Source organism: Takifugu flavidus, chromosome 20, assembly GCF_003711565.1.
Source record: "Takifugu flavidus isolate HTHZ2018 chromosome 20, ASM371156v2, whole genome shotgun sequence".
Lineage (NCBI taxonomy): Eukaryota > Metazoa > Chordata > Actinopteri > Tetraodontiformes > Tetraodontidae > Takifugu > Takifugu flavidus.
In genome coordinates, this window is record NC_079539.1 from 10,814,311 (window position 1) to 10,882,572 (window position 68,262).

General features: G+C 47.6%; 6 protein-coding genes across 8 annotated transcripts in view; 1 reads left to right on the forward strand and 5 right to left on the reverse strand.

Annotated features, from left to right (window-relative positions):
- The window catches only part of il6st (interleukin 6 cytokine family signal transduce), a 10,453-nt gene extending 7,171 nt beyond the window's left edge, over positions 1 to 3,282 (reverse strand). The window contains exons 1-5 of one of the 2 annotated variants that reach the window (XM_057018683.1): positions 3,084 to 3,282; positions 2,347 to 2,422; positions 1,116 to 1,400; positions 846 to 990; positions 304 to 461 (exon numbers count right to left, since the gene is read on the reverse strand). In XM_057018683.1, coding sequence (XP_056874663.1) covers positions 304 to 461; positions 846 to 990; positions 1,116 to 1,400; positions 2,347 to 2,410 — 652 coding nt within the window. In that variant the 5' untranslated portion in view covers positions 2,411 to 2,422; positions 3,084 to 3,282. Of the gene's footprint in view, positions 1 to 303; positions 462 to 845; positions 991 to 1,115; positions 1,401 to 2,346; positions 2,459 to 3,083 lie in introns of both variants that reach the window. The other variant, XM_057018682.1, reaches the window with a different exon arrangement.
- A 2,214-nt stretch (positions 3,283 to 5,496) lies between these two features.
- Positions 5,497 to 12,474, reverse strand: tpm2 (tropomyosin 2 (beta)). Of its 2 annotated transcripts, none has more exons than XM_057017911.1 (9): positions 12,227 to 12,474; positions 10,854 to 10,979; positions 10,022 to 10,155; positions 9,775 to 9,892; positions 9,597 to 9,667; positions 8,218 to 8,293; positions 7,781 to 7,843; positions 7,623 to 7,692; positions 5,497 to 6,155 (listed from the first exon to the last, which is right to left on the reverse strand). In XM_057017911.1, the coding sequence occupies exons 1-9, from the start codon at positions 12,338 to 12,340 to the stop codon at positions 6,073 to 6,075; spliced, it is 855 nt and encodes a 284-aa protein (XP_056873891.1). In that variant the 5' UTR covers positions 12,341 to 12,474; the 3' UTR covers positions 5,497 to 6,072. The 2 variants fall into 2 exon arrangements, with proteins under 2 accessions (XP_056873891.1, XP_056873890.1); XM_057017910.1 differs by lacking the exon at positions 5,497 to 6,155 and adding an exon at positions 6,938 to 7,214.
- Positions 12,475 to 13,267: 793 nt separating this feature from the next.
- tln1 (talin 1) lies at positions 13,268 to 43,369 on the reverse strand. Its single transcript, XM_057017908.1, is given in 58 exon segments — positions 13,268 to 14,178; positions 15,105 to 15,230; positions 17,828 to 18,010; positions 18,090 to 18,148; positions 18,646 to 18,775; positions 18,928 to 19,052; positions 19,416 to 19,521; positions 19,683 to 19,790; positions 20,463 to 20,648; positions 20,751 to 20,806; positions 20,809 to 20,866; positions 21,128 to 21,253; positions 21,375 to 21,558; positions 21,800 to 21,966; positions 22,975 to 23,121; positions 23,202 to 23,321; positions 23,795 to 24,043; positions 24,137 to 24,307; positions 24,377 to 24,478; positions 24,763 to 24,895; positions 25,200 to 25,381; positions 25,493 to 25,633; positions 25,905 to 26,066; positions 26,141 to 26,284; positions 26,472 to 26,594; positions 26,691 to 26,780; positions 26,864 to 26,957; positions 27,044 to 27,183; positions 27,347 to 27,544; positions 27,631 to 27,750; positions 28,301 to 28,509; positions 28,602 to 28,704; positions 28,779 to 28,907; positions 29,078 to 29,212; positions 29,617 to 29,730; positions 29,804 to 29,917; positions 30,245 to 30,373; positions 30,445 to 30,611; positions 31,060 to 31,354; positions 31,442 to 31,609; positions 32,025 to 32,123; positions 32,195 to 32,403; positions 32,836 to 32,944; positions 33,023 to 33,136; positions 33,673 to 33,853; positions 34,097 to 34,173; positions 34,824 to 34,925; positions 36,002 to 36,157; positions 36,514 to 36,618; positions 36,724 to 36,784; positions 36,870 to 36,997; positions 37,092 to 37,234; positions 37,439 to 37,591; positions 37,669 to 37,798; positions 38,045 to 38,142; positions 39,318 to 39,480; positions 39,639 to 39,693; positions 43,146 to 43,369. Coding segments are annotated over 56 exon segments (7,623 nt in total). The 5' UTR covers positions 39,448 to 39,480; positions 39,639 to 39,693; positions 43,146 to 43,369; the 3' UTR covers positions 13,268 to 14,043.
- Positions 43,370 to 44,322: 953 nt separating this feature from the next.
- On the reverse strand, positions 44,323 to 50,112 carry hmgcs1 (3-hydroxy-3-methylglutaryl-CoA synthase 1 (soluble)). Its single transcript, XM_057017909.1, has 10 exons — positions 49,951 to 50,112; positions 48,431 to 48,879; positions 48,221 to 48,346; positions 47,649 to 47,813; positions 47,270 to 47,438; positions 46,899 to 47,069; positions 46,523 to 46,629; positions 46,318 to 46,443; positions 45,854 to 46,005; positions 44,323 to 45,626 (listed from the first exon to the last, which is right to left on the reverse strand). Exons 2-10 carry the CDS (start codon positions 48,876 to 48,878, stop codon positions 45,543 to 45,545), a joined length of 1,548 nt encoding a protein of 515 aa, XP_056873889.1. The 5' UTR covers position 48,879; positions 49,951 to 50,112; the 3' UTR covers positions 44,323 to 45,542.
- A 5,781-nt stretch (positions 50,113 to 55,893) lies between these two features.
- Positions 55,894 to 57,995, forward strand: reep5 (receptor accessory protein 5). The gene is made up of 5 exons (XM_057018176.1): positions 55,894 to 56,131; positions 56,269 to 56,362; positions 57,244 to 57,382; positions 57,551 to 57,719; positions 57,804 to 57,995. The coding sequence occupies exons 1-5, from the start codon at positions 56,014 to 56,016 to the stop codon at positions 57,851 to 57,853; spliced, it is 570 nt and encodes a 189-aa protein (XP_056874156.1). The 5' UTR covers positions 55,894 to 56,013; the 3' UTR covers positions 57,854 to 57,995.
- A 949-nt stretch (positions 57,996 to 58,944) lies between these two features.
- Positions 58,945 to 68,262, reverse strand: part of chd1 (chromodomain helicase DNA binding protein 1) — a 16,383-nt gene continuing 7,065 nt past the window's right edge. The window contains exons 13-36 of the mRNA XM_057018146.1: positions 68,261 to 68,262; positions 67,236 to 67,424; positions 66,961 to 67,117; positions 66,589 to 66,741; positions 66,436 to 66,507; positions 66,215 to 66,364; positions 65,499 to 65,647; positions 65,251 to 65,347; positions 65,083 to 65,178; positions 64,678 to 64,848; positions 64,450 to 64,610; positions 64,324 to 64,365; positions 64,121 to 64,254; positions 63,770 to 63,908; positions 63,530 to 63,680; positions 62,611 to 62,733; positions 62,163 to 62,324; positions 61,837 to 62,091; positions 61,641 to 61,772; positions 61,377 to 61,555; positions 61,167 to 61,266; positions 61,048 to 61,099; positions 60,719 to 60,962; positions 58,945 to 60,146 (exon numbers count right to left, since the gene is read on the reverse strand). The exon at positions 68,261 to 68,262 is cut by the window's right edge and continues 189 nt beyond it. Coding sequence (XP_056874126.1) covers positions 59,870 to 60,146; positions 60,719 to 60,962; positions 61,048 to 61,099; positions 61,167 to 61,266; positions 61,377 to 61,555; positions 61,641 to 61,772; positions 61,837 to 62,091; positions 62,163 to 62,324; positions 62,611 to 62,733; positions 63,530 to 63,680; positions 63,770 to 63,908; positions 64,121 to 64,254; positions 64,324 to 64,365; positions 64,450 to 64,610; positions 64,678 to 64,848; positions 65,083 to 65,178; positions 65,251 to 65,347; positions 65,499 to 65,647; positions 66,215 to 66,364; positions 66,436 to 66,507; positions 66,589 to 66,741; positions 66,961 to 67,117; positions 67,236 to 67,424; positions 68,261 to 68,262 — 3,387 coding nt within the window. The 3' untranslated portion in view covers positions 58,945 to 59,869. The remainder of the gene's footprint in view (positions 60,147 to 60,718; positions 60,963 to 61,047; positions 61,100 to 61,166; positions 61,267 to 61,376; positions 61,556 to 61,640; positions 61,773 to 61,836; positions 62,092 to 62,162; positions 62,325 to 62,610; positions 62,734 to 63,529; positions 63,681 to 63,769; positions 63,909 to 64,120; positions 64,255 to 64,323; positions 64,366 to 64,449; positions 64,611 to 64,677; positions 64,849 to 65,082; positions 65,179 to 65,250; positions 65,348 to 65,498; positions 65,648 to 66,214; positions 66,365 to 66,435; positions 66,508 to 66,588; positions 66,742 to 66,960; positions 67,118 to 67,235; positions 67,425 to 68,260) is intronic.

Genomic DNA, 68,262 nt, shown 5'->3' on the forward strand with positions numbered 1-68,262 from the left:
TTATAGGTTCATTACTTTAAAAAGATTCTCTTATTTAATGAATTTCTACTCCTGTTAACTTTTTTTCCAGTCCAGTTATGTTTTTGTGTGTTTGTTTATTTTCTTTTTCTATATTGGAAGATGCTGCATGGGCATAAATATTAGCATTATGCTTCTGCTGGTGCCTTTTCAGGCAGCTGGTTTTTGACAATGATTGTAATTTGATATTTGTGTTATTGTGACTGACTGAACAGCAAATTTCATCATCCTCACCATCGCCACCACCACATAGATCAACATTGTACACTGAGAGCATTAGCTTACCAAACCAGTCCGCTTCCTGCTGCAGATGCTCAGACTCAGCTCTTCCCAGTATATTGTGGGCTTCCACCCATATGTCCAGATTCATATGGAATGGGTAAACTTCCATCTTTTCGATGGAGACCGTATTTTTGTTTGTCTCCTGAGTGTAGTTCCTTTCCCTGTCAAAAGAACGTTCCAACAATGGTAAAAGGATTAAAGAGAACATGATCCACAAGGACCGAGACAACAGTCGGTGGAGGCATCATCTAAGACCTGGCGGGTTTCTGCTCCTCATGTCAATACTGCTTACAGGAAAAGTCCAACCAAACACACAAGGCGAGGACAGCTGACCAGCTGGAGCTCACACTCACTTCTTACACTCCTTAAAGCTGATGTAGAAAGTTGAAATTCGCTAAATTATACTGGCCTACAAAACTCAAGCAATAAAGGATTTAATTCTAAAGATCGGGGTAACAAAAGAACAGCATCTTCGTGTCACCGTGTTAATTTGGACCTGAGGTTTAAACACGCTTCATTGTAAATGGTTTGCGCAGAAGACTCACAGAATGACTACAACTGTCAGCGTGTACATAGTCGGAGCGTCACTGGTCTGGCGTCCACTGGGGTCCCACCGGCAGCTCATGGACTCTTTCAAGGATTTCTCCTGAGTTGCCTGGCAGGACAAATTCTCAGGCTTTCCTGGAGGATCTGTAAATGTAATTCACATGATTTGAACAGGAAGAGCGTGTAGAATCCTGGGAGGTTGTGACACTGTTCTATAGATCTAACACTTGCAGACGGAGAAGAAAAATGATTCAAATGGACAAACTTACAGGCTTTTTTAAGAAGGATGCCGTGAGTAGACCCTCTGGGGTTGATGGGGGACACCCTCCTGCTGTGGCAGTACAACCACTCCTTTTTTTCACCAGTGACAGCTATGGTGACGCTGACAGCCGTGCTGTTGATCTTGGTGTAGTGCTCCTCTGGAACAGTCGTCTTAGACAGGTTCCAGTACAGGTCATCAGCCGTCAGGTCCTTCCCGTTGACGATCACGCATGTTGCTGTGAAATTGCTTCCAATCTCCAGCACTGGAGACTGTGGGACTACCACCAGATTACCTGGAAACCAGAGCAGGAGACCCAACCCACATGAGCTACACGCTAACAAGGTAACAGCAATCACAGACTCCTGTCGATCCGATAAATTAAAACTTGCTAAGTGAAGATGCTGAAAAGAGAAACAGAAGGAAAGACAGATCCAGAGAGTAATCCAGCGTTTAGGAAGACCTCAGCTCTGTGAGGGTATCAATCACTGTCTGGCAGGAGAACCTGTCTAAAGTCCAGTTCATAGGCAAACACGGCGGCTGAGAGGCTCCACGCATTCACCAGGACAAGAGTCTGAAAGCACTGTGGCTCCTGCCTTAATCTGTTAAATGATTTTCTAAAGAAGGGATCTGAAATAAAGCTCTACATCCAGTTATAGGTTTCACACCTGCACGTTGAAGCTTTCACAAACTGCTGTTTGAACCAGTTCCACCTTTCCTCTATCGAAACAATAGATGCCGGTTGCATGTCAGCACCATAAATGGCCTCAAACAGATGAGCGCCTGGAGTAAAGCCCTTCAAGAAAACTCACCCTTTAGGCTGAATGCGGCATAAACACATCCAGAACCAGAACTTGGAGTAACTGCAGGCCAGACCTGAGTAAATATTTTTTCTCTTGAGACAGAGATTCTTGTGTAAAAGAATCTCTGCCTCGAAGGGGCGATGTTTATTGGCAGACCGTTAACAGGCCTCCTACTGTCCAGAAAAGCTCTCAGAAACGTAGACGAACAGTTGAGAACCAGCGGCTCACCACACCAATCAGAGTTCCAACCAATAAGAAGGCAGCAGTGGGGTTTCACACTGGATGGGGGGGGGCAATGACTCGGCGATGAATGTTATGATTTTGTTCAGAAACGTCGATGCCATACAAGATAATATACAGCTAAAGCACATTTTAATTCTTTTTTTTTAAATGAGAGGCCTGAATGATGTAATGTTGTTAATAATCAATGTTGCTCACCTCTTGCAGGTGATGCAGGAACAAGACAAGCGAACAGCAACATCCACAGCATCCCCGGCACCATGGCGACGAGGCACTTGAAGAAGAGAACATCCACGAACAGCATGAAAGCCTCAGAAAGATAAAGTTGTCACGTTACAGCTTTCTGTCACGCAGACCCTCTGAGGCTTCCGACCTCACTTATTGGAAGGTTATGACATGTTTGGTAATAAAAAAATAAATAAATCAGATTACAATTGCAGGTATTGGATCTGGTCTCCTTTGAAATAAACACACCTGTCAAACCTGACACAGATAATTAATTAGATATTAAATAAATAAAATTGAAAAGTAAAATCACTCCTATAACTGTGAAGCTTAGTTTTTAAAAAGATGTGGAGCAGATTCACCACAGATTTGGCAGATGTCATTGAGACAGGACATAAATGAGCCGAACCAGGTCTAAGCGGGGCTGCTGTTGACCCGACAGCGGTTAAAGCCACAGTGTCCCCGGGCTGGTGTTTACCTCCCCGGGGCGACAGGAGCCGAGGCCGATTCCAGCCTGGCCGGGGAGATCTGCCATCTCCTGCTCACACCCTGCTTCCAGGGGCAATTCAACACCCGTCTTACACAACAACGCGGCAGATTTTTGCCACTAAACGCCGCGGTTAGTTTACCAAAGCTGTTTGAGACGACCATGAGGAGCTAATGCTAGCACCGCTAACAACAGCCTATCAAAGTTCAGGATCAGAACTCACCTAAACGGTGTTCCAGGGCTACACCAACGAGGGAAACATTACACGGTAACGACAATAAGTCTAATAATAACTTATTGTCCAATTCTTGGAGGGTATTTTTTTTGCCCCGCTAGCCGACTCGGTGGGGGCGTTGGAGCAGAAACACCCATTTCCCGTTAGAGCAGCAATCCACCCTCCAGACACTGCGTCACATCTAAATAGAAATGGGCGGAGTCTATGCGTGTTGAAAAAGGGGATTGGTCTGTAAAGCTGTCTGTCAACTACGTCACCAGCTCGTCTCAGGTGGTGACGTAGTTGTTTCCCGGCAAGTCTCCACCCTTCTGGGGTAGACAGCACTGTCCAGGACAGGACGTCCTGGGGTCACCGCTGCAAAGAACAATGTCCAAACACAGGACGAACAACCTGGGGGACATCAACGTGGTAATCATAGCATGTTTACCATCCATCCCTCCATCCATCCTTTTATTTATCCATCCATACATCCATCTATTCATCCGTCCAACATCCATCCATCCATCCATTCATCCATCTATCTACCATACAGCCATCCATCATCCATCTATTCATCCATCTCTCTATCCACCTCTCTATCCACCCATCCACTCATCCATCCATCCATCCATTCATTCATTCATTCATATATGCAATATCATCCATCAATCCATCTATTCATCATCCATCATCCATCCATAAATCCACAGCAGAGGCTAACCCAGTCTGACCAAGGTGGACCACAATGTTGGCAGGGAGGTCCTGGAGCGAACTCAAAGCCTGACTGAGTACCCCATGGTGTTGGCCGATTAGGGAGGTCAACGCCTGACGACGTGCCTCCGAGTCTGCTGGGTCCATTTTGGTCACATCGTTCTGTTAGAACTCACATCCAAAAATTCAAGGCAGGTTCAGGGAAGGCAGCTTACAGTGAACAAACAGTTTATTTACGACATTGAAGAAAAGTGCACGTGCTGATCATGAATACCGGGGTGCGCAAAGTGCGGCGCTTATCAGGAATGGAAGTAGTGACTTAAAGACAAGAGATGAAAGTAAGGTTAGTATAGCGCAGAGTCACGCGGACTGGAAACACTCAGGCTAGCACTGGCAAGGACGAAACAATATGACGCTGGACAGGTGATAGCTGCTTAAAAATGTCCGCTCTTCACACCAATTAGCCACAGATGCGAGCATGAGAAGTGGGCCAACCCCGCCCCCTAGTGGAAAAAAATAGAACACCACAAACCAAACGCACAGACCAAAAACAGGATTTCAACAGTTCGATCTGTATACGCATGTATAAGCACATTCTATGTGTATAGACAGGTTCTCTCTATAGACATGTTCTATCTGTGTAGACATGTTCTATGTGTTAAGGCATGTTCTCCTGTATACACATGCTGTCATTGCCTGCTCTTCTGCTCTCTCGCTGAGGTGGAAAATTCCACTCACTCTGCCATGGCCCCACTTCTACACCCACCTGATTAGTCTGTAGCATTCTCACCTGTTGCTCTTTCTCACCCAGTACTGTATTTAACTGCAGCTCCTTCATGCTTTGCCAGATTGTTGTTCCTTCATGTCTGATTCTACATTACTTTCTTTATTCAGATTTACTGTTTCGACCCCGCCTGCCATGGACTATCTGTCTTTGTCTCAGCCCTGGTAAACCTGAGCACCTTCCATCCCCGACTAAGAGTTTTTGCTTGTTTATTCGGACCTACGTCCTCCGGTGGCTGCGCGGTGTTTTCTGCCGTCCATCTGACGTGGTTTCTGTGATTTCTCGTGCTGTTGTCCATAAGGTCTTTATTAACTGTCCGGAATTACTGTGCTGATATTGGATCCTACCACACCCGTGTCACATGCTCTGTGTGTACAGATGTGTTCTATCCGTATAGGCATATTGTGTGTGTATGGGCATGTCTGGTCATTGCTTCTAGAGTGGCCGGTGGTCAGAGCTGAGCCAGGCTCATACGTGGGCACCATTAAGGCTATCAAATTTGGAATTGGCTATTATAAATAATAACCATTAAAGCTAATTATTATTGAATCATTGGATCTGTATTAGATTATGTTGTCATATAGGGGAAGAGTTCTGGTCACCAATAACTTGGTCGCCTCGACGTTTTGACATAGACTCCTCGCAGTGACTCCTCCTAGAGGCTGAGTAGAGGAAGTCTGAAGGACCATTGTGGAGTTCTGGTCTGGCCGACACTGGGTAGGAGCTGCAGTCCTCTATCTGTCTGAGGAGGGAGGTCAGGGGATAGTGGATATTGTGGCAAAGATGGCATCCTTCCAGATGAGCTGGACAGGTGATAACCCAGGTCTCGGGGTGTTCAAGGAGCCACTGTTTCCTCAGCACTCAGTTTCTGAGACTCATTCCAGACTCACAGACACAGTAAGATGCCAGTGCAGCCACAGAAACATATTTATTTGACTTTAACTTTATTGATTTATTTAAATCAATTACATGTCCATTTCAGAAGTATTCAGGAGTGTATTAGTGTCTTTATAGATGATTGAAGGATAAAGCAACGCATAAAAATAGAACCTTGAGCAAGGTACCAAACCCACAAATACTCATAGGACCCTGCAATGAGCTGTCTTCACCCACTGTGGACCCTCCCCGTGACCCGAAAAGTGATGAAGCGATTGAGAAGATGAGAGAAAAATGTGTTGGAAAAGTTAAGAGGACCCACCTGAGGACTGCTGAACTCGCATGGAGGTTCGAGACACAAATAAATAACTGGGTTCATTGACATGGTCACCTTCGGATTAGCATTAGCTTTCTTTTGTAGTTTCAAAAGGAGCAGTCTCCATTGTGCTCCTGCGGTCCGTCTGCCTGTGAGGAACATCTCATTCTTCCTCTGGTTTAAAGGTTCGATCATTCCCAAATATGACATTTTTTCTTCACGATAATAAGGACATTTATTCATAAAGTATGAAAAGCATATGCTGGGGCACAAATCATCTTTTTCTACTGCATGTAGATGTGAGGATGTCTCTATAGATTGTTGAGCTCCAGGAGGGTTTGGTCCAACACCTGGTGCATGTCCAGGTTTTCCTCTTTGGCTTGAGCCAGTTTCTCTGCCAGAACAAACAGAATCACAGATCAGACGCGTTCACCCTGCAGTGTTTTATTCACCTACTGCTGGACCTAAGGGCGGCTGACAGAGTTCATCCTCCTCTCGTCACATTAAATGTGATGACTGGTCTTCCATTATCTGGATTCACATCATGAGAAGGTCTCATCAACCAGAGCTCTGCTCTCATATCTGCAGGTATCATCAAAAGCAGCTGCTGCACCTTCCCACCAAACACAGATTTCTCAGTTTGGCTTTAACATCGACTTCTTTAGTGACCCTTTAATAAAGATGAAGATTTTATCTGGTTGGATTCATGTCTCCCACTTCACTGCATCACTACTGTCACCCACACTTTTCTTCACCCCTTAAATTTTAGGTTTAAGCCGGACCCACTATAGAGGTGTAGTCACTCAATATATGTGTACACACACACACACACACACACACACACACACACACACACACACACACACACACACACACACACATACATGCGGACACATACACACATTCACACACACATACACACGCTTGCATACACGCATTCACGCACACACACACACACACGCATACATACATACATACATACATACACACACACACACACATACACACATACACACACACACACATACACACATACACACATACACACATACACACATACATACATACATACATACATACATACACACATACACACATACACACGCATACATACACACAAACAAACACACACATATAGACAGACAGAGCATTAAAGGAAGACAGAGAAACCAGAGGGAAAGGTCAAAGGGCATCAACAGATTTATTGTGCAATGCTGTTTCCATAGAAGACAGAACAGAGACTCCTCATGAAGAACATTATTGAATCTTCTTCTGTGGAACAACCGGAGGTATCAGCATACAAGAGCAAGCAGGTGAAGAAGAGTTCAGACAGGAAGTAGGGAGCAGACAGGACAGGCAGTGGGGGAGCTCTACAGTGTGGTCATGTCATTCAGGGCCAGGTCCAGCTCCTCGCTGAGAGCCTTACCCTTCAGCTTCTGAGCGTAAACTTCATCTGAAGAACCGGGCACAGAGGAGAAACAACAAGGTAAAAGGAAGTGAGGAAAAGGACAAGAGCTCAGTAACAGCCAGACCAGCCTCTCACACACCCGAGCACCTGCAACAACACCACGCTACTGACGGGTTTAGCTAACCCTGACGCAGAGCGAGGTCACGGCGGGGGTTAGTGTGCAGCTGGTCTTTGGGCCCCGCCGGCCAAAACACCTGTTTAAACACCTGTACCATCGACACGCACCGGCAAATACTGCACACTACATCTCACACTGGATTATGGGATACATTGAGTGTGCTAAGTAGGTACGGAGCTCTAATACCCTCACTAGTGCACTATTTAGGGAAGAGGGAGTGATTTCACACACAACATTGTAGAAGAAGGAAAGAGGAGACAAATCCAAAGACCCACCTTCTAAATCATCAATGGTCTTCTCCAGTTTGGCCACAGACCTCTCAGCAAACTCTGCACGAGTCTCAGCCTGGAAAATCAGAGCACAGACGTGCAACGGCTCACGTGATCACTTTTACCCAGCATCACTTCATGGACACGTTCCAACGAAGTCTCACCTCTTTCAGTTTGTCCGTAAGAACTCTGATTTCTTCTTCATATTTGTCTTCTTTTTGTGAGTACTGATATTGGGAAACACAAACAGAGAAAACGTTGAGACACCAGTACAAAAGGGACAGACGACATCCAACGTTTCTTTGGTGATCTGGGAGAGGTTGTGAAGGTGTGGTCAGGTGTGAGTGTGAGCAGATGTTGGGGCTCTTTCTCACAGCTTTAACATGTCCATTCTCGGTTTGTCTCACACCCTGGACAGTCTGGATGTCTGTTAAAGGCAATGAGAGGACACCTGCATGTCACTAGCAACTGCTGGGCTGCTGTGGTGGTGTGTGGGAGGTGTGGGGGAACCTACAGACCACCACCATGTTGGGATGTCCAGAGCAGGTCATATGGACCAGTATTACAGGGACCCCTCTGAAGAACATCCACAGCTCCGTACCTTCTCAGCCTGAGCCTCCAGAGACTTCAAATTGTTGGTGACATTTTTCAACTCTTCTTCAAGGTCACCAGACTTGCTGTTGGAAAGAGGATAGAGAGACGTTTGAGTCACCTTCAGTTTTTGATTAAATCATTTATAAATCTGTTAGTTTCATCTCCTGATCAGAAACAGGGCAAATGTGGATGATGAGCTTGGACAGCTGCTAGAGTATCTGCCTGCCTGCCTGCAGAGGTTATTCCACCTGCCTCCACTCGTGTGTTAGTGAGGTCACTTGAGCATGAGAGAGTCTAGAAGGATGAGCTTCTGAGCCCATTAGACACTAGATGTTTCTAGTCATGGGTGGGTTGAAGGTGTGGACCAAAGGTATCGACACCATGTGACACCAGAGATGATGTTCTCAAACTCCAATGGCAACATGAAAAATGAACAAATGGAGAGAGTAGGAGGTCGAGCTAGCACCTTCACAGGTACGGTTGACTGGAGAAGAAGGATAAAGATCAGCTGTTCACAGAAATAAGTTCACAGGCGTGTGTGACGGAGGAATAGAAGCTTAACTTTGCTGGTCTCCAGTGCTTCTTTTGGACTTCTCATCCAACTTAAACTTCAGTTGGAACTCGGTCCCTGACACCTTCTCTGAGAGTTAGAGGTCCAGACTTTGGAATATTCTCTAATTTCTCTTTGGATCGTTAAAATCATGATTGAAGATTGAATTCTTCCTATTTGAATTAAGTGACCTCTGAGAAAGTGTCCACTTTAACTGGCATATTTTAGTCTGATTTTGTGGAAGGTTGTTGTTTTTGAGACAGCTCAGAGGTCAGATGTTCTGCGGCACTTCATCTCATCTCAGCTGATAATTTTCCATGACCTGGAGATTCAGTTAAAGTGGGAAAAATGCTTCATTTCTGATCCACAGACAATCCCCACTTTTCTGCAGCGTTGCAGTGAAGCCAGTGTTGTCCTCCAGCGCTACAGTCTCAAATGATAATTATGTACAGGTGTAAATGAAGGTCTGAGGCTCCGAGAGCTTCAGAAAGAGCTGAACCAGCAGAATGCTGAATTAAAGCAGCGAATGAGTGTAGACAAGCATCTATGCTGAGGAAAAGCATGGACACTGGAGGACATGTCAACCAGGAGCAACCTCATGAAGACACTGATGCTGGAAAGATCTGGTCGGGAATCTACAATGACGCTTCAATCTAAGAATGCCCACCAAGTTCTGTCCTCAGATTTTCTGGAGGGTTAAAAAGAGACAGAACTCTGTGCAGGATTTCTGTCCTCAATGTGGTCGTTTTGTAACGCTCAAGGTCTTTATGTGACTTGAGGGTATGATGTGATGATCCAACTGATGAACGAGCGAATGCTGACTGCTGCTGACTTACGCCTCGGCCACCTCAGCACGCTCCTCCGAGCGCTCCAGGTCTCCTTCCAGGATCACCAGTTTACGAGCAACCTGCATGCAGCACAAACACAATTTTTGAGTTCTAGAGCGCCACAGCTGTGAGCGCAGCCTGCTGTGGGTTAGATGAGGGGATGATGGTCTTATCTTCATCGCCACACCTCTTCATATTTGCGGTCAGCCTCCTCAGCGATGTGTTTGGCCTCTTTCAGCTGCATCTCCTGGATCTCCATTTTTTCCTCATCTTTACTTGCTCTGTTCTCAATGACCTTCATTCCTCTGAAAGACAGCAGAAAGTGCCAGTCAAGAACCAGGCTGATATCTGCACACAGCAACACATGCTGGCCCTTTAACAACGGTGGGGAGGACAGGCGCCTCTTCCCACGTCCTCACGATCATGGTCTTCACCTCTCACTCTCGTCTGCAGCTTTCTCGGCCTCCTCCAGCTTCTGAAGAGCTGTTGCCAGCCGCTCCTGTGCTCTGTCCAGCTCCTCCTCCACCAGCTGGATACGTCTGTTCAGAGATGCCACCTCAGCTTCTGCCTGCACACAACAGTCAACAACCAATCAGACAACTCTGAGCCGCTCTAAACCTAAAATAATGTTTGTGCATTTGAACATCTCCAAAACACTCCACCGGGACCGAGGACCTGGGAGAACTGGGCTGGTGCCAGTTGCTCCAGCAACAAGGTGTTCTTGGATTATTCTGGGCTATTCCACTATTTCCTCCTCAATGCAAGACAACCCTGATTGTGGACTCCAGGGCCAAAACCCTGGTCCAGCTACGGGAACAAAGCAATGTTTTAAATGTTTTCCACTTAAAGTGGGTGCCAGCTCAGGCCTGTAGGACACTGAGCTGGCCAACACCTTCCTTCCTCTGATAGACCACAAAGTGGATCACAGGATTACTGATCCTGAAGACACTGAATACAGACTTTATAGTGAGTGAGCTGCTGATCTCAGGCAGCTTCATGAGGGAATGAAAAAGTGAATCTGCAGGTAGACGACAGAGTTCCTGCAACCAGAGATGGTTCTGATGTGAAAACACACGGTCCTGATGTCACTGGCATGATAAAAGATCTAAGGAGGTCCATGCCATGTGCAAACTGCACGTTTGTGTGTGTGTGTGTGTGTGTGTGAGAGAGGGGGGGGGACTTAAAATGGTCCCCAGTGACAGCTCCAGCCATCAGATGAAGCTGGATCTAAAGTTGCTGCTGTGTGAAGGCTCAGGCATCACTCACGTCCGTTGCCTTCTTCTCTGCCTGCTCCAGCTTCTCCTGAGCATCCTTCAGTGATTCAGAGTACTTGTCCAGCTCATCTTCCACTCCTTTAAGCTTCTTCTGCAGACCCAGAAGCTCCTCTTCCAGCTACAGGAATAAAACATGTTTTAAGAAAAAAGTTCAGGAATAGACAGAAAGACTCAAATATCAGTGGTGATGAAGGAAACTCCTATGAATCTGAGTTAAGATCTATGTTTTTGGTGAGTAGCTCATCAGCTGTCAGACAGGAGAACCAGCTGACCATAAGTGTAGTTCTGATGCTAATGTTGCAGTGCTAATGTTAATGTGTTGTGGTTGATAGACAGGAAGACACAACTGTTAGTGTGACTGTGGGAGTAATGGGAATATTTGGGAATCCTCTCATGTGCAGAGCTTCCAAAGCTCTCCAAGATGCCAGAGATGCTATCACGTCCAGGACGTCATTGGATAGTTTATTTGGATCTATGCTGCCAACAGCTGGAACTAAGAGCTGGTTCTGACTAACACGTCTATTCCCAGACAGCACAACTCCATGATGTAAGTTCTGGACTGCCTTTCAGGAAGCCTGAGACATACAATTACTGGTCGTTGATACACCAGCAGAGATCTGCCGGAGGCCCTGAAGACACCAGGCCTGTGGCCAGACTGGGAGAGGCTCCAGCAGATGCAGGCCGGCATCTAAGATCTCCGTCTGAAGATGCCAGACAGAGCCGCTTCACTGTCAACATCAACACTTGACGGGGTCTCTAAAGACTGTTGGTGTAACCGCAGCTATAAAAAATACAACTGCAAATTATGTCAGTGTTGTCTGACCACAATGCCCCAAAACAAGCGGCTGTTCTCATGACGGTTGACAGGCTGTGGCCATGTAAGGCATCTGGGTCAGAAATAGCCTGAGATGATCCCACATCCATATGAGCAGCTCCCAGCATCGTTCTGGGAGAAGCAACAATCCAAAGAAGGTCACACAAACAGACGTGCCAGGATGCTGAAGGGGGGTGTGCACCATCCCTGTGGGAAGAACGTGGACTGAAATCTGATTCGGCGATTCAGTCTGGGTGTAAAGAGCATAAAGACTTTGATTTGGGGGGTTACGTCCACAGCCAGATCACAATAAATCTGCTTCAGTCGGCTCTCGCAGGAAGTTGAGAGTGTTACAGCAGATGAGTGAGAAGTTCTTCACCGCAGATGTGAGAGCAGCAACACCTTGATGGTGTGATGTTCCATGAACTCACATTTAACACCTGCTGACTACAGAGACGTGCTTTGAGGCACACACACAGGTCTATCTATCTATTGAAACGTTCATGTGTTATAATAACAGTGTTAATAAGATTAGTAATAAAAGTAAATGCCTGTTTGCACTTGTCCTCTGCTCCCTTCTTGTCGCCCTCAGCTTGTTCTGCTCGGTCTATGGCGTTTTCTTTGTCCAGCTTCAGCATCTGCATCTTCTTCTTGATGGCCTCCATGGTTCCTCAGGTGGATTCTCCTCCAAACGTTATCCAGACAGAGAGACAGGCAGGGGAGCTCGGAGGACACACAGGGCTCTTCTGAGGGACTGGATCACGGAGAGCTGGAGAAGGGAATCCAACTGGCGGGAGTGTTGACCATATTTAGGCAGTTGGGAGAGGAGGAGGAGGAGGAGGAGGAGGAGGGGGGAGGGAGGGGCGGGGGGGGCATGGACTTTCAGTCAGACTTGGCAGAGACCCCCGCTGGTTTCATGACGTGGTAAAGGAATGTTGTCAGAGTAAACGTGTGGTCAAACATCTAAAAACATCTGAATTCTCATATTGCAGCTCTGATCATTCTGGGATCAGACTTGGTCCCCTGAAGGCATCGTGGACGTCCCCCCGTCTCACCCATCAGTCCCATTGGCTGCTGGAACTGGGGTCTGGCTTCTACATTTAGTTATAAATATAATTGTATGTACGTATATACAGTATGTGCCTCTAAAGTTCTGAGATGAGATCACAATATGCGATGGAGCCAGTCAGGACCCGTCCTCTGGTGGGGGTGGGGTGAGGTGGGCTAGTGGTGGGGGGGGTCATGATGGACCTCAGCTTCTGCAGGACCTTCTCACCAGGAGATCATTTCCCAGCTATAGGCAGATGTATGTTATCCCCATAGCTCGTTAAACTGGGCTGATGGTGTAGCGGGAGTGGACCGAGACAGCTGAGACACAGGAGACACTGCAGGACAGTTGCAGGTCCAATAAGGTCTGACATTGGCTCAGGCATCGTGTTGAGAGAAGCTGTCCCCCAGTAACACCAGTCCCACTTTGGCTGCTCTACTGATGTAAGTAAATGTGAGAAACTGGTGTGAGGACAAGAGGACGCAGGAGAATCTGAAGCTGAACCTGGTGGTGAGGACAGAGTGAGGCCAGGAGAGACCTGCAGTCAGGTGAACTTGCTTTATTGAATATAAATCTCTTACAGTGTGTCTGTTGCTGCTGCTCCAGCTACAGCAAACACCAGCCGCGACACCGGGACCCGAAGATGCCACACTAGTTTCAACATCCAGAAAACCGAAAGGAGCGCTCCTCACCGGGAACGCTCACGGGAATGTCGGGTGTACTGGTTTACATGAGTTCAGCTCCAGTAAAAACTGCACTGGTGCTCAGATACCAACACTGGTTTTCAGTGAAGCTCCAGTGATGTTTGAATCTCTGAGGGCTACACAAGAGTTTCCATTTCAAGAAACACAAGATTATATATATAGATTTTATATATATACTGTTGAATGCTGCTAGGTTTGTAAAAAAGAAAGCTTGGATAAATTATCATTTAAAATGGAGGACAGAAACATAAACAATTAAAAAACATTCGGCCCTGAAGGAGGAACAGAGATGCCAAATGAGAGCGTAACCCCCCCCCCCACACACACACACACACACACACACACACACACATACACAGACAAACACATACATTAGGGGTGATGCATGTTTCAGAGTTAACTGGTGGAGCAGAAGATCGGAAGCATCAACAGGAATCTAATCTATATTTTATATTTCTGTATTCAAACGTATGATCATTGACATCGCTTTGAACTCAATAACTGATACGTGGCTGAGTCTGTGCCTAAGGTTATGTTTCTACTGAAGCAGGAAGTCCTCCGAGTGTGGCCTGGGGTGGTCCCGAGCAGCTCTGGGATTCCAGGGGGGGTCACCACATCACTGGTCCTGGCTGTCCTCGCGCAGCTCAGAGGGCAGGAACTTGTACTGCTGCTGTCTGATCATAGCCAGCTTCTTCCTGGCCTCACAAAGCTCCTTTTCTTTACGCAGCATTTCCTCCTGAGCCGCAATGATCTGGGGAGCAACGCAGACAGAGTCAGCGGTGACCGGAGGCGTCGTCCATAAACTCACACCAGAAACAGACATGTTCCCTAAAACTCAGAATGGCTGATATGTCAACTGATCTCTCACAGGAACCTTAACTTATTTTCTTAGCTGCCATCTGTAAACATGACGTGGGGGTTGAGAGCCAGCCCAGCCGTAATCCTAGTCCCAACCTGGTAGCCCTAATCCTAACCCCCTAACCCTAACCGACTAGCCTCCTAACCCTCACCGACTAGCCTCCTAACCCTAACCCATTAGCCTCCTAACCCTCACCGACTAGCCTCCTAACCCTCACCGACTAGCCTCCTAACCCTCACCCACTAGCCTCCTAACCCTAACCGACAAGCTTCCTAACCCTCACCCACTAGCCTCCTAACCCTCACCCACTAGCCTAACCCTAACCACTAGCCTCCTAACCCTCACCCACTAGCTTCCTAACCCCTTACCCACTAGCTTCCTAACCCTCACCGACTAGCCTCCTAACCCTCACCCACTAGCCTCCTAACTCTTACCCACTAGCCTCCTAACTCTAACCCACTAGCCTCCTAACCCTCACCCCCTAGCCTCCTAACCCTAACCGACAAGCTTCCTAACCCTCATCCACTAGCTTCCTAACCCTCATCCACTAGCCTCCTAACCCTCACCCACTAGCCTCCTAGTGTCTTTTCTAAATGTACGTGTCGGGTGAATGAACCAGAATGGGACTGGATCAGCCAGCAAACAGCTGAATGACAGCTGAACATCTGAGAGTGTGTATATGTGTGTGTTTATGTGTGTGTGTGAGTGGGTATGAGTACCGTATGTATGTATGTATGTGTGTGTGAATGGGTGGGTGGGTATGAGTGTGTGTATATGTGTGAGAGTGTGTGTGTGTGTGTGTGTGTGTGGGGGCTCACCTGAGCGATGCCTCCCACCATTTTGCTCTTCACCACCACAGCCTGGTCGTCCTCAGCATCAAAGGCTGCCTTCTGGGCAGCTTTGACCAGGTTATCAGACGCTCTCTTCACAGCGTTCCCAGCAGCCTGTGGAAACACACAGGTTGAGGAGCTGAGATGGTCCCGGGAGCCCCCCAGGGCCTCTACCTTTCTATTTTAATAGCAACAGCTCATGAGCATCAGTGACATCATGCCACCAGCATTTTAAGCCACCTCCCCCCACCTGTGGGTGGGTGTGTGTTGTACTTGTGTTGTTGACCGGACTTATTTGCGTGATTGTTGTACACACACAACTCCACACCCCTGTGGAGTCACCACACCATGAAGAGGGCACCAAGTCCTGGTGGTGGACTGAACTCATTCAGACCCAGTTGGATCAGAACCAGAATAACCTCTGATTCAGAGCTAGACAGGAAGACGTTCCGCTCGGACACAGTTTAACTTCAACGTTCCTTCTTTAAGCGCTAGAACGGGAGCGCACACGATGGGCGAGAGGAGATAAAACAGGGACAACACGGACCGGGGTGCTGTTCTAGAACACAGAACCAAGGAAACCAAATGGAATTTTCAAAAAGAGGTGGGGTGACAACTGGAGGGCGTTCACTCAGACCCAAGCAGCACGCACCAACTCCTGGAAAGGAAATGAGAACGGGAACAGAGCTGAGGAACCAAAACACAGTTGTTCCACAGCTGTAAAAGGAAAAGAGGCAGCTGGAGTCGGAGCTGACATCAGCCCAGCTGGGAGCCGCAGGACAAGATGCTTCTTCCTTTTGTGGCTCTGAGAGCTGAAATCAGAGGAGGGGGGCACCAAGGTCCTCCTCACCAGATACCGAATGAGCTGCAACACTGCACACACACACACACGCACACACACACACACACACGGTCTCCAGCCGTCTCGCTCTTCATTAAAGATGCAATATTGTCTCAGAAGCAAAAAGAGGCTGATTTTTTGTGAATCAGACTTTTTTCAAGTCTAAAAACAAACAGTGCTTTATTGTGACTGGTGCCCAGTTGCGTTCCCAGTTGCGTTCCCAGTTGACGTTCCCAGTTGTGGCTCTTCACATCATCCTCCTCATTTCCACTCAACAGCAGAGGGTAAAACCACAGCAGCACCATCAGGAGATTTGAACTGGAAGCTGCGGTTCTGCTGCTAGTGCCGTCACTGATGAAGAGCCTCTGACTCCTCACCAGACTGGAAGCTCTCATCTCCTACGCCCTTAAAGGCACCACAGCAGAGAGTGAGACCAGCAAATGTTGCCGGTGGACGTCAGCGCTTTGGTTTCCCGTTCTGGGTGGCATGAGAGCACTGGTGGATTGTTTCCAGTGCTCCTGTGGATATTCGTGTTTGGGAATTATGGCAGTGGCAGCTGCAGGTCCACAAGTAGAGGAGATAAGCCAGTGCTGATTGGACTGGAGAACATGAGCTGCAGAGGCCAGGCTGATGTGCTCACCCCCGGCATACATACAGTTTAATATAGTATTGTTGCTGCAAGAAGAGACGCCTGATTTCTGCGGCTCGTTAGGACCGACTGCATCAGTTACACCCAGGGGTCAGACCAAAGGTCGCTGCACCACTGCGGCGCTGCTCCTGCTGCATTTGCTGCATTTGACTTGTTTTTGACGCTACCAGGACAGCAGTGTTACGGAGGTCATCTGGCCGGGACGCCTGTGGAACATAATGATCGCGGGGGATCAGGTTTCAAAGGGTAGAGCTGTCCGTTTGTCCTTCCTCTGCGTGCTTTCCAGTTCAGAAGGGCTGACCTGAGATGGAACCATCTCGGATCTATACGACAGCTCAGCTCTTCTCTCCTGAACTGGAGCTCTTCCTCCTCCCTCTTGTTGGCCTCTTCACGTGAAAATAGAAGTTTACAGGCCTTAAACGCAGTCACACATGGAGGGACGGACAGACAGACGGGCACACCTCTGTCTCTCCACCATCTTAACTGGCGCAAAAATAGAAAATAGTGACATACAGGATTTGATATGATCTATATAGAGGCCGGGCTAATCCTCTGCAGCTGAGCAGATCACCTGTAACTCTAAACACACAAATTGCTGCCTATTAATAGGCTGCAGCGTCCTCAGCTGTTGGACAATGTCTTTGTTTCCCCAGCAGGTAATGCAGCTCGGCACTTGTCAATCACTACCACAGATCAGATCACACATCTCACTATGTGTTCACCAATATCACATGTCAGAGTGGTGACTGACAGGATTAGAGGCTCCAGCAGCTAACTTTGGAACATCCGCAGCTTTTCAGAATTCAGAAATTCGGTTGCGCTGTAAATTTCCCCGTCGTGGGACAAATAAAGGATCCTGAATCTGAATCTGAACCCAACAGGAACCCAGCCAGAAAACAGCAGGAACCCAGCAGGAACCCAGCCAGAAAACAGCAGAAACTCAGACAGAAAACAGCCGGAACCCAGCCGGAACCCAGCCTGGAGCTGTGATATCAAGTCTGAGGAAGTCCAGGAGTTGGGGGCTACAAACAAGTGCAAACCAGCAGCGTCCCAAATCAGGCCCAGTGCAGAGCAGATACCTTCAAATGTTCTCATAGTTTATATTCTAAAAGGTCTGTTATTGATCCAGAAGATTAGCACACGTTTCAGATGTGTGTGATGATGCCAACAGCAGCGCACGTCACATGTTAGGTGTGTGTATGTGTGTGTGTCTATATCCACCTGGAGCCTCTTCATGGTCTGGGAGTCCTGGTCGGCCTTGACCTTGCAGGCCACCAGCAGCTGAGCCGTGGACGCCGCCACCTGCTTGGCTGATGAGATCAGCTTCTCCTCGCTGGCGTGGCCCTGCACCGCTGAATTGGCTGCCTCACACAGGTTGTTGGTTGCTGCGGCAACCATTCGAGCCTAAAGATCAAAGGCAGTGACGCGTGTGACACACAACTTGTGTAAATAATCTGGTGGAACCTGTGAAGAAGGGACTGACCGCTGAAATGAGCCCCTGAGACCATTGGCCATCGTCCATGGCGTTGGCAGGGATGGCTCCTACCTGAAGGTACAGAAGGTTCATGAGAAAAGCTTCAGGGAGAGATAAAGTTGTTGATTACTGCTGGAAAAGTGCGCTCCACTGCTCCATCCATCCATCCATCCATCCATCCATCACTTCTGAAGGTTTGTCCATCATCTAAACACGTCACCATTTTCTACCTTCACTGAATTAACTGTGAATCTGAGGTTTTCTCAGAGCCCAGAAGATCAACCCCCGTGGGGGTGAGTTCCTGGTGTGACTGTAATCCCCCAGGACCACTGATGAAAATACAGAGCAACTTCCTGCTTTTTGATGCTGAGAAGTCAAAACTGGGCGGCGCAATAAAACATTGTGACATCATATTTCCTGACTCCCTGGATGATGTTTGCTTTGGTTAAAGTCTCAGAAAACTCTGATTTGGTGAAAGAACCAGGGTGTTTTACATCCGTTTGCCTGCAGAGGGCAGCCTTGTGACTAAGCTGCTGTCTTTAGGAAGATGTTGATCAGGCCACACCTACCTTCCCCTGGGCCACCAACTCTCTCTGTGCTGCTGATGCAGCTTTGACCAGTGCGCTGGTGGCTGCTGCAATGGACTTGGCTGCCTCCAGAATCTGCTCCTCAAAGTTAAGGCTCTCATCAGCCTCCTGTTGACAGGAGAGGAAAACCATCCATCAGGAACGCTGAGATGAGCCCAGTTTAAACCAGACACGCAGCTCTGTCATACAAATCTCCTGACACAAATCCACCCGTGAGCTGGTGCTCAGGTTGAGAAGGTGAGTAATTATCGACCTCTGACCTTCGGTTTGGTTCTGGGCCTGAGTTGCTCCAGTTTCTTGGCAGCGGCTTCAATGGCGGCGGCTGCTCCCAGTAGCTCATTTTCCGCAATGACAGTGGGATCCTCGGGGTCCACCCACTCCGTCCCTGCAGAAGACACTTCGGCTGAGTCCAGTTCTGAGTCTACAGCTGCTCTCAGGCTCAGTGAGTCCAGGCTTCAGATGTTTTTGCAAAATCAACATGTCTGATCAATCAACTCTAATGTTGGATCCAATGGGCTGCAGAGCCACATGACAGAACAAGAACCAAATCCAACCAAAGGAACCCAAAAGAGGGAACCCCTGCTGATCTGCTCCCACTGCAGCAGGCATTAAAATACCAGACCTGTGCTAACGTTGGGCTGAACGTATGTGTCCTTTGATGTTCACGTTAAATGGAGTAAAACTGGTCTCTTTTCAACTGGTTAATCTTCATGAACTCGCAGCTTTGCTAAGTTCTGATTTAACCAACCTTTCATGGCCTCTGCAGCCTGGATGAGCTCAGTGACACATCCAGCCACCCGCTTGGAGTAGATGGCCAACTGCTGCTTCATGTCATGGGACGGCTTCTGGATGATCTGCGGGGGCAACAAAACAGGTCTCAAGCTGCTGGGTTTCACCCAACACTCACTGAATGGCCTAGACCCAGAACTTTAGCCTTCTTTGACCACTCAAGCTCGTGTGTGTGTGCTGACTCCGAATGATTGACCCTGCAGAGTGTCAGAGCTCCCCCTCTCACCACCAACACGTGCTCCAGCAGGCCCAGGTATCCAGAGGCACATTCACTACCGTAGCGCAGAGCTCTCATCTGGACCTCATTGTTGACCTCTGGATGGTAGGCAGCTTGCTGAAAGATCACACACAGACACACACACATTAGTACTTATTAAAGTTACTAATGATCTTCTTATAGCTTCAGATCGTGGACAGTTGATCACAGCATCCTGTTACAGAGACTGGAACATGTAATTGGGATTAAAGGGACAGCACTAGACTGGTTTAGATCATATTTATCTGATAGATACCAGTTTGCTCATGTCCATGGTGTTCCCTCCTCATACAGTAGGGTTAGCCATGGAGTTCCTCAAGGTTCTGTACTTGGACCAATCCTCTTCCCCTTGTACATGCTTCCCTTAGGGAACATTATTCGGCAGCATGGGATAAATTTTCATTGTTATGCTGATGACACTCAGCTTTATTTATCCATGAAACCAGAGGAGACAGAGAAGTTAGTGAAGCTCCAGACCTGTCTTAAAGACATAAAGTCCTGGATGTCTTCAAATTTCCTCCTCCTTAACTCAGGAAAAACTGAGGTCATGGTGTTTGGTCCTGAACCTCTCAGGGATAGATTAGATCACATGATCACTCTAGAGGGTATCTCATTAGCATCTAGTCTCTCTGTGAGGAATCTAGGAGTAACTTTTGACCAAAATCTCTCCTTCAACTCACACATTAAATTCGTCTCTAGAAGTGCCTTTTTTTTGTGAGGCCACCATGGTTCTTCGAACCCTCAACCCACCTTGCAGGAGTGCAGCATGTCAGTGATGGCCCTTCGGCTCAGATTAGCCGTGGCAATAATGTCCTCCTGCCGACACGAGTTCCCAGCAGCCACTGCCTTTGCAGTTGCCATGGTGATTCCTTTTGTCATGCGGATGAACTCCTCCGGTGTGGTTGCCTTTGGTGGTGGGTCTGAGCTGTTGAACACCTGCCAGAGCAAAAGAGGATGAGCTTTGTCTTCATAACTAAGGGTTGACTATTGACTCTACGTGCACAGATGATGCTGCTGCTGCTGATGAGCAGAACCCACAGTTAGCTCCTGTTTGATGTGCTCAATGGTTGCCTCCAAAGCTCTGGTCCCCTTGTGGCTTCGTCCTCCACGGCCTTCACCGTCTTCAGGAGGGATGTTACATTGGTGACCATCACCTGCAGCATCAAGTCAACATTTCAGAATCACTCAAATATCTTCATTTTTATTCTTCAACTACAACCAAGGAAACACAAGCTGGGACGGGTGTCACTGTAAAACCACTGTACGGTCACAAAAATAGTCCACTAGTCCTCCCTCTTTACCGCAGGAACATCAAGCACCTGCAGCTTTGCCCCCAATGCAGCTGCAGACACCCAGTGGATTTCAGTAGATGAGTATTTGGTTGTTCTGCCTTTTTCTACTTTCTGAGAGGATACCTTGGCAGAGTTCTTGAGCTGGAGCATGCTGGGGTCATCGTAAGGCTTCCCTGCTGCTGCTTTGGTGGTGCTGATCAGGTTGGCCAGAGCTTTGGCTACATCCTTCACTGCATTAATGAGGACCACCTGCAGAACGCAGCAGAAACTGTCACCTAATGCCAATTCATGACTAATTATATCAGTTTATCAAAGTGGACCTAAAAGATTGAGTACAGGAATAAAGAGTGATCACTGCCCATGCACACACCTGTGTCTCTGGGTCTTCAGAACCAAGGCTGGCAGCTCCCAGTTTGACTACATCGGCCAGTTTGGTGATGGTGGTCACAGAGGACTGGGCAGCCTGGGCCAGTTTCTCCTGACTGGCTCCAGCTCCAGACACCAGCAGCTTGGTGTCCTCGACAAGAGCCTTGGCCGTCTTTAGGATGTATTCTCTGCAAACAGGAAGGAGCTCTTACTGAGGTCCACCAACACACAGATGTTTCAACAGGACTCTTCACAGCCGAAGCTTCACTTCAAAAGAGTCCTTTACATGTTCATATAAATCAATAAAGTCAGTAAAGCTGCCATGTCTGCAGCCGATGTCTACGCCTGCAGCAAACAGGATGTGAAGGTATTGGTGGTCCATGCCAACATCTGATAACCCTCCAGGAAGCCTTCTGCCAGTTTAAGCACCTGTGGTCAGCAAAGGTTTCTGCATTCTCTCTGTTCAGTGTTCCAGCAGTAGCAAACATGATGGTTGTGTCCAGATCTGCAATGATTCCAGACACGGCGCTGGCGGCTGTGATGCAGGCCTGCGTTCCACGGTTACCAGCCTGGAGGGCAGCCAGCACATAGGAGACCTGCACACACAGATGTTCAGGTTAACTCAACACATCCCATCATGTCCACATGATTACGGTTCCTGTTCTCTGATGGGAACAGTAACAACCAGACCCCAGAGGGTCGAACTGGTGCCTCCTGAGCTGTAGTAGCAGGTAGGAACTTGCCAGGAAGTCCACCAAGAACCAGCACTGCAGCCTGATGTGCAAAGTTGTCAGTAGACATCAGCGAGGGGTCGGTCCTTTAGGCTTTTTACCTGACTGCTCAACAAATTGATTCATCTGACCACTGACAACCTTTCACAATGAGTAGCCAGTTCACCCCAGAAACACATGTTTGGGAGTGGGAGGAAGCTGGAGCACCTGGAGAGAAACCATGCCTGAAGGGCCATTTACAGGAACTTTAATGGGGCCTGACGGAGTTCCTGCTCAGGGTAGGTACTTAGATGAGGTCTGAAAAACTCTGGATGGGACTTCAGGTTTACTGGGTGCTGATTGGGAGCCGCATGTCCTCCTCTGGTTCACAGCATCCATCCATGTACAAGAGCACACAAACCGGGACCACAAGAACCACCTCAGTTCCTCCATCTTTACCTCCCTTCTCATAGTGGTTCTCTTTGTTATTATTTTTGTCAGCTCAGTCAGGTGACGTCACCGTAGAAACTGTTGAGGCCTCCAAGGGGCCCAATCAACCACCGCAGGGACATGACCCTTAAGAGGAACAAGTGAGAGGAGGGTTCCTGTAAAGTTCCTGGCCCTGTCTTTACCTAGAACTCCTGCAGTGGAAATAATGTTAGTTTGACCTACCGGTTAGAATGCTGATCTACCCTTGGATCAACTAATTGATGTGATTGGTGTTGGGCTGCAGGAGCGTCTCTATCACAGAAAAATGTGGTGTAGAAGAACACATGCTCAATTGTGAATTTACCACCAGTGCTGCTGCAGTGCTAGACGACAGTCAGTCAGTCAGTGACAGAGACCGCGAGACAGACAGAGAGATAGACAGACAGACAGTGTTTGTGTAGAGACCTTTTCAGAGACTTTGCGAGCACTTTCGATCAGCTCTTTCTTGGTAATCAGGTCGTTGGGGCTACACTGCAGAGCTCCAGCCTTGGTCACCAGGCCTGTGCAGCTGAAGCCCAGCTCGCCCACCTGCTTCTTAATGTGAGAACCAATCTGAAAGACAACAAACATCACCAGCATGAGGAGTGAGCCCACTATCACTCTTTGACATCCGTGTTTCAGATTTGACCTACTTCATCATTCTCTGCCGTCAACGTTGCATATTTGGCCTCATTAGCCAAGTTTCCAAACTCATTGGTCAGCTGGTTGGCCAGACCGCCGAGGTCATCGGGGTTGGTGTTCGACTTGGTGACCTAGAGGGAGACAAAGAAGGACTATGAAGATGTGAACGATGAACCCAGATAATGCTGATCTGGTTTAGTCTACAGCTGGTTCAAGGACTCATGCTCATCACAAATAAGGCCAAAAATGTCAGAAAGCTCCTCATTAAAACAGTCCTACAGTCTTTACTCAGCTTAAAGTAGATATATTTTTATTTTGTGGTTGTTTTCTCTGAGACGGGACAGGACAGGACACAGAGTGTGTGTATGTGTGTTTTCCACAGTTATTTCTGCACTGGAATCTTTTATATCATTTGTGAGAAGATGATCTCATTCAAAGTGTGATGAAAAAGCCTTTTGCAAATGTGCAGATGATGAAAAATGGTCCCTTCACTGTACATTGTTTGCTCATTTGCTCATGTGTTGATTTGAGCAGGATATTAGAGCAGCACACTGTCACACCTGTCACTCATTGCTGGACTTTAGCCCTGACTGGCCACACTCACCATCTCCTGCACGGTGACCGCTATGGCCTTAGCCGTCTTCACCATCGTGGTCTGGTAGTCCACGAAGGTGCCCTCAGGTTCAAGTGTTGGTGTTTCCTCCATTTTGTTGACGGCATCATTGATGGAGGCCACCATGCCGCCCACAGCTCCAGCTGCACTGGCTGCCTCAGCTAAAGTGGCACCGAGATCATCCACAGCTTCCTTCATCATCTGCACCGACTCTTCCAGGGCCTCCTGCATGTGAGCTGCCTGCAGGGAGGAAACGTCAGCAACACAAACAGGATCAACAGGCTGGTGGTTTAAACTGAGCTGACCAACTTTGTTGGGAACGAGCAGCAGTACCTTGGGGTTTCCTCCAGCTTCCTTGGCTGTGTAGAGCATCTGAAGGGCTGATTCTGTCAAGGTCTTTGTCTGGTCTAATACAGCCATTTGCTGTTGGCTGCTCAGGATCTTGGACACAGTGCCAATAGCTGCCATGACCAGTGGCTCAAAGTAACTGGCCATCTGAGACACCTGAGAGACAGCACACCTTTAGAGCGGGGCTCCTCCTCTTCATCACTCTTAAATGCTCCTCTTCCTTACCTTGTGCCCCAGTTGAGAGGCATCAGAGTGAGCAGCTACAGCCACTGGATCAATCAGGTTACTAATTTCATGGACTGAAGCAGCCATCTGCTCATGGAGTGTCTAGAGGGAGAGAAGCAAAGATCAACCTGGGTCAGAGGCTCTGCTGGAGGCAACAGGAAGCATCTCGACTGGCAATTCTTTACTCTGGAATATTTCTACATGTTAATATTGTGCAGTTGTTGAGAAGACACGACTCTCAAGGTTGAGACTGAGCTCTGTGTGCAGTTAGAACTCAGACTCACGTTACGTGTTTGTGAGTTATGAGGCAACAACAAATCTGCATTCATAGAAATGTAGAAATGTGTCCTTGATTCACAAGATCTCTGCTGTTAATGTGTGTGTACCTCCATGGAGATGTCATCTCGGGGTGTTAGCTGCTGGCTGATAGCAGCCAGAGAGGCCTGATCCAGTTCTCTGATGCAGCTGTTGAGCACCTCAATGGCATCTTCACACTCCCTCTGACCAGGAGCTTTGTCTCTGCACAAACAGCCACAAGCAAGAAGCAGTCAGCCAAAGAGGCCAGCTCTTTCCATCAGGCAGCACAACAAGGCTGGCTTTGATACTCGAGATCAGGAAACTATGCAAATGCACTTCAGGCTGGAACAATGAGAAGATTGAAGTATTACATCAGTGTTGAGGGGCTGAAGGAAACTGTGAGAGGTCCCACAGTCCTGCTGACAACACACACTGATGAATAATTCATTTTAGAGTCCACCTTTATTATTATGGGACCAGATGCCATCTGCAATGTGGACTGGTGCACAGGCCCTGTCCAGTTTACCTCATGTTGGTGATGAGCTTCTTGATGGAGTCCGACACCGTCCTGGAGTGTCCAGCCAACACTGACCACTTTGGAGGGTCTTTAGGGTTGACGGCCAGTGAGCGGGCAGTTTGGATCAGACCAGTTGAGCTCTCCAGCATGGCCTTTGCTGCTGCCAGGATGGGCTCCATGGCTGTATAGCCCTGAGAAGAAAGTTGTCTGAGTGGATCTGAACCATTACTATTGGCCCAAGCGGCTGACCCGCTGTGTGAAATGATTCACATGGGTCTGGAGGAGTTGGGCTGTGGAGATACCTCAGCACTGATGCGAGCAGGGATACTGGCGAATTCTGGGTTGGAGGCGAAGGCGGTCAGGTTGTCCACGGCTTCGATGAGAGGGCCAGTGGCAGCTCTACACTTTTCTCTGTTCTCCTGGTTAAAGGCTCCATCCAAAGCCTGCACATGTTCATGATAGTGAGGCTCCATTAACACAGACAACCTTGGGAGCATCAAACCATCCAGGCTGAGAGCTCAAGACAGCTACAGCTCTCGGGACCTGTCCAACATCAGCTTCTTTTTGGTTATGACTGATCCCACAGTGGAACTTTCCTGAGCTTCTACACATACGGCCAAAATTCAAAGCATTGCAATAAAATGTCAAGTTCAGCACCTGAATTCATCAATTCAAACACCAGGAGCCTGAACTCACAGCTGAAAGAGGACAAACCTTTATGGACTTGACCAGGTTGGCTGTGGTGTTGGCCACCTCTTTAGCCGACTGGACAAACTGCCTCTTGGCCACAGGATTGGTTGTCTTGGAGGAGGCCAGTCGACAGGCGTTACACAGGGCTGAGGTGTGTTTGGCCACAATGGTCGCTGCAGACAGCACCTGGACAACCAGACACAGCGTGGATGAAGCACTCATCCTCCTCCACATGCACATGCAAAGACATCCTCATGTACCTGAGACTGGGTGCAAGCCGGGTCCACCAGGTTCTGACAGGCCATCTGGATAGACTGGTTGGCTCTGGCAAACTGAGCAGGATCCACCAGACCCTTCTGACCCGCAGAACTGTTGGGGTCTGATACTCCTACCAGATATGCAGCCTACACGTACACAGATACTCAGCTTCATACTTCAAATAATGCTCTCACTTCATTCATCAAGACATGTGAGCAAACAGGAGATGATGTGATGAAGTATCCAAGCATTCATGATCCATCAGCTCAACACAATCACACAGAATGAGTGTTGGTCTGAGTGTGACTAAAACTAAAGCTGCTGATGTTTCACCTGAGCTGCAGCTTCTGTTAGACCACACAGAGCTTTGGAACCTGTGCTGATGGAATCTCCAAACTCTGGCAGGTTGGAGTTCTTGGCATGGTGGGAAATACCAGCCATGGATTCGCCAAGGACCTGGAAACCAAGAGCAGAACATAAAAAACGCTGTCAGAAACACTGGGACAGTCAGAAACAGAGAGAGAAGGTGTTGGATGAGAGAAGAGTTCTCACCTTTGAGTTCTCCATGACAGCGTCGATACAGTCAAAGTACGAAGCATCACTAACGGCTTGAGTAGGGTTCTCCAGCATCCCCGCCACTGACTACACATACACACACACAAATGGATCAGCAGCTAAATTCTCTCTATGGAGGAAACCTGCAGCAAACAATGTGTGTTTGTTACCTCCAGTTCTCTGAGAGCATTGTCACACTCCTTCTGACCTGGAGCCTGCTGGGTGCACATGGTGATGAGCTGGTTGATGCTGTCAGTCACAGCTCTGATGGATAAAAACACAGCAGTGTGACATCAAAACAATACACACTGAGGGACAGACACACGTGGAGGGTAAGGAAAAGGCATCACCGAGCAGCTGCGGCCAGCTGGTTCTTCAGGTTGGGGGCTCCAGAGTCGGTGGACAGAGCTTTGGCTGCCAGCAGCAGCTTGCTGGACGACATGGAGATGGTCTTCAGGTTGGACACAACCTGACTCTGATCCTCTTTGGACTGACAGAAGAAACAACAACCATGTTCAGACAAGAACAATCAGAAACTGTGTTGCACCACTGGAAGAGAACTTTTCCAGTTGTGTGTTTTAGAGCTGATCATTTATGTGAGGAAGTTACAGTTTTCAGAACTCAAAGATCAATCTGAGGCGTCTCCTACTGACCGGAGATGTACCGGCCATGTCAACACCAGCCTCCAGGAAGTTGCTAAAATCATTTCCAAACTTGCTGGTGGCCCTGGCCAGATCCAGCGTGGTGCCTTTGGAGGCCTGGACCACCTCGTTGGCTGACTGGTTCAGACATGCTGCCACTTCATTGAGCTGAGCCTGAACCTCCTGGAAGCTCTTTCCACTGGAGGGGAACTGCAGGGTGACCCAGAGCACAACAGCGGTAACTTGTTACAGTTACACACACTCGCAGTGTTCGGGTCAACGGCACCAGATCTTACCGAGTCGTTCAGGAGGGTTTTGCTGGCTTCACCCACAGAGCGGATGGCGTTATCAACATCCCTCTGACCAGGGAGGCAGTTCACACATCTGTTCAGGGACTGAGACACAGCCTTAGCTACCTACACACGCACACGCACACAGACACACACACACACACACACAAAGAGTTGTTAATTCCAGGCTAAACTATCTAAGCAGCAGAACCACGTTGAGTACTTTAAATAAGAAGAATTTAAAAAGTGAATCTTTTAAAGCTGGAACCGCTCAGAGATGAGCTGATGAACTGCATCACCACTGACGCACTAATGATATGTTGAGGTGCTCTTCACACTCTACAGAGACACTTTTCTAATCAGTGTTTTGTTCTCATGGTAACTTTGACAAAACTGTAGGTGAGCTGATCTTCACATTATTACAAAACATTCAAGCTGCCATCTATAAAGGGTTAATGACATTCCCTTTGAATACTGTGTTGATAGAAGTCTTTCAGTATGGCCTCTTAATTCATGAAGCTGACAGAATTTCAAGGCCTTCATGTGAGTTTTGAGGTTCTGAAGTGCCTGTTAGTGTATGTAACATTAAAATGTAGATATGGTAGGCAAAGCTAATATTTAGGTGTAAAGACATCCGATTCAGAAATCACCGACCCTCCACCTCCTGATATCTGACCTGGGCCAACCTCTGCTGGCTTTCTGCATCCCCTGGCTTCACCATGGCCCTTTTGGTCTCTTCTATCAGGTTGGCAGACTTGTCCAGGACGTCAGCGGCACAGTCCAGCACGGCATTCCGCGCAGACAGATCCTCAGTGGTGGCTGCCACACCTCTGGCAGCCGAGGCAAAGGTCTTTAATGCCTGCGCCACATCTCTGGCTGCCATGCCTGGAGATGAGAACACTCATCAGCTCTGACTCAACACGCCGGTACCCAGTCTGTTTAAAGTGGGAGAACAGGGGTGACCCTTCAGTCCTCACCTGTGTAGTTCTCGTTGCCCTGGGTGGCTTCACTCAGCAGCTGGGCGATGGCTGAACTCACAGCTTTGGTGCTGTTACCCAGGTCTTGAGAGCATTTATCCAGCTGAGCAGCAGAGTGGAGGAAGCGTTTATTTAGATCCTTTATGTTGGTGGATGGTGAGGAGTTGAAGGACTCACTGTTTCTCCAGGCAGAGGTCTGAGTCTGCCCTCCTCAGCTGAAGCTTTGGTCTCCTGGACGTCCTTTTCCAGTTTTCTCACCATAGACAGGGCGTTGTCAATCTCTAGTGGGCCACAAGCTTCCTGGGCCTGCATCATACATACACACATACACAGGAGGGTTCACTCTTTAAGACCTTACCATACTGATGACGAGGATCCTGGTCGATCCTGACTTTTGTAGATCATGATGATTATGATTATAATCTGCTCACATTCTAAGGTTGTCTGTTGCAGCAGCAGAGCGTGAACATCATTACCTTCTGTGAGGCTGTGCGAAGCTCAGTCAGAGCTCCAGCCAGGTTCTTTGCACACTGGCTCAGCTGCATGGCAGAGGCCTGATCAGTGATGGTGGGAACTGTGGCCTTGGATGCTGTCACCATCTTAGTACCAGGCTGGATGAGGACACAAACGGTGGATGGTTTTAATCACAAAGAACTCGCTCACTGAGCCTGAAGCTCAAAGTTAGCTCCATGATGACACCTGAGGGCTAACAGCTACATTTGCTGTAATGTGTCTATTTTAAAAATGCCTCAACACGATTTATTGCTAAAGTCCCCAACCAGACTAATGTAGAATTAATGTAAATGATGCGACACCTAAGCTACTGGAGGTGTTGAACCTTCACGGTCAGAAAGTTGTATTTAACAAGATAAGTTTCATGAATTATTTTTCTCATTTAAACAGTTCTGAGGTAGCTGGAGGATCCAACATTTGTGTGTAAGGCAGTATGGTGTCGTCAAGGCTGAAGGTTAGGGTTTAGCAGCTCACTTTCTATTTAAGGAGGAACAGAACCGACCTGGAGGAAGTTCTGGCTGGCACTGATGAGGGCAAGCTGAGCGCTCGGACTGTCAGGCTGAGCCTGGCTGCCTCGGACTCCCTGGACCAGCTGAGGGATCTGCTCTGCGACCACCTACACACACAAACACACCATGTCAAGATGGTTGCCATGGTTTCAGTCAAAGGCAGGTTGTGGCCATTCTTACCTTACAGCTCTGGACGAGCTGCTGCTGAGCTGCCTGGTTCTTGTTGGAGGAGGCAGCGTGCTGGGCGGCAGCGATGGTCTGAGTGGCAGCGGCAGCTGCATGTTTGGCTGCATTCTGAAAGAAAAGGTGTACTTAACCAACTTTAGAGACTTGGGAGTCCAAACTGCTCAAGTTTAGGCCCTCTCACTGCGGCCATCTGACTCAGCAAACAAGCACAACAAACCACCTTCTGTGCTTTGTTCCTTATTGTGATACATGATGCCTAAGGACAGATGGTAAAGAGTCTCATGAATCTGATCCATAGTTGTGATAACACATGTAACCTGAATCCCATTTACTTAAAACCAGATTTTGTCTTCCATTCTAAACTTGCTGAGTGAGATCATCATCAGAGGTCCCACAGTAGACCTGCTTCACACGTCTCATGTTTCGTTTTCACACCTCCAGCTTGCTGACCAGACGCTTCTTGATAGCATTCTGGGCGGCAGCATTGGTGGCGATTCGGAGACCCTCAGCCGCCTCCCTGAGCTTCTGCTGTTGCTCCTCACTGTCGGGATTAGCTGCTGCTCCCTGATAGCAGACAGAGGCTGGTCAGCTATATTAAAAATTAACGTGGGCTCATTGTGTGAAGCAAAAGGAACCTTTGCAGCTTCCACCATCTTGGCTGTGGCGTCAGCCAGCAGTTTGGCAGCCGACAAGAGCTTGCGTGAGTTCTCCAGGTCAGACTCTCCCTCCGCATCCATTTTGATGGCGTTGACCAGATCAGAGGTGGCCTGTGCAAGAATACGAGCCTGGCGAACCATCTCACCTGCGACAGGATGTCAGAGCAGTCACACCTTTAGTCAGCACATGTGGAAGAGTAGAACTTTTACAATGACAAACTGAGTCTGACTTGGATGGCTGTGGTGCATTATTGGACGGGCGTACACATCAACTCGAGCTTTGTGATGGTTAGTGAGCTACATCAGGAGGTGCTAAGGCCCGATTGATGGGCACCATCGTACAGATTCTGGTTGCCATCAGTAACTCGTTATTTAACACAGCAGAAGAAAAGGCAACTTTTAACTGCTGCATTGAACCCAATGGAGTGATATATGGCGCCATCGTGTGGCCGCATTCAGTAAGAAGTGTTGCTTATCAGACACATTTATTGGTCTTTAATTATTTTTATATGGGGTTCAGTTTAAGTCCTCCTGCTGCTTCTGGGGCTCGGTTTTATCTTTTAGCCTGTACCCAACACAGGATGTTCCCCCTACCAGCATCTCCCATTGAGCTGAAGATGTTCTCTGTGACATCCAGAATGCGATCTGTGGCCTCCCCGTGGCGTCCAATCGGAGTCGCTCCGCTGGCGTACTGCTTGATGTGCTGGAGCAGGTCGTTGAGGGCGTGAGTCACACCTGTGGCAGCCACACCCACCTGTTTCAGAAGGCCTTCGTCATTGGTGGCCCCCTGTGAGGCCTCCACGCAGCCTTCCACTGACTTGGCCACAAGCTTGCTGGCTTCGATCAGCTGCTCCTGACACACCGGAGAGCTGATGGTTGGAGCCACCACCTGTGCAGGTGAAATCATTCACAGTCAGACACCACGTAGCATGTACAGGGGTGACACCTTCCGTCTGTGGCCAGCAGGCCAACTCACTCGGGTACAGGCCACCAGCTGAGACGTGGACAAGGCGCACTGTGTGGCTGCAGCTATAACGCGGTTCTGCTGAGCTGGATCCTCCGACTTCTGAGCCACGTTTTTAGCTTTGAGCACCAGAGCTGCTGCTGCATTAGCCACAGCTTTAGCCAGGTGCATCAGCATGTCCTGTAGGCAACAAACACTCAGTGAAGCTACCCAGGTAGGGGCGCCGCAGGGCTCTGCTCTCGGCCCTGGGGCGGTTATTGTTGGTCAGTTTCTGTAGTGATGAAGCTGATTCATGAATCTGTCTGCCAGCGACTCGCATGGACACGTCTAAGAGGAATAAAGCTGTGAGGGTAGAAACAGGTAGACTGGTTGCTGTAGCAACTGACCAGTGAGTGATTCTGAGTCTGTTTCTTTTTGCCTCTAAGCTTTTTTGTTTTTCTTTAAATCTTTATCTGTTTTTTACACATTATTATTTGCATGAATTAATTTTGCTGTTATTTCTAAGCAATTTATTCACTATTTGCACAGACTGATTGCTTGAACTGTGTTTCTTTACGTTCATGGCGGCTGGAGTTAAAACCCAAAATTCACCCACCTGGAACTGTGGGTCGGTGTCGGTCTCTCCGATGTGAGACAGCAACTCTCCACTGGCCTGGCCCACGTTTCCTGCAGCCTGAAGCAGGTTCTGTCGAGGCTACCAGACATTAAACAGTTAAATGAAAGATGCTGGAGGCCTCAGAGAACAGGTGTGTGTCCTGAGGGTACCTCTGTGTTTGCCGGTTGGGCAGTCTTCAGCATGTCAGACACAGCACAGGCCAGGTTCTTGGCTGCACCGAGCAGATGCTGCCCATTCCCTCCTTCATCATCCATGAGAGCTGCCAACAGTTTGACACCCTTTGACATCTCAGTCAGGTTGGAGGAGATTGTAGTGATGGCACACCCCACAGCAGTGTAGTCAGTCTCTGCTGGATCACCTGAACGCCACATATCCATCAGTCAGTCCTGCTTCTGCACAGCAGACTCACCACAAACAAAGCTTCAGGTCTGACAGGTTCATGTGTTGCCTCACATCTGGTTAACAACCCTTGAACAGGAAGACGTGGCCTGCTAGCTAAAGAACCTGCTAGCTGTAGTTAAACACAATCAAGGTCCATTAATTCATATTAGAAACAAGCTGGTGTTTTGTTTCTCCACTCCTCTCCATAAACACTGATTCTTACAGACGCTACACCATTAATGATCCTCCTGTCTGCAGCAGGATGGATTCAAAACAAATCAACCAGTCTTTGTTTTAGGACAACGATTCTGCAGCTGGTTTCTGGTCTCTGGTTTCTGGACAAAAGACCTTCAACTCTTCCCATCTGTCCTTCTCCTGACAGCTGTGACCTGAGGATGAGTGTTCCTACCGCCGGTCAGGTTGACCATGGATGCTGTGCCCGCTGTGATGGCGTCCACCTGAGAGTGGATCTCATGTTTGGACTCGTCCATCTTGTTCCTACGCCAGGCTTGAGATGCCTTAAACAAAGAAAAACAGGAGAGATGGTGAAGAAGCCGAGAGGCAACATCTCCATCACATCTGAGACTGGAGCTCACAGCGTCTGTCCCCAGAGGAGGAAGCGTCTCAAAGTCATCCAGGGAGGCCTGGGCAGCCTGCACAGCCTGCATGCTGGAGTTGATGGTTCCTGTCAAAGCCTGCTGGGCTGATGTCTGTGGGAACAAGAATTCATCACTGCTTCATGGTTCTGGTGGGAAAAGAGGCTCCTGCAGGCTCTCCTCTACAATCCAGCACAAATTCACCTTAGCAGAGATGGATTGATATATCGATTGATTATTGATTTGTAAGTGATCAGTTAAATATCAGCCTATCAGAAGAGTTTGGACTCCACCAACACAGTGGACGGAAGGATGATCAGTCCAAGGAGCCAGTGTGGGGTCTACAGAACCTGGGAACTCTGAAGGAACTTTCTATGGTCCTGACTTCCCTGAACATGCATCATAATCAGCTTTCAACATAAAACTGTTGAAGCCCAAATAAAAAGAGAATAAATGGTTCCTATTTCAAGCAACCTGCTGTCCTATCTAACCTTCCTTCTCATCAATTATACAGTTTTAATCTAAATGTATATATTTTAAAGCTCCAACATAGTTTTCTTCTCTCCTTCAGTCCCTCATTTGGTCTCAGGTTAAAGGTTCATTTCCATCAGCTGCTAGGTGAGGAGAAGCTTGGGAGCTGTGTGAGTTACCAGAGGAGGCATGTGTCCTCGGTGCATCTGCCCACTGGTGATGTGCTGCTTGGCCTGAGGCATGGAGCCCATCTGGAAGCTCTCTGGACCTCCAGCTCCTGAACGCATGATGGCCGGCAGGGCCACCGAGCCCGTCTCCACCTTCCCCATCTTGTTATACTGCTGCTGCAGCACCGTAGACCTGAGGGGTAGGAGGACACAGACCAGTGACGCTGCTCAGGAGCACAACAACCACGTCAAGCACATTAGCGTCTTAGCATAGCAGCGTAACTCCAAACCAGCCAGGAGGACTCACAGTGCACACACACTCTCACACACACAAAGACCGGCACGCAGTGCACATTGCACAGACACACTCACTCACAAACACATACATACAAACACAGATATGATCTCTCTCACACACACACACACACAGACTCACTTTTTAGGAGACACAGAATCCTCCAGCATGGTGGACTCCTCATCTCCCTCCAGACCAAAGTGGTCTTTGCTCTTTTTCTGTTGAAAACCATGAAACAGTTACCATGGTAACATTAGTGCGACTGCAGCAGAGATACAAGTGTCAACCTCACAGGCTGTCGTACAAACATGCAAATGGACTTTTCAATCTTTTTCCTTGTACACTGACGGGACGGATGAGTAATTATATTCAATCATCCCTCCTGACACTGAAGAACCCGCTGGTCAGCAGACCAGAGGGTGTTGATGGACCTCCCAGTTTAATCTGGACAATGCCCAGCACGAAAACGCAACTTCCAATGGGGAGTGAGTGAAAACCCCGAGTGCACCATGAGTCCAGAGGGTTGTGCTGAGGATAGAATAGAAGTTCTGTGGGTTCTGGTGGCATCACTCATAAGGTTGCTTGTTGAGGCTCAGCCCCTGAGATGCTGTGAAGCTCCTAGAGACAATTCTGACTGTATCAGATGCTGATAAATAAAGATGATTTGATTTGAATCGAAAGTGGCCCAGCATCTGCTGTAAGTTCTGAAGGTCCAATGGATCCCTCTGGGGCTGAACCACCTCTTTATCCTCCATCATGGCTCAACCCTAATATCTAACCTACAGTAACAGGTTCACGGCTGGGCTTCACTCCCTCATGAACACTAACTCCAGAGAGTCAAGGCGGCTGTAGGATTGATTGTTGTTACCTTTTTGAGGATGATGTCAATGTAACCAGCGATCAGCTGAGCGATCTGCTCTCCCTCTGTGGTCTGAACAGAGTAGTAACCATCCTGGTAATCTCCAAAATCCTGAGGGGAAAATAAGCCTCGTTACCACGCAGACACACACCGTCCAGGGAAGACAGTTCCCAGACACCAGCAGAGGATCATTTGTCCTGGTCTGGTCTAACTGGCTCAGAGCTGAACCAGAGCGGATGGGACAAAACCAGGCCTGAAGAAACCTGCACGGTGATTAAGCTTTAACCTTCTACGTTTACAAAGAGGGTTGTGCTGGTGAGGCGCATCTACTTACACACTTTAAATACTTTGGTTCTACACTCATCTGACTCTGCACCAGTTTCTCTCCACTAAAAACAGCAAAGACCCTGTGAAATGTTCAATGTGAAATTTGAACCCTTTTTTTTATTTCCATGATGCAGCAGAAAGCTGGAGACCAGAGCCAGGATGTGCTAAAGGGGGCCCACACAGGAGCACAAAGACTCCTGGTCCTGGTGGGTCTGAAAGGTGTGAACCTGCATGAACACGGGGGTCAACATGCACACCCTTCTGTGTGAACAGTCATGACAGTCACCTGAAATAGACAGTCAAAGGTTGGGGTCAGGGGTCAGAGGTCATGAGGGGGCTGAGTGATGCTATTTCTTGTGTAGACCCCCCCCCCCCCGTGTATCCATCTACAGGTCTAGCCGCCTTCATAACTGTATGCTGACCTACTGACCTCCGACCCTGCTGACCCACTCTACTCTTATACCAGCAATTTGTTATAATTAATGTATTTCTATGATCCCTGCCTATTCTATCCTCTCCCTGTCCTCCCCCCTTCTCCTCTCTCTCTACCCAGCCCCCCCATCAGCAGGAGGGTCCCCCTACATGAGCCTGGTCCTGCTCAAGGTTTCCTCCTGTCAGGCCCTGGGATTCTGGAAAGCGCCTAGAAACAATTTTGATTGTAACAGATGCTATATAAATAAAGATTGATTGATTGGATGATTGATTGATTGACAGATAAAGGCTTCCTACATGTGACCACATCAGATAGTGAGACTGAAATGAGGCAGCAGCTGGTACATCCACATCCCTGAAGCTCCTTCTACACCATAGCTACCTTCCTAAGAGCACCCTCTTATTGTGTCTGCACATGAAGAACTCACCAGGGTGAAGCTTTTGGGGGACGCAGCCCAGCGTTTGATGTTGGTCAGGTTCCATTCCTGGATCACCTCCTTGGTCTTCTCATCCACCCTCATCACACACTCCTTGGTAATACCGAGCAGACGAGGCACCAGCTTGTTCTTTCCCTTCATTTTCTCCTGTGGGACAATTCAGCAGCTCGTGAACGCCATGAAACTCCTCGTGGTCACCATAAAGGTGTGTTCTGGGCTGTTCCCTATTCTCTCAGCTCACAGCAATAATCAATAAACGAACCTGTGGATGAAACAGTGCAGAAGGTCCAGCAGCAGGAGAGGCTGGTTAGTTGCTATTCTCTAAATGTGTTGATCCAGACATGTTTTGCTGCGACACGTTATTAGTGTTATAACGATGGTGTAATAGCAACTACACTAGAAGCTGTATAATCACCCTGGTTTAAGCTTTCAGAACTAGACGGTGTTCAGTCAGTCACAGAGCTCAAACCTAATGGAATCTAACCATCTGATGATCTCCTCACCTTGACCAGAAAGAAGGAGACTCCGTAGGTCTTCAGGGATCTGGCCAGCTTCACGTAGCTGACTTTGGCCTCAATTTCTGTCATGTTCTGGCAGTTTTTGTGGGCCTGTTAGATGAAAAGAATGAGGAAACCAGTCCCGTGTTACAGGAGTCTGTGTTTTTGATCACATGGAACAGAAGAGGAGCTGATTCCCAACAGGTTGGTTCTTACCTGGAAAATTCTCTTCTCTCCTTTGTGCTTGATGTACTCTTTGGGAAGAAACTCCTTCAAACTGTGATGGAAAAAGTTCAGAGGGGCAGAAAAAAGGGAATGAAAAAAAGAGAGGGCAGCAGATCTGAATTGGGAGGAAAACTCACTCCAAAAATCCAGACTTGTGTTTGGACTCGTTGTGATCGCCAAACTGAATCTGACACTGGTAACCAGCAAACTCGCAGGCTTTGTCAAATGAGACGGGGTGGGATCCGTTCAGGATGTCATCGCGGGCCTGTTCGGGTCACACGGCAGCAGGAGTGCGTTAGGGCAGGAAATGGTGCACCTCTGAATCACTCATGGTTAGATGATCCAGTTAAAAAGGTCACCTGCACGTAGAGCAGGTTGAGCTGGACGGGGTCTCTGGAGTCCACGTTCTGGTCAGAATAAAAGAACTTCCTCCTCAGCAGTAACATCTCTGTCTCCTCTACACCCTGTTCCCTCAGGGTTCTGCCGTGGTCCAACCAGTTCACTGCACAGAACGCTCTCATTTCACAAACACACTCCGATAATCTCAAGGAATTTAAGTGAACCGCTGTGAAGGAAGGTTTCTATGTGAAGCATATGTACCGAGCAGACGCCTCTAACTGTGATGCATCATCTCATGATCGCTGATTAAAGCAACAGCTCATCGTTTCTGACAATAATACTCAAGGAATCGGTGTATGATGCGTACGCTCGTCATCTGTGTGAAGCTTCTGCTTCAGCTTCTCCATCTTCTTGTCATCTCTCAGCAGAGTCTTGTCTTTCCGCAGGGTCCCTGTGGTCTCCTCCTTCTTCTCCTCACCGATGTCTCTCACCAGTGAGTACTCATCATAGTTGGTGATGCCTGAAAGAGCGATGGCTCATTCACACACTGACAGGCAGAAACGGGTCACCTCCTAAACGTGTGTAACAGCTGCTCACCTATCCTGGCACAGATGGTCATCAGCATGTCGCTGACAATCTTTGAGTCGTCCACCATGACGGTTTTCACGGTGCCGTCCAACATGCGGATCTTTAGGGGTCTCTGCTTCTTCTTGTACTCCAGAGTGTCCTGATAAGTATAGAACATGTCAGGAGTAAAGACCTGACCGGCATCTGTAGGCTAAAGAGTCCAAGGAGGCTTGAGCGACAGCAGATCAAGCGACATCAGAACTTTAGTTGAGTTTGACTCGGATTTTAACAGGAAGATTGTTTGGTAACACTGTGGTTCCAACAGCTTTTGTCCACATAAAAGACCTGTAAGGTCATAATCAGAAACCAAACATAGTCAAAACCACATGCCGCTGGTGTGACCTACCCCATTCCTCAACATGTAGTAGTCCAGAGCCTTTCCTGCCTCCAGCCAGATGCCCTTCTTTGGGTCTTCATCGGACAGAAATAGTCCGTAATCATTGGCTACAGAGGAAGAGAAACGGAATGAGTCACTGCTCACAAGCCTCAATTGTTGATCTGCAGCCACGAATATTCTGGATATCATGTTTGTCACTAAGGGAGCTGCACCAACACAACGTGTCTTCACCTGTGACCACAGCCGGATAGAAGAACTGGTGAAGAAACCAGCTCGAGGCTTCAAGATGACAGGCTGGGACAAGCAGAGTGCTTCTGAGGAGGTTTACGTAATGAGACATGACTGTGCACGGACTCCAGCTCAGATTCTGCAGCACCTTCATCCTCAGTGTGTGTGTTTGTGTGTTCTTGTGCTTGCTATGTACCAAGTACCAAAATCCACAGACTACAAGCAAAGTGAGAACATGTTTGTAAAGTAACGGCTGCTGATGGTCAGGCTCATGTATGGGGATTGTATGAGGCGCATTTCCACTGCAAAACCTTCCTCAGAACAGCCATTTGTAGGAGCTTTTAGGGGCTCTAACCGAGCCGCTCACTTGCCAGGATAACTGGCCAGGTGCAAGATGGACACAGAGACCCGGTTCCAGCCAAAGCTTCAAGCACCAGGATGCTCTTCCTCTGTGAACAACAGTGCTACTCAGTGCAGCGTGCAGAGGGTGTGAAAGCTTACAAGCCTCCTGCCCACAAACAAACCAGGCTGCAGAACTCACTCACCACATTGTGGCCTTTTAAAGGAAGAGCGACATGTCTCTGTGGCAACTATGGAGCTAGCAGTTTAGCTAGGTGCTAAAAAAAAACACCGGTTACATGTGAGAAATTGCTCTGCAGGAGACGTTCTACCAAGAATGTTTAGTGAGGTGAGAGAACCTCATAAAAGTCCTTCTCTTCTACAGTTATTAAAAGGGTACACACACACTAGACTCGAGAAAGAATTTATTTATCAAAAAAACCTTTCCTGTGAAAATTCATCTGGTTATTTTTGCTCTGCTCTTTAATTATGCTAGTACTTCTTTCTCTTTTGTTTTCTTATCTATGAAGCTGCTGATATTGATGCTGATGGTCTTTGATAAAAATACCTGTGTAATATTTGGCTCATAGCTTCAAATTGCAGCTGTTCACTATTTACCAGTATTACCCAGGAAGTCCCGCAGTGGAAACATGTCTATTATGTGTGTGAAAGTCCTCCCAAAGATAGAAGTACAAGGCTGTGTGTGTAAACTCACGCTGGCCCAGCTGAGCCTCAGGGACCCTCTCCCTGATGATGCGGCAGGCATCGTAGACCACAGTGGAAGGCTCGAACTGCATGGTTTTCACCACATTGCCCACACCGATCTTCAGCGACAGGGCTACCATGATTGCCGCTTTGCAGCTCCTCCCACCTCACACCTGTTCACAGGTACAGCTTTAGTCAGTCAATGCCATGCACGGTCGCGAGTGAAGCAACGCGGCTCATATTCAGACAGTTTCCCAACAATCTTAACGGATGATTATTAACCAGAGCACAACATGTTGACGCTTGGAAGGGATGCTGATGAAGGTTCTACCTGACGGAAACTTGTGTTGGCCTGGCAGCCCGTTGGACACACCAGGTTTCTTCTTCTGGAAAACAAGCACAGACACAGGTTACCAAGGCAACACATTTAATCTGGTCACATCTTTCAGCCGCTCTCATTGTCCTCTACAGATCTACCACACAGGAGCTGCCTGGACCAAGTCCAGGAGCTCCAGACCGGATTAACCATTCAGTCAAGGTGGAGCACAGTCCTCTTCCACCTGGGTGGGGGGGGGTTAGCAGCATTAGCATGATGCTGTCACAACCTTCCAACACCAAAGAAGGCATTTCTACTAGCATCCTTCCAACAGATCCTCCTTCAGGAGGATCAGACCTCCTTCCGCCTTCATCGGGATTTATTTAGCCTCAGAAAACCAAAAACACACATGCTTTCAGGCCCTGCCAGCAGAACATCCTGTTTATCTGTGGTACACGTCTGACCCTCTATCTCTTGTCCTTCAGGTCGCACCACGTGCTGGAAATAAGGAATATCTCTGTTCAGCAGTTCCTATCTGACTCTGCAGAAACAACGTCCTTGTTGAAGGCAAGAAGATTCAAACTCAAAATAAACTCGGTGGAAGGAGGATGCCCTTCGTGTGAGGCCTGTCAGATCAGTGGGAAGTGATTTCCTGTGTCCAACAATGAGTGAGACACACCGTCAATCACTGGTTTTAGTGGGAGCATTTCAAACTGCTGCACTGGGGCCACAGCAGGCTGCTTGCAGCCAAATTGGGCTGAATATGAGCGTGGCTCTGGTGCAACAGTCCTCAAGTCAAGAAGGAGTGAGAAAGATCTCTTTCTCTGTGAGAACCCCCTCCCAAACAAAGGGGAAGTTCTGCTTTCACAGCAAAACGCAAAAATAACTCTTATTTCTTAACTTCCTTGCTTGTATTAAGTTCAAACTTAGCACTTAGTGACCAAGCAGCTTATGAACCGTCACCAGACCCCTCCTGGAGAAGATGACTCCCCTCATCCATGCCAACGTCTTCATCAGCAGCAGCAGAAAAAGCCCACTGGCAACATTCCCAGCACCCACAGGAGTTTTATGGTGGCAACTGGTCTCAAACCAGTGACAAATAGCACAAGTTGGTGACAGAAGCGCGACTGTTGAAACAGAACCAAGTTGAGAGGCCGATCTGAGGCCAGCTGATCCTCTGGGAGCAGAGGAATGCAGAAATACAGAGGGAAGATGATATCAACAGACGGAAGTGCAGTAACAAGCAGACTGACATTTCCTGTGTGCGTTTGTTCCTAGATAAGGGTCATGACAGTTCCCTACAGAACCTGTAACACAACCTTCTCTTTAGCTTGACTTTATTCTGCGGAACCAAACTCACACAGGTCAAAACAAATCTGATTGACACATTTGAAATGTTGCTTCCTAGCAACAACACTCGTAACTGTGGTCTTTAAGTCCACATTAGTGGGAATCACTTGGTTAATAATGAGTAATTAAGCATTTGCAACAGCCCTGGAATGCTGACACGGTCATCAAATATGACTGATACAGGACGCTGTTGTTACCCACCGTCGCTGTGGATGACACACTGACCCACTGTTACACAGTTCTGTGGCCCCTGAACTTGCCTTCAGTCTCATCGCTTCAGCAAGCAGCTTTGTGTCAGCGACTGTCTTCATGCTGTTGCATCCCTATGACTGAGAAACAACCAAACATAGGAGAGCGCCACTATTATTTAATGGGTCTTGTGCCTGTTGAGATGAAAGGATTGTAGACTTCTACTTCTACAATCGGCCTGGTTCTGGCGATGCTTTTCTGGGACATGAACAGGTAGAAAGGTTGTGAACCACTGCCTGAGAGCACACACTGGGCCCAGGCCCAGTGACAAAAATAAAAGTGAAGTATTTAGTTGTGATGGTGAGTTTACAGCCCTGAATGGTTACACTTACAGAAAACATTTACGGCAGCTGAGCAGGGGAGGAAGTGATCCACAGGTTCAGCCCTGGAGCACACAGACAGGCAGAGAGAGAGAGAGAGAGACATGCAGAGAGACAGACAGGCAGGCAGGCAGGCGGGTGGGCAGACAGACAGAGAAACAACCAGACAGGCACAGAGATAGAGAGACAGGGAGAGGGAGACAGGCAGAGAGAGACACAGAAAGAGAGACAAGAAGAGAAAACAGGAAGAGAGAGGGGTAGAAACAGGCAGAGAGACAGGAAGAGGGTGAAAGACATGCAGAGAGAAGTAGACAGTCTGATTTCCCACGATGTGCCCGTCCTCAGTAACACTACAGGAAGGGTCTCAGTGTTGTGTAACTCAGAGACATCAGGACAGCCTGTTAAAGACAACATGTGTGGTGTCACCGTGACGCCGCCTGTTGTGTTGACCAAATATGGCTGAGTGTTGAGACGTGTAGTGAGACGTGTGCAGCTCGCTGGAATGAAGGAAGCCTCCAGAGCTGCTGTCACAACATCAGGCTGCAGCTCGTCCACACGTCCTCAACAAGGTCTAGAAACTGAGCTGAGACAGGGACAGCGCAGGCAGGAGGTGCTCATATACCAGCCCAACCATTGCTGCCACAGGCCTCTCCCAGTGGTTACTGGGCAGAGCAGGAATGCGCCGTGAACGGGCTCCAAACCCATCACATCAGCCAAAGCCAGCACTTTCTGGGGCGTCCAGCTTGTCCACCCCAGAGGTCACTGGATCAGTACAGGATGGACAGGGCACTGGCCCAGCTTTTGGACTGTGGGACGCTGTTACAACAACATTGCAGCTCCTCCTGGACCCCAGACATTGTCGTCAGGTGCCACTAGTTGTGGTGAATAATCTGGGGGTGCACCAGTGGTTCCAGTGCCACACTCACACCTTCTTCACAGCTAGTAAAAGGTCCTCTTTAAATCTGGTTGTCCTCCGTAACACTCCAGGAACTGTCCCAGTAATGTCACCTCAGAGTCTAACTGGGACTTCACTGGTTCTGGCTGTGACCAACAACCCCCCCACCCCATGAGTAACAGAGGACGTGTTCGTGTCTACCTGTGATAAAGGTGACACACTGAGGCTCCAGACCCACCCCAGACCGCACAAAACCAGGCCCGACCGAGTTGAGGCGGTTGTAAAAAAAGTTCCCTGAGCTGCAGCCACATGTTCGGGCCCCGGGGAGCCGCCGCCGCCGCCCGGGGCTCCAGCAGCAGCAGGCCGGGACCCGCGCTGCTACATCAGCACTAACCCGAGGCAAGAATTTCTTTGAAAGGCGGAACTTTGACAGAAGCCAAGAATCTCCCCCCCAACAAACATCACTTCTCCAAAGTTGCACACGGGCAAGAAGCGGCTGTTGGGCCGGAACACGGAGCGACCCGAGCCCGCTGGCGAGTCCGGTCCAACACATTATTGTCCTTCATTTGTGAGTAAATGTCCACCTAAAGGCCCGTCGCTGCCCGCTTTACCAACTCTCCTACTTCCACATCGAACTTCTGCTGACGTCAAGGACGCTCGATAAGAAATCTGAAGAACTTTTCAGAACTTCGGAACATGGTGTCTCACCTGAGGGGGTCGAAGTTCTGCGCTCGGCCGTCACTGTCCACAAAAAGACACGATTCCTGCTGCGATTTCAGCTGCTCCCCGTTTTAACTTAATAAGACGGGGATTAGCTAGATGGCGACTTTTTCCTCGGTCCTCCTCCCTGTCCGCTCGCTGAGCTGCTGACTCCACCCAGCAGAGGGGCGGTGTTGCTCTGGGTGTGTTGGCTGCTGCCGCCGTTAGCTAACCCCCCCACCCCCACCCCCAGAGCCCGTGGGCGGCTGTTGTCGGCAGAGACGCCCGGTGTCCCCTACTACAGGACCGCCACATCTGTTAGCAGCCGGAAGCTTCATGTTAGCCACAGTCGGGACGGAACTAACGGGCTCATTTTAAGTTCTAACGGACTTACATCAAGTTCTAAATCCGTTAGATTCAAACATCAAGTTCTTACGGACCGTAGATATTGATTTCGTCTTTCGTTTATTGTCAAATGTAGCGTTTTTGAAGCTGCTTTACTCACAATTCTGAGGTCTTTTTGATTATTCTGCCCCATCATCTCTGTCCCCTCATATTTATCTCATCATTTCCGTCTTCTCATTTGTGTCCCATCATTTCCGTCTTCTCATTTGTGTCCCATCATCTTTCCTCGCATTCCTGTCCTCTGCTCTCTGTCCCCACCTCCCCATCCTCTCATGCCGCTGTGCTTCGTCACCATGGACACAGCTACCCGCTCCCTGACAGATTTAGCCCCGTCAGCACCACCAATCTGCACTTGTTACTACATAAACTGGTTCTTTCAGGGGAAAAGGGGCTTTTATAGCTGGAAACCTCCCATTTCCAGATTGAATGAAGCAGCACTTCTTTAAACAGTTCCCGGTAATGCAAAAAAAAAATGTCCTGGTTGAATTATCCTGAAACTATCACACATAATATAAATATTCTATTGTTGGAAATATGTTCACGTCAGTAGCGTTTCTTAAGTTCTGGCTGATGTGAGTTTCAGTCGGTCACAGATCACCATTACGTTAATATTAACTTCACCTCTGGAGTAAATCCCCACAAACTTGGTGAGCGAGAGCAGGAATGAGCTGTTTGTGCTAAAGGAGGATGATACACAGACAGTAAATGACCTTCCAGCCTGTAAACAGGCCCACCGCGACTGGGCTGATCCCAGTTGGAGGGAGAGGCAGCAGAAACAGAGTCCAACAGAAGAGTTTAATCAGCTGGAAATGGACAGTTATTTATAATAATAACTATTTTACAGAGACCAACTTGTCTTCTCTCTCTTTAAACATCATACTTGAGTTGACTTGATTCCTGCTTTTGTGAACAGACAGATCCTAAACATCCCTCCAGCAGGTGATCCTGGTCCTGACATGAGCAGTATTTTACTACAGGAAAAAGCTGTGAAACATTCAGACGCTCTTGTGAACGTTGTCCTCACTGTAGAGAGTCTGTCCGTTTCACCACGTTAAGACTGAACATGTTGACAGCAGCTGTGCTGGACTTCAGCGCTCCCACGGGTGAAACTGGAATCTAGCTTCGTATGGACGCTCCATATGCTTTGATCATACAGGACATCCATCCATCCATCGAGACCAGCAGGTCATAGAGACCATCCAACATGGCCAATGCTGCTGCTGCTGGAGGAAGAACAACAATCCCAGACTGAGGCTACCTTCACACAGGCCGTCTGACTATAGAACATACGTACGGCTACAATCTTCCACTTTAATTTGTGTAACAAATGTAACAAACATGTACTTTACATGAATCCTGACAGCTCTTCAATTCATAAAAAAAACTGTCAAAACAAACCGTTTCAGAAGTTCATGGAACATGACAGAGGTGTTAGAGGAAGTCTAACCTGATTGGTCAGTGTGGTAGTGACCCTGAGGTGACCTCAGGAAGGACATGTGAATGAGGACACAGCTGAGCCAAAGGTCAGAGCCCAAATTAAAATGATTGTCAGGTATAAATCATTCACATAGTTGCTGTCCTGCGCTCAGAGTGGGTGGAATGGGCCCATTAGGACAGCACTGGTCCTGCTCTGTGGACGAATGTTGGTCAGAGGAGGCTCCGATCACACGTCTTCAGAGCATCTCGAGACAAACAGTGGGGTTGACGCTTGAGTTCCAGCCATGCTGCAGCAGAAGTGTCAGGACCAGTGGGAGGTTAAGTCCTCTTCCTGGGGTGATCTGCCACAACATCTGTCACACGCATGTCAGAGCAAACATGAGTACCTCTAATGGATCAAATTAATACGTTTTTGTCCAAAATTAAGAGCTGTGGACATCAGGGACCTGATGGGGAGGGAGTCTGTCAGCGCTCTGACATCAGGGAGCGCTAAAAGAGTTCTGCTAACGTCATAACCTGCACTGTTCTAACAGCTGCGCCCTCTCAGAGGTCACGGCAGGACAATCATTTACTGATGGCAGCTTCAGGACTAATGGCTGCTGCTACTGCCGGTATCCGAGGCATCTTCTTAACTGGGCTGGGAATATGCTGAGGAGACAAGAGGACACATCCATCAGTTCCAGTTCAATGTCAAACAGGGTAAATCTTCAGCTTCTTCGGGTTTGGCATGTAGCAGGGTCCAGTTGTGAAATCATGAAATATCTGTGTTTGTACTTTTGCTTGCATCATGCTACAAACCAGAATCATGCTATAACCAAACACCAGTGTCACAGGCTGCTCACACACATCTGGGAAGGCCTACAGGTGTCCCATACCTCTGCAGCACTGCTGCTGTGAACACACTCTGGGTCTGATGGGAGGTCCAGGGGTCGTCGGGCGTATTCCCTGCGGAATTTGTCATCCACTCTGGTCAGGTACCACGTTCCTGGGAACAGATCGTCTGCAGAGCCTCGCGGGACATAGTTAGCTATACAGACGTGGACAGACGTGACAACAGAGGAGAAACGGTGAGTTGAACAACCATTATTACTCATTATCCTAGACGTGATAACAGAGCTGTCTGCTAGCCTATAAAAGTTAGAATCATCCTCTAAAGTCAGCAAGAACAGAAGAATAAACCCTGCATTTGATCTCGCCAGTGATTATTCACATGCATGTGTGAGCGTAACTTCAACTTGTAAGAAGAGCTGACAGGTTCAGAGATCTGCTGATGTTGAAAGAGGGTTCCCAGTCATCCCAGTGCAACAGAAACATCATGTTCCTGTTGAGACAGCCTTACCCAGGTGATGCGTCTCCTCCCTCAGCTTCATGTTCTCAGAGAAGACCGCAGGCGACACCTTCTTCCTGGAGTCCAGACGAACCTTCAGGTCACTGAGGCTGGACACCAGTTTGTCCAGAACAGAACCTGCACACAACGTTGCTCAGTTCTGGGGAACAGCGGCTCTGACCGTACAGTAAGGTGTCATGGTGGTGAGAGCACTAACCAGGCGTGTGGTCCTGTGTGACTCTGACAGAATACAGCGTGGCAGCAAAGCCTGAACCGTACGAGAACACTCCGATCCTCTGGCCAGCCAACTGTGAGGGCGTCTGTCTGCAACACACAAAACATCCTGTTTACTGATGCAGCTCAGCACCAGTTCACCCATTCACTCCAGTCCGTCACAGAAGACTCACAGCAGAAGCCAGCTCAGAGTTCAACTCTGCAGCTTTTACAACAAGGGACTGATCTTCTCATATTTTCAGCACAGATGCATTGAAAAACAGGTCAACATGTGTCCAAGTCCTTGGAATATCATCTGATAATCTACTTGTTCTTCTGGAACGTGTTCTCTGGTGCTGGTGAACAAGGGGAGGACCTACTGTGCAATTAATGAAGCCAGGCAGCCATAGACAGACGGCGTGTACATGTTTCCATTCTGGTTGGAAATCAGCAGCGAGCTCTTGGTCTTCTTCTCAAACAGATCCGAGCTGGCTTTCATGAAGGCCTTCTCCACATCCCGGTCAAAGTACGTCTCCTCTGGCTGCACATCCCTGCAACAGTCGCAGGAAACCATCACGACCGATGGACACGGCCCCAGCTGCCATAAAGGTCAGTCTTTTACTATGAAGATAAATGTTGTGAAGCACTTCCTACTGCAACTAGCTAAAGATCTTTTACGCTCCCAAATGTGAAACTGCTGCGTGATGATTCGTGACTGGGACGACAGAGCGACTCAACTATTTCTGCCTACCTGAAGGCATCCAGGCCTGAAAAGAGTCCTGTCTCTGTGTTGGGGTTGGGATGGCTCAGGAAGTCATTGAGCATCAGTCTGGCCAGGGACTTCTGCACCAGCTTACAGTACGGAGAGTGAAAGACCAAAAAGCCAAAGTCCTCCAGGCTGAAGCGTTTCTCTGATCCATCTGTCAACCAGAATGAAAACTCCTTTTATCTGTGCTCACGATCTCCAAACAAGCAGGAAATGACCTCTTTAAACCCTCTGTTCACAGCACATGGGGTTCCGCCAGCACCACACACTCTGCACCACTTACAAAGAGGCATTTCTCTGCAGAAGCTAAACGAAATACACCAGTAAAATAGGATTCAGGCACCAGAAACAGTTTCAAACGGACCTCTTTGCCACTGTGCTTGAACCTTATTGCGGTACACAGAGTAGCAGCGGTCCAGAGCACTCAGGTAGCACTCGATGGACAACTTGCCGTCCACTACAGGATACTCTGACATCAGATCCGGTTTGTAGAAGTCGTATGCGTGCTTCATATGGGTCGCTCGCAGACCTGCAGCACATCCAAAACAAGTGATTAGCTTAAGTGTTTTTAATGCAGAACCCGAGAAGCAGCTTTAATTGTGATGTGCAAACTTTATTAGACCTCTACCCCTTTGGAGCCCCTTTCTCTGAATATCTCACTATTTTATCCCCCAAAACTGGCACAGAAACTGACTTTCAGATGCAGTTCTTCATAAAACACTATCATATTTATGGATAATGGACTAAATATTTTAGGGGATTTGATTGTCTTGATAGAACCAAGCATTAGTCAGCAGTTTTTATCATTTCTGATGTTTATGACTGAATATCATGAAACAGCTGAAGAACGGAGCCACCTTGGATCAAGGTATTAAACAATGGTGTGATGGACGATGACACCATTTTCAGTCAAATTCCACCATCTAGTTTACTGACCTCGTTCAAAGACCAGAGGAGCATTAGGCCCGACCAGCATGGCCACAGCACCAGCACCTCCTGTAGGCCGAGCACTTCCTGTCGCATAGACAGCAATGTCTCCTGCTACTACCAAAGCATAGCGGCCTGCAGACAGGAAACAGGAAACGAAGAAAAGAGGTGACTTCAAATGCACACATGTAAATGAAGTACAGTACAACATCAACTCACCATCCCAGGAACTGGATTCCACCCAGTTTACAGCATTGAACAGAGCTGCCGTTCCCCCATAGCAAGCGTTTGTTGTGTCAACTCCCTCCACATCTGTATTTCCAGAGTCTTCAAACAGCTGCATGATGACAGTCTTCACTGACTTAGACTTATCAATAATGGTCTCTGTGCCAACCTCCAAGCGACCCACACTATCATAAGAGAGACCATTCCTCTCCATCAGTCTGTGCACCACCGTCAGACACAAGGAATTGATGTCCTCACAGTCTGAGCAGAAGCCCATGCGAGCCTGGCCCAGGCCGACCGTGTATTTACCAGCCAACACGCCATCAAACTGCTCCAGTTCAGCTTGATCTACATACTGGGATGGGAAGTATAGCTCCATGGCAATGATGCCAACATCTTTGGGCCATGGGCCCATGTAGCTGTTGGAAGCTGATCCTGGCATCCTAAAACCAGTAAAAACATTAGTTTCACTATGAAACACATCAAACACAAGATTGTTAACTAAAATCCAATATGTACAGGTTCCTTCATAAGTTAATAAACATTCGGAGAGGGTTGAGAGGACTTTGTGCACTTTAACACTAATTTAATCAATATTCACAATATAGAATAACAGGATATGGAAATATAGTCACATTTTAACAACAAACCTTTTACCTATTCATTACAGTAGTAGAATACAAGTTCTGTTCAACTATCACTGGCCCTCACTGTGAAATTAAAATATTCAAATGATTTCAGGATTAATCAATATGTGTCAATGTTTTCCTTAGCTAAACATGTTACATGTGCTCAGAAACGTCAGTAAACACATAAATGCACCAATGGCAACACTCACACCAGCTTCTTTGAGACTGTCACGTTAACTCTCTTATAACTGAGTGTTATAACTGAGTGTTATAACTGAGTGTTGTAACTGTTAAAACTAAGTATTCCAACTAAGTGTTATAACTGAGTGTTATAACTAAGTGTAAAAACCGAGTGTTATAACTAAGTGTAAAAACTGAGTGTTATAGCTGAGTGTTATAACTATGTCTACAGACCGGAGGCTGTGTACTGTAGACGGAGTACAGCAGAACTGGGTGAAAGGGCAGACCGGGCTTTAACCTTAAGTGGTTTATGTCCGGTAACACCCAGGCTCATTTCACTCTCCCTTGTTAACAGATAACGTGAATCCTATAATAACACCTTTAAACAAAATTCACGCGTAACAAATTGGTACATATTCCAAAAAACGCCGGTGTCAAAGACATCACGGTACCCGGAGCATTATAAGCGACGGACCAACATCCTTTGGTGCCAGTGACAGAATATCATGAAATCCTGACCGTGTCCAGTCCAGCAGTCAACCCTCCTACGCCCGCTGCTCTTAGCTAACTTTGTCCCAGGGTAACGCTGTTGTGACAGAGACCACTGAGTCACGATCTTTTTGACTGAATCGCGTCTCTGACATGTCGGTCCCGTTTCCGCCAGGATCGCCAGTATGGACCGACGACCGTCTCGGAGCCTCTCACCTGTGTGCGGGCTGTCACGGTGACCACACTCCGGCGCTTCTGAGTAAAGTCGCTGTTTAGCGCAGATTACCGTAAAGTATTTATGTGGCTACGCTGGACGTGGTCCACAGCGCCCGTTAGGCCGACCAATCCCAGGCTGCACGGCGCGTATCGGCCCTACCGAGTCTTGCGTCTCTCTGGCCAATGAGAGAGCCGGAGTCACAACCACGCGCTACAGCTGCGGCGATGGTCCAATGGCGTCACCTGAACGATGTCTGGTGAGAGAGAAGCGTCCAATCAGAATTCAGATGTCAGTCCTGACGCGGGTGACACCGCAGTGAACACGGCGCAGCCTCGCCGCGAAGCTGATCACGTGTTCGTTTCACGGTTCACGGTTTGTTTCTGCGCGCAGGTAAAAACACTAAAAAACAACGAAAAAGTTTGCAACGCCATAAAAACGTAGTTAGCCCTCCTGTTATCCTTAGGGACATTTTGCCCCCATTCATTGTTTATCCTTTTTTATCCATTGTTTATCTAATTCAGTAGTTTTTATTTTTGCTGTGTAGTTTGGGACTTTTCCTAATTTGATGGGGATTAAGCATAAAATCATCGTGATTGATGTTTTTAACGTGCCAAACACGTTTTACATTGGTGTTCCTCTGAGGTCACTCTGACCCCAAGATGTTTCACCTGTGTAAGACCTGTTTGTCTGTCCGTCTGCCTTCCTTTCCTCGTTCCTTCCTTCCTTGCTTCATTCATTCCATCCTTCCTTCCTTCCCACCTTCCTTCTTCCTTCCTTCCTTCCCTCCTTCCTTCTTTCCCTCCTCTCCTCCTCCCTTCCTTCATTCCTCCCATCTTTCCTTCCTTTCTTCTGTCCTTCCTTCTTTCTTTCCTTCCTTCCTTCCCTCCTTCCTTCCTCCCTTCCCTCCTTCCTTCCTTCCCACCTTCCTTCCTTCCTTCCTTCCCACCTTCCTTCTTTCTTTCCTTCCCTCCTCTCCTCCTCCCTTCCTTCATTCTTCCCATCTTTCCTTCCTTTCTTCTGTCCTTCCTTCTTTCTTTCCTTCCTTCCTTCCCTCCTTCCCCCCCCCTCCTCCCTTCCCACCTTCCTTCCTTCCTTCCTCCCTTCCCTCCTTCCTTCCTTCCTTCCTCCCTCCTTCCTTCCTTCCCACCTTCCTTCTTCCTTCCTTCTCTCCTTCCTTCTTTCTTTCCTTCCTTCTCTCCTTCCTTCTTCCTTCCTTCCTTCCCACCTTCCTTCTTTCTTTCCTTCCTTTCTTCTGTCCTTCCTTCCTTCTTTCTTTCCTTCCTTCCTTCCCACCTTCCTTCCTTCCTCCCTTCCTTCCTTCCTTCCTTCCTTCCTTCCTTCCTTCCTTCCCATGGGAACATTGATACTTCTTGTAGTGGTGACAAACCCACTGAAGACACAATACGGTCCCTTCCCCACCTAAAAAGCAGGGCAGACTCAGTGTTACTAATAGTACCAAACTGGTTCCAGGCCCCACCATTGTCACCATTACAGCTCTTCATAACACCATCAATTTTAAATATTGTACTGGGGCTGAGAAACCTGGAGGGGAGGCGTTGGAAGGACTTGGACGTGGTTGACTTGGAAGCCTACGGTGACTTGTGTGAAGCAACAGTTACAGATTTCTAAGAAACGCTGACTATAACTGAAAGTCTGATCTTAAGTTGGCGCCACAAGAAAGATCATATCATCTCCAAAGGGTTCATATGCTTGAAATCATTCATGTCAAGATTTGTATGAAATTGTTTCCAGATAAAGCCTAATGGTGGCGCTAGAGGACAGGCACTCACAATGTTCACATTATCAATATGAATTTATATATCTTCAACAAATAAACAGAAGTCCTGACACAAAAACATTGGTCAACAACTTCCTGTCAACCATTTTCTGGAGGCCAATATGGGGTTAAACTGACTCAGAGGTAACGGTGTTAGTAATATTTGAGGATAAGAGGAGGATTGAGCAAGACCTGAAAGACATTCAGTTTCAGTGTTTCTGTCTGGTATTTCATTATAAATGAAAGGGACGGGGACTCGCCAGTTCATCCAGGGCCCTCAGCAGTGTTGTGAAGGTGTCCTGGTACTGAGATACCAACCAGAAACTCCACTTTCTCATTTCTCATCTAGATGAAATACAGCCCAGCAGGACAAAAGCCTTTCAGAGGTGGACAACTCCCTTCTGAGCATGTTCTGGAGTCACTCATGTCTTTCTGAGTTTGTCCTGAGGTCTCTCATGTCTTTCTGAGTTTGTCCTGAGGTCTCTCATGTCTTCCTGAGTTTGTCCTGAGGTCTCTCATGTCTTTCTGAGTTTGTCCTGAGGTCTCTCATGTCTTCCTGAGTTTGTCCTGAGGTCTCTCATGTCTTTCTGAGTTAGTCCTGGAGTCTCTAATGCAGGGGTCACCAACCTTTTTGAAACCAAGAGCTACGTCATGGGTACCGAGTCGTGTGAAGGGCTACCGCTTGACACACTCCTCTAAAATAACAAATTGTGTGTGTGTGTGTGTGTATCAATAACTTAGAGTGGGTAACAGAAAAGATCAATATTCAACACTTTATTATTATTAATCTCAGCAATTGTTCAGATGATCACTTCTACATTTGATCAGAAAAAAATGTTGAGTTTTCACCAGACCCTTTCAACCATAAGAAACTAAACCATTTTAACAATTCATAAACTATGTTGAACCAAGTTATGCAACATTTAAAAAAAATTAACTTTCATATTGAATAAATCTTAACTGAACAAATCTACTGCAATTCTACTCAAAATCTGTTACATTTTTAAACACACTTTTTAGCTCATGGGCCTTCTCTGATTGTAGAATGCTTCCCGGTGGGTAGTTAGCATTAGCATTGTAGCATTGTAGCTTTCATGGCGCGTAGTGAAGCGTCGCTCCACATTGTGCTGCTTCGCCGTCATCACAGTCGCCCCACAAATGCAACATACACACCTTCCTTTCACAGTAGTAAAAAATTACTCTTCCTCCCATTCACTTTGAAAATGATAAATTTACTGTCTTCTTTTTGCCATGTTTTTGGGGTAGAAAATTGCACTCCACCCACCATCTTCACTGCCCGCTAGTTTATTCTCCACAAGCGCAAAGGTTCTTTCATGCGCACAATACTGACCTTTGAACTAGGTCAGAGTTCACCTTCACTTTATTTGTACTTTTATTTATTTTTAAGACATTGTCATTTAAAAATTTATGTAAATGCAGGTGTGATTTTAAAAAAAAAATCTTAGACGCACCTCACTTGTGAGTTTTGCTATTTTTTATAACAGGCTTGCGGGCGACTCATGTAGTCATTGCGGGCGACTTGGTGCCCACGGGCACTGTGTTGGTGACCCCTGCTCTAATGTCTTCCTGAGTTTGTCCTCGATTCTCTTATGTCTTTCTCAGCATGCCCTGGGGCCTCTCATATCTTCTCGTGCATGTCTTGAGTTCCCTCATGTCTTTCTGAGCATGTTCTGGGGTCTCTCATGTCTTTCTGGACTGAATTCAACACGAAAAGCTCATACCACCAGAATCAGATATATTTAATGTTTATTTGAGTCATTATTCTTAACCATATTTAGAGAAGATCTCCGCCTTTTTAATAATAGAATTGAACAATTTCCTCAGTTGTCAAAGTCTTCAGTGCGGCAAAGTGACCAAAACTACGCTAAGGCCTTGAACAGTGTGTCTGCAGTACTCCCGACTAACAGCAGAGGGCGCCAGCGATCGGACTTCCAGCTCTATTGAAATGTTCGCCACGCTTGGCTTCCTTTGAAAAGTGACTTTTCCAGGGTTAGTGGATGGAAGGCACAATTGCCTTCTCACCTTCTAGGTTTCCCCATCAGCATGGGTGGGTCGTGCCTGTCGGTCTGTATGACAGCATGAGCTGATGGGTCTTCCGCATGCGTAGTACGCCCATCCAAATTAAGCCCCTTCCAACTGCGTGGCTTTTCAAAGGAACGACCGAAGATTCACTTCTTCCTGGCAGGATTCTGCTCTTTCCGGTATCGGTTCCTCGTTCGTTTAAAAGAATCGTCATTACGCCCGTAACTGCCTAGAGCAGAATTATGTGACTATTATTATTAAGCCATCGAACTATTATTAAATTCTCTTGAATTTATTTAAATGGGTTAGGGTTAATATTATAACTATTATTTAAATTCTCGCTAGCTCGTACATGTACAGTATGTGAAAGAGTAAGAAAGGAAAATAGCCTTGATTCATGACATGTTTTCAGAATATAACGGTGTGGAAGTGACGTCTTTGCTCACACGGGCGTGTTTGTGTTTGTTGTGACTGATAAACAGCTTCAACTCACTTCCTGGATCTAAGCTCGCGCCACGCGCATTCACGCGAGCGCGAGAGAGCATGTTCATTAATAAGTAGGATCTCAAAATGGAGACCTTTAGAAGAGCTGCTGGCTCTCCAGCCATAAACAGGATTCTACTTTTCTTTCTCTTCTTTCTTGTATTATCACTCCTTTAAATATCTCAGGCATCTTAATGTCATGGAAGAATATAACAGTCACGTTTATATTGTACCCTTTAGTACATTAAATGCAAATATAATAAAATATTGTTTTAACTCATGAAAAGCTTGACCTTGTGAATGAGGAGTGGTGACACGACTGAAGTGCTTCAGAAATGCTCCGTGTTTCATTATTGTGGAAGGTTCCTGAAGTTGGCTGGACCAGATATGAATGTGTGCGACTCCTCCTGACTCAGGAGTCCTGAGCTTAGTCAACATGGAGTCATTTCCTGAGTCATTTCCTGTCAAGAACAAACATGACCTAAGAGATCCTCCAGGTGAGCTAATCAACCCTCAACGTCTCTGTTGCACCTGACCAGAGGTCACTTTGGGCCACAGAGGGGAGGGAGAGCTCGGTGCAGATACTCAGGAGACCCAGCAGGACCCAAAAGGTCTTCTATTAAGAGTTTGTCTGAAGATAGGTTGAAACACTTGCTATTACCCAAACAAATGCACAGATGTCCTCCATACCACATCAGGGAGAGAAGCAGCTTCAACATGTCTTTCATGTTGAAGAATGAGAACAGAATGAGACACCTAGTTGTCAGGAGAAGAGTCCAATACCGGTTCTCTGTGGCTGGAGCGCTTTCTCTGACCGTTCTATCCCCACAGCACCACTGGAGACCATGCCCAGCCTTCCCAGTAAGACCCTGAAGGCAGACACCCATTCCTCCCTCCCACCCAGAGCAAAGATGGATGGGAACCTTTGCTGGCACTGGTTCAGGTGCTCCCAGTATGCTGTTACTGGATCCTGGGCAGTTTTATAAATGGAGTTGGCCCACTGGGCTACAGTGAGCTGGCACTCTCAGCAGTCCAGGATCCTCACATGCGATGGCAACGCTGGCATTTCAAATTAAGTTCTTAAGCTCTTCCGCTGTGCTTAGACTTGGTTCTTTGCTGTGCAAAAGGACTGATTTTCATCTCATCCTAGCAAGAATTGATATTTGTGTGGACTGCAAAACAACTTGCAGTGCTAAAAGAGGACATTTACAACATTCAGACTCAGTCCCAGCAGTAACTAATATAAAGCAGCTCATTCTTTTAGTGTCTGAACAAACATCTCATTCACCCAGAAACCATGGCAACCTGTGATGGGTGATGGTGTGTAAGCATACTAAGCATTTCACGTTTTCATTCCTACACAGAATGTGTGTAAATGTACAATGTCTGGTTGAAGAGTTAATTACCTTTATCATGGAACATTCTTTAAATAGTTATAGTCTCTGAAGTCATTTTATATTTAGTAATCCTATTAAAAATAACCAAACCTGACTTTGATACGCACTGAAACACAGCCCTTTCCCAATGTTCAATAACCAACGAGGTCAGAAACCTTCTCTGTGTTCGAAACTTTGTATGGACTCGAGCCGTGCTTTTATTCTGAAGGACGCGGCTCAAGCTTCCGTCAGTGGAGACGGGAACAGCCTGACGTCATATATGGGTGTAGCGCTGTGGCGTGTGTGCGTGTGCGCGCGCGCGTGGTCCTGGAAGAAGAACCGTTCCACAGTCGATCAAGACCGTAGCGGAAGGACGTGCAGCCATGTCGCAGGGACTGAAAGAACGGTTCGAGAAGTTCCTCCACGAGAAGAACCTGCTGACGGACCTTCTGGGCCGAGTGGAGGAGAAGACCGGCGTCAACAGAACCTACATCGCTGCGGGTGAGCGCGGAGAAGACAAGCGGGCGCGCGCGCACAGTTATAAAAGCTGTTTTAGGGGCGCGCCCGTGTGTGCGTGTGCGCAGCTCTAGAATGATGGATCCGTGGCTCGATGGTTCTAACCGCGTGTCTCCTTGCAGCCCTCGTCGTGGTCGTGTCCGTGTATCTGGTCATCGGCTACGGCGCTTCGCTGCTCTGCAACCTCATCGGCTTCCTGTATCCGGCCTACATATCGTGAGTAGCGGTGCTGCACCAGTACGACCACCGCACTCTGCGCCTGGATCACAGCTCAGGAGGACGCCAAAAGTTCCCAAATGACCACAAAATGGGTTGAATTACATTTAAAACAAACAGCAATACGTTTGGAACACTTATCAGATCAGATCAGAACAGGTGGGTTATAATTATGACAGATCTAATCAGATTATAACATATGTGATTATAACAGAGCTGATTGGATTACATCAGATCTGATTATAACAGAATGAATCAGTTTAATACAGATCTGTTATAATCTGATCACTTCTGTTATAATCTGATCTGATCCATCATGATCAGATCTGTTATAATCTGCTTAGATCGGATGTGATCCATCTGCAGTCTCCAGTTCAGACACAGATAAATGGATCCAGTCCTGATCCCATGTGATCTGGTCTGATCTCCTCTGGTGGTGCCTAAAGGACTGACAGAACTCTTTAAGTCTTAATCAGGTTCCTGTCTGAACCAGTTCCTCTGGAACCTCCAGTGTTCTGGTGTTTGTTGTGTCATCAGCACTTTACTAACTGGTTTCAGTGGTTTTCCTGGTCCACATCCAGCTTTAGCTGTTGCATTAAAGCATCAGCAGATGAGATCTGCTGATTAAAGACGTGAGTGATGGAGCAAACCTCCACCAGAACCACAGAAACACTCGGTTCCATTTGTTTTATTCATTCCATTTATTATTAATCACAATTCTGATTGTTCTTTAAAGAAACAGATGTTTCCAAGGTGTTTGAAGGTCTTTTTGTCCCGCGGGCACCAAAATGTTGGCGTTCCGTCCTTCATCACGTCTGTGACTGATGAAGATGATGGAGCCGAGGGAGCCGTGGGTCTGGTTGACCTTTGTCCTCTTGCAGGGTCAAAGCCATCGAAAGTGCCACCAAAGACGATGACACCAAATGGTTGACCTACTGGGTGGTCTACGGGATCTTCAGTGTGGCCGAGTTTTTCGCTGACATCTTCCTCTCCTGGTTCCCCTTCTACTACATTGGAAAGGTGACGCCCCCCTGTGTGTGTGTGCATGTGTGGGCCTGTGATCATCACCTGAGGGATCAGCATGTTGCTAATATTCCTCACTGGTCATGATCACCTGCTCCAGTTTGGTGTAACTAGCTCATTGCCGAGCAGCAGCGTGTGTGATGTCAGAGCTGTCTCGTGTTCCAGTGTGCCTTCCTGGTGTGGTGTATGGCCCCCACTCCCTCAAACGGATCTGTCCTCATATACAACCGCATCATTCGACCATTCTTCCTGAAAAACGAGGCCAAGATTGACGACGTGGTGAAGAACCTGAAGGACAAGGCCTCTGAAGCTGCAGACAAGATCAAAGACGAAGGTTAGAAAAGCTGCACGCACTAGCCACACCTGTCAACATCATGAGATCTTGATCTGCACTCATCTGTGATCACCTTGTCCACAGCAAAGAGAGCCACAGCAAACATCATGTTTGAGGAGAAGAAGAGTTCCTAAGCAGGAGCCTTGGAGTCCCCACTGCCTTGGTGTAGTCTTTCATCTCTTATATGTAAGGTCACCTTATTTAAGTTTGCCTTGTGGAGACCTGCAACATGCTGTAACTAAGAACCACAAACCAAATAAATCAGTCGTGACTCCATCTTTTATTCTTTCATGAACTTTCTAATTTAGAGAAGAAGAATGTTTCCGCCAGGTTCTCTGAGAGGTGTTCTCACTTGTCTTCAGGCCTTTTCTGATATAAGGTTATAGGAGGAGAAAAGTTCTGGTGAGTCGGTCATCTGGGCAGCATTCGCCTCAAAAAGACATCCTCTTCTAGGACAGCTAATCTCCCAAGTTGCTGCCAGCTGTGTGTCCTCCGGGCCTGCGGGCGGCGCTGTTGCACCATGGCCACCGTGATACAGCAAAAACAACAAAATAAAGTTAAACGGCCTTTGTTGACGCGGCACTTATCAGAGTGGGACTTTAAATAGTCCCCAACCTTTAAATGTGCAGTAAATCACCATTTAAACAAACTTCCACCTCCAATAACTATGGATTTTAACCAAAGGGTATAAAAGTTTCATACATTTGGCTTCAAAAATCAGCAACAACCTCAAGTGCAGCGTGAAAATCAAATAGAGAAAAGAGGAACCAAATATAGTTTTAATGAAACTAATAAAGGGTGAATTGCAACGTAACGAGGTTCGAAGGAAACTGCACTTAATATAAACTGGTAGGAAACGTGGATGTTTCATTGTCTTTGCTGTGAAGTTGCCTGAAAGAGGAAAACACGAAGTGAAACCAACATAAATGCAGATGTTTCACATCTGGTGTGTTGATCCTGGTTCTGCTGATCCTGTTCCTGTCTTCTCTTAATAAACTCACTTCACTTAGAAATGCAGGTTTTCCATCTTAATGTTGAGGGAAACGTGTTAAGCTCGTGAAGATGATAAAAAAGGTTTAAAATCTCACTTTTCTTTGATCTTTTCCCCTTATATTAAATCTTTTTCTTTATATTAAATCCTTTTCTTGATATCACCGAGGACAAATTGGCCCTAAGGAGGTTCTAAGAGTCAGGGCAGCTTCGCTGGGGCAAAAGAAAAACAGCATTGTATGAGTGAGTACAGTGATTTTAATAGTTTCATAAACAACTATATAAAACAGTTAATAAAAAGTCATGCACTTTCAGTGGAAATTCATTTAAAATATAGAGGAAATTTATGTACAACAGTGTGAACTTTAACAGTAACTTCATATACTCGTCTGCATAGAAAAATGGACATTATTGCCTACGTAAATAGAAAAAGGTGAAGAAAGTAAAGGATGTAAAAGGTCTACTTTATTGAAGGTCTAACAGGTGCTTCTATTAAGTTCTTTTTGACTCGATTTTCCACACAAAGGCAAAAGAACAAAGATCTAGGTCATAAAACTAAACAGGACTTCCCTTTACCAAAAATTACATTCTGAAAGCATCATCATGACAGAACTATGATACAGAAATTCACTGAAAATGACAAAAAGCCTGAGTTGATGGGGAAAGTAGTCATAATAAATCCCATAAGCCTGAGGAAAAAAAGACCGCTGATTTACTATTTTACAAACATTTACAACCTTATTATTACCAAAACATGATACAAGTCTTCCCCGACCTAGAAAAGGAAACTGGGTCTATTTTTTACAGCTCAGATATTAAATAATCCACACCGGGTGGAAACATTGACAACGCTGTGAATGAGGTACTGAGGTGGTGAGCACACACCTTTACATCAGTCTGAGCTGGGACACTTAAATTAAGGTAGATATGAGACAACACGCCAACATTGAGAGTCCAGACAGGTACAGAGAACCGGCGGCAGCACTCGGGGTGTTAAAAAAAAACCCTTAGAAAAATAAAAAGCTGCTGCAGCTTTTAACTGTTAAAATAGAAAAATAGGTCTGATTGTGAGTGAACTGCCTCCTGTGGGAAGGGGGGGGGGGTGCAGCTGAACGTCCTGTAAGGCATCTGCAGTGAGGAGCCTGGTCCTCCAGCTCCTGTTATGTTTTCCGGCTATTCCATATTTGTTCTGGTGTGCTCTTGTGGTCTGAATCAAAAGGTGAGCGATGTCCGAGGGGGGAGCGCGAGTCATAGGGCGAGCGTTGGTCCAGGGGGGAGCGCGGCCCACCGCCCGCAGCTCTGGGCTCACTTTGCCAGTCTGAGTGGTATCGGTAGGTAGAGCGGTGCTCTGAATGGGAATGATCCTTCGTGTCTAGTCGATGGTCCCTGCTGGAGCTGTACTCTTCCAGCTTTCTGTGTTTACCATCACTGTAGAACCTGCACACACACGCATACGCGCACACACACACACACACAAAATAAATGTAGAATGCTGTGACAGCAGCAGCTTGGCTTGACACTTCGGGCGGCCTCAATTTTTCAGGATTTCAGTCTAAACTGACAGTTGCGAGAGGAAACATTAAAGTGTGAAACCAATGAAAACACTGAAGACCTCGGAGGGAGCCCTGTAGTCCACCACCTGGGGGACAGAATACACAACACTTTCCAGAGCTGTGAAGCAGCCACAGCAGCCTCAGCCTTTTAACGACCCAGAGTGGATTCAAGGTTGCTCTCCTTCACTTTAGCTGCATGAACTGGGAGAACTTTTACCCTTTCAAAATAAAACCCCATCACCTTCTGGTTAACTCAGGCACTGCAATTTGGATGTCTCAATCATGGGGGCCTGGATCGGCAGCTGTAGTACAGCTAGACAGGCTGTTGATGATGATGGATGCAGGTGAGCTGCAGACCACCAGGACTGTGGATGTTCTAAACCTAAATCCACCACCTGATTGGCAACGAGTTCATGGCGGAGTTCTGTGGGGACGCTCAGCGTCTTCATTCCTCACCTGTCTCTGTCCCTGCTGTCTGGCCTGTAGTGGTCTCTCTCCCGGTGGTCCTTGCCGTTGCTGAAGGCAGAGTAGGGTCTTTTCCTGGAGTCTGCTCCTGCTGCAGAACTCTTCCTGAGGGACTCGGAGCTGTGTCTGTCTTTACTGCTGTCGTAGTATCGACCGGAAGACTGGTGTCTGTCGGAGCTGCAGCTGTCTCTGCTGCTCTCGTCTTGCTGGATGCTGTCCTTCAGTCTCTCGTTGTCTGAGGGAAAACACACACACACACACACACACGTGTCAGTGACACACACGCAGACTCTGTGCCGGTGGGAGGTGCTCCTCTGTACCTGTGTGTTTGTAGTTGTAGGTGTTCATGATCCTGGTGTTCTGCTCCAGGGCCTAACAAACAACAGGAAGCGTCAGAGAAGACAACAGGCTACAATCGTCAGGTGTTCATCATCACTACCTGAGCACTCTCCTGACGCTTCTTGATGGCGTGTTTGTAGAGCTTGTGTAGCTTCCTGGCATCAAACTCGGTGAATTTAGAGACAAATATCCACAGGTTTCTGAAAAACAGGACGACCACAGCAGGTGTTAAACTACACCCATGAGCACGTGCAGCTCAGAGCTTGATGGCTGAAGACCCATTGGACCTGGTGTTTGTGTGTGTCCTTACTTTCTCCAGAGTTTGATCTCGTCTGGGTTGGAATACTTCTGCAGACAGCCGGTGATGTGGTCTCCGATCTTGATGAGGCACTGTCTGGTGTGCTCCAGCTGCTCCCGCTCCGACAGGCCCTTCTCTGGCCGGTCCAGCTGCTTCAGGGCAGCTTTCACTGGTCTCATCTTCTCTTTGCACTGCATCAGAGATCCACCTTTACTGAACTGGACCACAGCTGAGCTCCCTGTATTTAAGGCTACAGACCACAGCTTACAAACGCACCTCGCTGAAGGTCTTCTGATCCAGTTCCTCAGGCTCCTCAGACACTGGGACAGGCTCTCCACTCGCTGTTATATGAATGGGCACATCGGAGGCTTTCTTCACTCGTTCTCGTACTTCTGCCTTTGCTTCCACCTGAGGGGAGGAGGAATAATTAGCTGTGTTTATCCCACATTCACAGGTAGCTGCGAGGGTTTACCTTCTCCAGGCCGTCCTCCTGCCTCTGTGCCGCCTCCACTGGCTTCAGCTCTTTCCTTTCTTTGAGCTCTTTGCCCTCTTTACTGTCCCAGCTGTCGTTCTTATCCTTTTTGCCTTCCTTTCTCGTCTCTCTCCGTTTGAATTCCCTCTCTCCAGATGAGGAGAGCTCTTCTTGTTTGGGCTCTCCTTCATCTTCGTCTTCCTCTTTCACCACCACGTTTTCGCGACTTCGTCTGCTCAGCGTCTTCACCGTCACCTGCAAACATTTAAACCACGTCACATCGCCTCCTTATCGGAGATGCTGGACAAGCCTGGAGCTGGCCTTACCTTCTCCTCAATGTCGTCATCATCGTCATCGTCGTCCTCGTCATCGTCAGACCTCTTGTCTGATGAAGGATCTGAGGACGCGCTCTTTATCACATCATCCGTCTTAGCTGGCTTCACAGTTTTGCTAGCTTTGCTTCTTGGCTTTCGTTTCCGTGAGTTGGCCTACACAAGTGAAGATCATCATGTGACGGCTCATCTCCGTATTGAGGCCCAACAGTTGTGAGTGAGCTTAAGGGTCGGCTGTCTGTCCGTCTGATCAGTACCAACACTCACCTACAGACCAGGCGGAGCCCTTACATCACCCCTGCAGACCCTGAGGCCCCGCCCACTATACAAACGGTCTCCCCACACCCCACCTTTAAGCCCATTACTGTGAGGATGTGTTGGGCTCTCAGGTAGAAGATAGTACAACATAAACCAAATGAAGAAAGGCAGAACAGCGTCTCACCGTCCCCGTTTGTTTATGCGCTTCTTTCCTGGCCAGGTGCTTACTCAGCAGCTTGATGAGGTAGTCGGCTCTGGTCTGTAACTGTTTTGCCTGAGGCTTCTTATCAGGATCATCTGGCAAGAGCTTAATACCACACACACACACACACACACACACAAAATCAAGAAAAGGGAAATCTAAAAATGATGTGGCAGAGCAACAGCTGACAGTAATTCTGGCAGGGTTAAGGCCAAACACACTGTTCAGGTTTCTTCTGATGCCAGACAAACATGTAAGAGGATGAGCACAACAGATATGGATGGGTGGTGGCAGCCTGGAGGTGCTGGGAAATTTTGTCATGAATGTTTGGTAGTAGAGTGTGTAAGTCAGTTAAGACTCTGGACCACAGAGCTGAGCAGCTCTGTGGTCCAGAGTCTTTAGGACATGAAGAGAAAACATTTATGGCCTGATGTAAAGAGAAAAAAGGGTCTCTTGATTGACAACGGGCAGCAGAATGTCTGAACCCTCATTCTGCTCAAAGTCAGAGAAAAGCTGAAAACCATGCGAATGGTTTAGTCAGTCACATGAGCCTTTACCCAACAGAGCGGCTTTGTTTTCTCTAAAACCAAAACTTAAAGCCACAGGCCCATAGACGACAACAGTAAGTGAGCAACTGCATTAAAAAACATCCAATCAACAGCTCCGCTCCGGGAGTAGCCAAGGATTTGCAATGAGACCGGGTTAGATTTTGTGCAGAATCAAGATCAGACCTTCTACCCTCCTCAGAGCGCCTGCATGGTGGGGCCCAGCGTCTCCTTGAATAAAGCCCAATGACACCACGTGGAGACTGGTGTGTCCAACAGGTTTCATAACAGGAGGACAGGCTAACTAGCTGGACGTGAAGTTGTCATCGTCACTGCAGAAACCTGCTTGAACTCACCTTATGCGTCAGATTGAGGTCAGGGTCCATTTTGATCATCTCCCAGCTGCCATAGCCATACTCATAAATCCCTATCAAGAGGCTGGAGTCGTCCTCCTTTCCCCAGTCAATGTCAAAGTGTGCTGCCTTTGAGTGACACGGAATCATGTACCTGAAGAAATACATGCACCCGTTACACCTCAGCACTGGTGAAGCCCTCATCAGGGTATTCAAAGATAAAGCCAGAGAGCACAAACTGACTTCTTCCTCTCCTCAGGGTCCGCGGGGATGGCCTTGTGCAGTGGAGCCAGTTCTTGCTCGTGAGAGATCACAAGTTTAGCGTTGACCTGGACACCAGAGATCCTGAATGTCGGCCCTTTCACCTTCCCCCTTTTTCCTCCTGAAGGTCAAATTAGACACATGTGCGATAAACTCAATGGACTCTCCACTCTCACATTTTCAGATCCTTTATTCCCTCCTCACATCTGCACACATGTAAGATGTGTAAGGATGTGTGAGGGTGACGGCTGGAATGGCTAAAGGTTAAATCTCACTGAGGAGCGAGCGTCAAAGAAGACAAAGGGTAAATTAGCATGCAAAGACGTGTCCCACCTGAGGTCTTCTCTGGTCCACAGGGGTTCTCCCGCAACGTTCTCACGCAGCCGTTGTGAACCGTCTCTGCCAGCCGCTTCAAGTCGTGTTCAGATTTATCTACCAGTTCTGCATCACGAGCGATGGCGTCCAGCCTAAATGAGACACGTCAGGGTTAGCTCAGAGTTTTAGCTGGAGACTTCAGAGGAAAACAAGCATCTTACCTTTCCAGTGGTTCTCCAAACTTTTTATAACTCTTCACAAATCTGCCATTTTTTAAGAAAAAAAGAGGAAATTTGAGCAGGCTGCATAAAGATGAACTAAGGATGAAGAGGAGAGAATCTAAGCACCTCCGAATTTCAGCATCACTGAAGCCCTTGATGTTCTCCCGTGGAATCGTGCGAGGACGTCCTCGTTTCTTTGGCCTCTTGCGGTCTGATGGGGAATCGCTGTCGGAGCCAGAGTACCTCCTGCTTCTACTCTGGCGGCCCTCACTGGCGTTAAAGCTGATCTGTTCACACAAACTCCATTAGGAATTAACAGTCCTCCAGCAGAAACAGTAAATGGCCTCACAGTACCTGTTTGGCACAGTTCCGCATCCGTGGCAACAAATAGATTTCCTCCAGCTCCTTCTGCCTCTCCTCCTCCTCCAGACGTCTCCTCTGCTCCTCAGGAATGATGTCATCCCAACTTCTCTGGCTGCGCTCGGAGTCGATTTCTTCCTCTTCCATCATGGTGAAGTTGGCCACCTGAAGTCACACCCACAGCTCAAACACTCAAACAGACCAACATCCTGATCAGTCACCGGCCCGGCCTTCACTACTGCTGTGGCTACAAGATTCATAGCAGGCATAAACTCTAGAACTGATTTGATTAACAATCTCAAATTCCATTACTCAGTTTGAACTCGACCTGACTAAAGCTGTTGAGTAACAGCTGTTTAATACTGGAGTATCTATGAAGCTCTCTTCCTTTAGTTCTACCTTGAACTGGGACAGTAATTCTTCTCCCACTGTTGAGGGTCCGGGATCATTCTCTCTGGTCTCTGCTCGTTTTAGGATCTCGTCAATATCCATTTCCTGTGATCATAACAGATTATATTCCATTAGTGCGTTTCTTTCAACAACATGACTGTACGACACGGCCCATACCTGTGGCTCCTGTTCCTCCCCCTCTGGCTCCTTGAAAAGCTCCTCTGCACCAAACTTGAGGATGGCGGACAGTTCCTCCTTGTTAAACGGTGCTGAACTATGAACCAAATAAAATATCAGCAGGTAACAACAGCGACCAACAACACCATCATGAGCGGCTGCTTCAATGGGAACCAAAGCTGGCACCTTTTAGCTCAGTTGTTGGTTCCAGGTAAAGAGGAGTCAGTCAGCTTCACAAGGTTACTCACCTGGATGGAGCAGCACCAGTATGAAGTACAGTTTTTCCAGTCGTGTCCATCCTCTGAATGACAAGGTGGTCCAACACCATTTTCTTCTTGGCTCTCTCGATAATGTCCTCCTCTACTGAGCCTTTTGTCACCAGACGGTAGATGTTCACCTGTGGTGTGAACAACAGCGTGAACTCACACAGAGCTAAGATCACAGACAAGCAAATCCAACACAAAGGTGTTGTGAAAAGAATAAGAATGACGCTGCATGTAGGAGGGGAAGCCTTGCAGGCTGAGGAGGCAGATTATTGACTATGATCCCAAGGATTTTGGGGGAAATCCCAGTTGGTCTGATGACCAAGGTCCAGGATGGACTAACGGTCAGGATGCACATCAGAAGCCCCCCGATCATTTGATCACCACGCTGCCTTTGATACTTTGACTGTGTGAAGCCAAGTGTTCCCCACCTGTTCCGGTGGAACCGGTGGGCTTACTTACACCCCGAACGGCCTGAAGACATGGGTATGGGCCTCATTTCTGGTTAGGTCCAACAGTGAGAGGCTACATTTAGCTGCTATTCAGGGGGGTCAGAAGCTCAGTCTGAAGGTCATTCTTGGCCAAAGCAGAATTTTGGACCACAGATTCGACATCTACAAACACTGGTCTGCAGCAGCTTACTGGAAATATCCCAGATGGGGTTTTAGCAGATAGTAACTCTACCTTTTCAGGCATATTACCTGTCTTTTCTGTCCGATCCTGTGAGCTCTGGCCTGAGCTTGCAGATCATTCTGGGGGTTCCAGTCCGAGTCAAAGATGACTACTGTGTCAGCGGATGCCAGGTTGATACCGAGACCACCCGCCCGTGTTGATAGCAGAAAGCAGAAGTCCTGAGAGACAAAGAGAGGCTGAAAACCCACTTCTGCTAGAATAAGAGACTGACTTCTGTATCCACACTCACCTCTGAGCCCTCAGCATTAAAATGGTCCAATGCCTGCTTTCTCATCTCCCCCTTGATGGATCCATCTAACCTCTGGACACCGTTTGAAAACATAAATGTCAGGATTTCTAGCCAGGGGTGTCTCACCTCTGGGTGAGGTCAGCGTGCACTTACCTGAAAGAGGAACTGTCGGCTCCTCAGATAGTCAGCAAGGATATCCAGCATCCGAACCATTTGAGAGAAGATGAGAACTCTGTGGCCACGCTCCTTCAAACGGATCAGCAACTTGTCCAGCAGAACCAGCTTCCCACTGCTGCGCACCAGTTGCTTTGAGAGAATAGAAACAGCTTATTATGGATCCATATTTATTGACAACCAGCACAAATGAATGAATGAATAATGACATGATGTAGATTAGGCACAAACCACACGCATGGCTACAATATAGGAGAACAACAATGAAACCAACTTATCACATTTACATTTTATTATTGTTCTAACATAAAAAGTCAACTAAAATGCAAATAAATGAGAGTGTGTAGCAACCTGGAGGGCTTCAGTTTTGTTTAAGTCGTCCTCTGGGAGTCTGATAAGGTAACAGTGGTTACAGCACTTCTTCAGCTCCATCATGATGTTCAGGAACCCTGATGTGCTGCCTTTGACACCTTTACTCAGAGCCTTGTAGTTCCTGGTCAGGATCCATCTGATTACAGGCAGAAAGGTCAGATTTTACTCAAAGCTTCATGGGGTCAGTACTTTCATGGGTTTCATGTCTGCACGTCGTTCATGTGGGGAACCCCTGCGTAGAACTAAGCTCTTACTTGTAATATTGTTTCTGGATAGCGCTCATCTCCACGCGTAGAATCTGCTCCACTTTGGCAGGAAGAGATTTCTCCACGTCCTTCTTGACTCTCCGGAGCAGGAAAGGCTCCAGCTCTTTGTGTAGACTGGTGTAGCCTGAATCTCTTCCTTTACCGTGCTCCTCCTCAAACAGCTCCCAAGAGTGAAACCTCAGCAACACAGACAGTCAGTCAATACTTCAGAACCGCAGCACCGTCACCTCAAAACTCTCCATCAGCATTTTTATGTTAGACGTGTTTATTCAGCTCAGTCTGCCATCAGACAACATGATGTGTTATAACGCCATAAACCTACAAAGGTCAATTACAAGTGTAAAGGGAACTCCAGCTACACAAATGCACGATTTTGCTAATGGGGCACAAAGTTTGATAGAATGCAAATACTGATGTTTTAGTGCAGTATTCTACAGAGCTGCCACCACGGATATTTGCAATGACGATATTTGTGGTTATAGCTTCCTTCATTGGGACCACATTAACTGGGTTGGCTGCAGCTCAGGTGGTAGACTGGTCCTCTACTAGATGTTGAAATGTCCTTTAGCAACACACTAAAGTCTGGAGCTGGAGGTCACCAAGTGTGTAGTGGGCCAGTGTTAAATGAAGCAGCTGGTCAGTGTTTGGAATTTACAATGCTGCACTCCAAGAGTTCATTTCATCAGGTCATTGACCACAAAGATGTCAGGGTAGGAGACTTCCGACAACAACAATAAAGACCACAATAGTCAGTGACATCAACATTAAATACAATTGCCTTTTGGTGTAGTTTTGATTCAATTTAATGTTCGATTTGTGACAAATCAGAAAACATGTTTTATCCTTGTATACTGGATGTTATTATTCAGTGTTTCAAGTTGAATATTTGTTTTAAGTATCAGCTGAAATCACTCCTCGTACCCATTCCACCTGTTGATTGAACGTGTCTGACCTCCCAGAACACTGAAACAAGACTTGGACACACAGGCAGGACAATGAGAGTCTGCACCTACTT

Bases quoted from the DNA above. Each gene is read 5' to 3' on its own strand.
- hmgcs1 (XM_057017909.1), bottom strand. From the start codon at position 48,878: ATGCCAGGATCAGCTTCCAACAGCTACATGGGCCCATGGCCCAAAGAT. The intron at 48,347-48,430 runs GTGAGTTGATGT...TCCTGTCTGCAG, and splicing joins GGAATCCAGTTCCTGGGATG to GCCGCTATGCTTTGGTAGTA. The intron at 47,814-48,220 runs GTCAGTAAACTA...GATGTGCTGCAG, and splicing joins TCCTCTGGTCTTTGAACGAG to GTCTGCGAGCGACCCATATG.
- reep5 (XM_057018176.1), top strand. From the start codon at position 56,014: ATGTCGCAGGGACTGAAAGAACGGTTCGAGAAGTTCCTCCACGAGAAG. The intron at 56,132-56,268 runs GTGAGCGCGGAG...GTCTCCTTGCAG, and splicing joins CAGAACCTACATCGCTGCGG to CCCTCGTCGTGGTCGTGTCC. The intron at 57,720-57,803 runs GTTAGAAAAGCT...CCTTGTCCACAG, and splicing joins AGACAAGATCAAAGACGAAG to CAAAGAGAGCCACAGCAAAC.
- tpm2 (XM_057017911.1), bottom strand. From the start codon at position 12,340: ATGGAGGCCATCAAGAAGAAGATGCAGATGCTGAAGCTGGACAAAGAA. The intron at 9,893-10,021 runs GTGAAGACCATG...GCTGTCTTTCAG, and splicing joins GCTGCAGACGAGAGTGAGAG to AGGAATGAAGGTCATTGAGA. The intron at 7,693-7,780 runs GTGAGACTTCGT...CTGATTTTCCAG, and splicing joins TTACGGACAAACTGAAAGAG to GCTGAGACTCGTGCAGAGTT.